General features: G+C 30.0%; 3 protein-coding genes across 7 annotated transcripts; 1 reads left to right on the plus strand and 2 right to left on the minus strand.

Annotated features, from left to right (window-relative positions):
• Nucleotides 1-6,492: 6,492 nt before the first annotated feature.
• On the minus strand, nt 6,493-15,851 carry LOC107418850 (uncharacterized). Of its 3 annotated transcripts, XM_048473611.2 has the most exons (14): nt 15,483-15,847; nt 12,955-13,045; nt 12,728-12,812; nt 12,320-12,404; nt 12,096-12,165; nt 11,561-11,630; nt 10,370-10,415; nt 9,979-10,228; nt 9,695-9,900; nt 9,429-9,503; nt 7,862-7,931; nt 7,523-7,603; nt 7,033-7,112; nt 6,493-6,908 (listed from the first exon to the last, which is right to left on the minus strand). In XM_048473611.2, the coding sequence occupies exons 1-14, from the start codon at nt 15,599-15,601 to the stop codon at nt 6,830-6,832; spliced, it is 1,407 nt and encodes a 468-aa protein (XP_048329568.1). In that variant the 5' UTR covers nt 15,602-15,847; the 3' UTR covers nt 6,493-6,829. The 3 variants fall into 3 exon arrangements, 2 of the variants coding, with proteins under 2 accessions (XP_048329568.1, XP_060670452.1); XR_009635680.1 differs by lacking the exon at nt 6,493-6,908 and having other exon boundaries at nt 7,054-7,112; nt 9,429-9,520; nt 15,483-15,850; XM_060814469.1 differs by lacking the exons at nt 6,493-6,908; nt 7,033-7,112; nt 7,523-7,603 and having other exon boundaries at nt 7,861-7,931; nt 9,429-9,520; nt 15,483-15,851.
• An 11,164-nt stretch (nt 15,852-27,015) lies between these two features.
• LOC107418858 (DNA mismatch repair protein MSH2) lies at nt 27,016-36,993 on the minus strand. Of its 3 annotated transcripts, XM_048474091.2 has the most exons (13): nt 36,680-36,993; nt 36,502-36,551; nt 35,496-35,528; nt 33,643-34,716; nt 32,728-33,282; nt 32,532-32,642; nt 32,283-32,372; nt 32,116-32,187; nt 31,711-31,821; nt 31,019-31,145; nt 29,747-29,949; nt 29,099-29,251; nt 27,016-27,577 (listed from the first exon to the last, which is right to left on the minus strand). In XM_048474091.2, exons 1-13 carry the CDS (start codon nt 36,726-36,728, stop codon nt 27,377-27,379), a joined length of 2,829 nt encoding a protein of 942 aa, XP_048330048.1. In that variant the 5' UTR covers nt 36,729-36,993; the 3' UTR covers nt 27,016-27,376. The 3 variants fall into 3 exon arrangements, with proteins under 3 accessions (XP_048330048.1, XP_048330049.1, XP_048330050.1); XM_048474092.2 differs by lacking the exon at nt 36,502-36,551; XM_048474093.2 differs by lacking the exons at nt 36,502-36,551; nt 36,680-36,993 and adding an exon at nt 35,705-35,825.
• Nucleotides 36,994-50,516: 13,523 nt separating this feature from the next.
• Nucleotides 50,517-52,865, plus strand: LOC107418855 (transcription factor TCP18). Its single transcript, XM_048474183.2, has 3 exons — nt 50,517-50,596; nt 50,878-52,347; nt 52,601-52,865. The coding sequence occupies exons 2-3, from the start codon at nt 51,097-51,099 to the stop codon at nt 52,667-52,669; spliced, it is 1,320 nt and encodes a 439-aa protein (XP_048330140.1). The 5' UTR covers nt 50,517-50,596; nt 50,878-51,096; the 3' UTR covers nt 52,670-52,865.
• The last annotated feature ends 19,224 nt before the right edge of the window (nt 52,866-72,089 follow it).

Genomic DNA, 72,089 nt, shown 5'->3' on the forward strand with positions numbered 1-72,089 from the left:
AATTGTTTATCACAATGAGATACTCATCTCACCAACATAACGCGGGTGATAATCGAAATTTCACCAAGAATATTCGACCAAACTTCCCATAGATAATCTCTCAAACGATGAGGGATTGAGACAAATGGAGGCTAGAAATGGACTCTGAGGGTCCCAATGATGGGGATTCAATCCTTTGGCCTGAGAAGTGAGAACCATCGCTTTTTGATGAGCAGAGCAAAACGTGGTCGCTAGCTTTTGTAGGCAATCCAGATGCATCCAATGACCTCATGACCTAAAAATCTAGTGGTTAGCCTATCTTAAAATGGGTCAAACAATGGTGCTGAAGGTGAGACAAAATTTTAATGGGGTTTGGTCGAGTTGCATACTAAAGGGGCTATCAAGCTTTTACTCGATAGGGAAAGGTGTCCATAGGTTTTAGGATTTTTTTTTTCTTTTTTTAATACCCTAATGATATTTCCCACATGGCAGTATGTTTTCATATTTAAATACACACAAACACATGTCCTTTTAAGGCATGACTGACACTAGTACCAACAAGGTAAATAATATACCACATAAACACATAGATTCAACCATATCTAAAAATTAGTTGTGTTGTCAATTTGTAAATTCATAGTAACAAGCTTGATACAATAGAATAATAGTCAAAATCAAAATTTGACCACATAAAAGTCAATCTTTGGACTCATATGCGATCCACTTGATCAAATTTTGTTAAACTTGTAAAATTTTGGATTTTTTTTTTTTTATTACAGTTCATTACACATAGGTCTATAAAGGATACCTTTATAGTAAAGTCATCTTATAGATTTGATGTGAGATTAATTATATGTATAAGTATACACAGGAATTGTCAATTCAAGGTTAACCTAATGAAAACCATCAACCTTTGTTTGCCATGCATAACAGGGCCAAATAAGAGATTATACTTTTATCTTATGTTTGGTGTGTGTTGCGATAGATATTAGAATTCAAAGACACCTTTTATCCTTGAAAAATACTACTTGTTACTACTAATAACCATCACCAATCGGATCCATATTACTATTTGTCCATTTAAGTGGCTATATAAAAAGGTTGTCTTTTCCATAATTAGGTTTTCGCATAAAAAAGTAATACATAATTAGCAATTGTTATTTTAGTAATGGTTTCACTAATGTTCATCACCAATAAAGATGAACAACATTACTCTTTATCCTCCCGCGAAAAAAATAAACTATCCCACACTTAAGGGTGGGCTTAGACAAGGGGATTAAGATTTAAACTTTTCATGCCTTTAAAATCTTTTAATATCTATATATACATATCCTAATATGAACTAAATAAAATCATATAAATATAATTAGGTTTTATCATTTTGCAAGGATATTAATTTCATATTTATTTTTTCATTTTACCTTTATTTATTTAAATTTACAAACAATAATAATTCAATATTGCACCAAGTAGGTGATAAAGATTAAAATATCCAATCCAATCCAATCTTATCTAATTTAATTGTACCTTGCAAATCCAATCTAATTATGCATACCAAAAGCAACCTAAAAGGTCTCTTATATCGACCCTTGGATTATTTATGGGCTGAGATTTTATAAGAGTCCATTATGATTTACTTTGGCCTCACTATACTTGATCCATTTATATATACTTTTGAATGTAATCATTTGAAGCAATCTAAAAGTTAATAATAAAATATCCTCTTGGTAAAACCATGAACACATTCTCAAAAGAGAATGACTTTATATACTAAAATCTAGAAAGGCCAAGAAAACTAATCTCAAATACATTTTTATACACAGCGCTTGAAGTAATTGAAAAGTTAATAAGGAAGATTTTGATGAAAAACTATCATGATTATGATGATTAGTGTGGGGGGATGCGGAGCACTGACAGGCTATCTAGTATCCAATCCTATATCGTCCAGGTGTAGATCAAAGAATTATTCAACTGTAATAATAGTCACTTGCACAATATCGAGGTCTTTTTAAAGTCGTTGACTTCAAGTTTTGAAAGAATTTCGAAATTAAGCATACTAAAGTGAGAGCAATCATAGGATGGGTGACCACTTAAGAAGCTCTAAACAAAAAATCTCATACCAAATGTGGTAACTAAATTTTGGACAATATCAGCAGATAGTAACAAATCCACCAATAGAGGTGGATTCTTACAAATCAGAGTCTATATCCAGCCAAAAATGTGCCAACGAAAAAGCTGAGCCTTAAAGGGGGTAAATTGTGATGACCAATGTGGACGAGTACGAGGCACTGGCAAATGGTCTAATGTCCAATCTGACATCATCGAAGTGTAGATCAGAGGATAATTTAAATATAAATAGTCACTCTCATAACATCGATGCCTTTCAAAACGGTTGGTTTCAGGGTTTGAAAGAACTTCAAAGTTAAGTGTGCTCAGGTGAGAGCAATCTTAGGGTCGATGACCTTTTGGGAAACTTTAAACAAAAAATCAAAAAATCTAATACCGAGTGCACCTTCTGAGAAATTCTCAACAAAAAATCTAATACCGGGTGCGGTGGTTAAATTGGAAACAATATTGATAAAGAGTAACAGCTCCACCAGTGGAGACAGAGTGTTTACAATGATAGTCTTAACCTAGGAATTTATATATTTATAATATCTCCACAAATTAAAACAAAATTTCCAACATACTCAAATCAAACTCTCCAAATTAAAAACTCAAATAAAAATAATAATTTCCTTATTCTACTCTAAATGAGATCATAACTTTTGTATTTCTATTTGAATAGTTTTGTTACGAATAAAACTATTTTTTTTATTTACAATTTTATATTACTTTATGGTGTATTATACACTTCCGTACATATTTTTATAATGAATTTAATTTAATTATTGATCATTTGTTATATATTATTTAATTTTAGTATAAAAAGTCTCATAACATAACTACACATAAATTATTGTATTTTTTATAAAAAAATAATAATAATAATAATAATTTATACACATCATATCCATTGTAAATTAACAGCAATTCAATTTAATAAGTTACTAAATACTTACATCTTATAGCACTTTGCTGATTTTTTCTTCAGCACAGTAGAAGATGGTTCTTTCTTTAGCGTAGCTACAACTGATTCTTTTATCAAACTAAGCCTCCATCCTGATTATATATTTGCCAGAAAACAAAATGCCTAAGCACTCTGGATGTATATGTGGGCTGTTCAACCTGATCCAAGCCCAAATATTTTGACTCAAATGGGTTAGGGCTAAGCTTTATTCAAACTAAAGAGAGAAACCGGCCCAAGTTGGGCCAATGTTCCAAAATCAACGCCCAGTAGTTGATCCTATGGTAATCGAGTTGGGCCTCAGATTTGAGTTTCGAGTTTAAAACTCAAGCATAGATTTGCATCCCAGAATTTTATATATATATATATATATATTTTTTTTTTTTTTTCTAAGCATAAAATTTGATTTAAAATTTTTTTTTTATTTAGAATATTTTATAGTAATAAAATAAAAAATAATAACTTAATAAATAGGAAATGATACAAATACCAAATTTATTAACCAAATTTTATATATCAAATGATGTAGCTGTTTATTAACAATTAATAAATTAATAAATATCCTAAAATCATAGAAAGTAAATTTAATGAATAATGTAAAGTCATATAAAATATTTGGTTAATAAAATTGATAAATATAAAATTACTCTTGATAGATTATTTTATCTTATGGCAAATAACTAATATATATAATAAATTTTTATTATAAAAATAGGGAAAAAAAAGTTATAAAATTATATACAAAATTTTAAAATTCAAATCCAACCCAAAAAGAAATTGGATCTGCACTAAAAATTTAAAATCCAACTACAACCCAAAAAGAAATTGGATGGCCTAGCTGGAGGCATATCAAGCTTGGGTTGAATTCGGGGGGGATTTTTTGAATGTGTTTGATCGAATTTTGAACTTTCAAATTTTAAAGTTTTTCACATCCCGAATGCACTCCGAAAACATAAATTAGTCAAATTTACAATAGTTTTCCTTTGAATAAATTTAAAATCCAGATAAAAACCAAAAAGAAATTGAATGGCTTAGGCTCGAGGCATATCAAGCCTGGGTTGAATTTGGAGTGGATTTTTTCAAACGTGTTTGATCCGATTTTGAACTTTCAAATTTTAACGCTTTTTACGTCCCTAATGCACTCCAGAAACATAAGTCAGTTAAATTAATTTACAATAGTTTTCCTGTTAATCAATTTCACTTGACTTAAATATTTCAAATTTGCCATTGTAGACGGACAATTATAGCTTCAAAAGCCAAAAGAGATGGTCTATTCTATGTACCATAGATAATTATTAAAATAATAATAATAATAATAATAATAATATATTATATTATATATTTTTAAAATTTTTTTAATTATAATTAAATATATTTATAAAATTATATAAATATAAACACGACGAATATTCAATTGTAATAAAAAAAATCTCAATATATCCTAATAATAATAATAATAATAATAAATATTGATTTAATCTAGTTAAAACCACAGCTAGTAGTTGCTCTTTGTATGAAAGATAACTATGCAGTAAGTACGCATGCCTATTTTACTTTGCTTGGTAATAGAACAGATTCTGCCTACAATGTAAAAAACAATCATAGGTCAGTCAAACTTTAGGTCTCTAATAGCTAAAGCTTAGCTACCACCGCCGATAAGCTAGGCCTTCTTTCTTCTGACCTCTAGTACTTTCTACATCCACATATCATGTTCTGATGGACATTAAATGTCTGAAATCATTTTTTAATATACAAGAAATAATGTTTGAAATCCTTACCAATTCAGCAATCCAACATGGATATTTTTAGGATAAAGCAACAAGAAAAAGAAAAGAAAGGAGGAAAAAGCAAAAGTAGGTCAAAATTTTCAAAAACCACACTTCCATGACACAAGCACATTGGCCATCTTATTTGAATTCAACAAGTACTTGTATCCAGGTGTTTAGGGAATTTGGTTCCCTGAAAGTTACAGAAGATTTCCTTTAAAAGTAGAGAGATTGGAGTGGTGGATCCACAATCTTTGTACCCAAAAGATGCTGATACTCAAATCTTTGACTTATTATAAGAATCCAATATGTAGCAATTTAGCATCGATGTTGGATATATCAAATTTGATAGAGATTAGGGATCTTTGACTTACTCATTCTCGATTTTATAAAGTGATCCTCTAACATTGTATCAAAGCTGCAGCTCTTAATTCAATCTATATTTACTACAAACTCTTTAAAAATTATTTCCACGTTCACGTGTTTACGTTGGGATTTTCATCATGCATGCAATGTATAAGGTGGCACCTTCTACAGTCACACACGTGAAAATAGATATTAAAGTCTCGTTTCCAGTCCATGTTTTATAAGCAAGACTTTTAAAAAGAGATCAATTTCTCTTCTCTTTGGCGTTCTTGTTATGGATCCAAAGTTGGAAGGTTTTCTTGGGCTAAACGTATCCACCAAGCCTCCTTCAAAAATCAAATTTAGGCAGGTTTGGTGTTCCATTAAGATTAGTGTTAGTGCTACCATTAAGAATGGACGTGAGGATCATTAGGGTGGAAATCTAAATGCGGAAATTTATCTGGATTTTCTGTTTTAACCATTAGATCACTTTAAAAATTGAAATTTAAAAAAACGCTCCAAGATTTCAAATTTAAAAACACATTCAAAATTCATCATATCTCAACATAATTCATTTTCTCCAAATTACATTTTAATATGTCAATAAAAATCGACTAGTAATTAAATTTTAAAACTTTAATATGTGATATGGTTAAACAGTTAATAAAAAAATATTTAGTACAAAAATCATTAGATTAACTAAATGAAAGTTTGACTCTGTGTATCATGCATCAAATATCGACTTAATTTACTTTTTTTCCAAAAATATCAACATAATTTACTGCTCCCGAATAGAACATATTTGACTAGTAATTGAATCTTAAATTCTAACCCATGATGTCATTTAATGGTTAACAAAGGAATACTTAATACTAAAATCATCTTAATGAAAGTGTGACTCTATTAAGTGCGTGTACATTTAATTAGTGAATGAAGTTTTAATTTTAGCTGAGTTATGTGATTCAATAATTCAATGGTTAATAAAAGAATATTTAGTACAAAAAATTATATTTTCTTTTAACCTTTCTCATGCAAATTGGATCAAGCTTGCTTGGACAATAGTTTGAATACATCTACAAATTTAAAGTAACCGGGCAGGTATATGTAGTGCAAAGCATCAAAGTGACCTTGCATTAGCCAATATGATGATGGGAGAAAATGGGAAACAAATATTGAAGAAAACTTATATCAGATTGGATAAAATAGTCTGAACAAACATGAATTATGCAACCATTCATTGAGTGACCGCATTCATTAGCTTGTATAGCTTGTAATATTTTCTCCACAATTTACCAAAGAAAAATGAGACAAGATTAGAGTATATACAAAAATACAGCTCACACAAACCTAATGCTTATATATTGCATTGAAAAAAAAAAAGAAAAAAAGGATGGGTTACAATTGCTATCTGAGTATCTTACCCTCGTAAGATCTTCAGTATATTTACAATCAAAAACAAAACCGGGAAAAAAAATATATATATGTGTTTACCAAATCTTAGTACAGTCAAAACAACTGCTTACTCTATCCCCTTATCCTATTGGTTAATTTTCGACATGCAACATCAAGGAAGTTATGTTAAAACGGTATCAAAATTTGTTCCGTATAAGGTTGCCAACCACCTCTATGCACCCATTTTCAATTTCTTAAAAAGGAAGGGCAAGTCAAATACCTAAACATCATATACAGGCAAGCGCTCCTCGATAGAAACGCGGCAAATTGGGCACTTCTTACACTTCTCACAGCAGGCACTGCAACATAGCAAAAAAGGAACAATTGGTGTTGGGACAAAAATGTGCATGTGGGGGGGAAGGACTAGTGGGAATGTATTCTTAATAACTCAGCTTTGTGCACTTAGACATGATATGTAATTACCTGCAGAGGACGCGATGCCGACAAGGTAGCAGGACCACACAGATTTCTCTCTCGAAGCAAACCCTACATAACACTTTTTCCTGACCAGTACAACATAGACAACATTTAGGCAAGCAAAACCTAAAATAAAACTCAAGTCTTCATATTCAGCTCCTGAACATTTTCAAAAAGGACCACAAAGACAATGGCAAAAGGAAAAAATAAATGAAATACGGAAAGAAAACTCATGAAAAACCAGGGAATAATATCCATTATAAACAGGCAGCTCCAGAGATGTTATGGGTCAACATTTCTTAGTATTTAATATTTTTTCATAAGAAATATTTTATTAGCCTATGCTTTGTCTTTTTGATGATTTCTTATCCTCTACAGATTTTTTTACCTATGTTTCTTACCAGAAAATGATAACCATTCAAGGGGGTAGCTATACAGGAAAATTCTCCACAGATCTACCCACAATTTAATGAAACTAAAGATGAGATACAATTACATTTTGAAGTCTCTCAAACTCCTGCTGGCTGTATTTTGTAATTTCTGTTTGTTCCCCCAGAGCTGCTTGAAGTCGCCAGACCTAAGATTTAGATTTTTAAATGTAAAACACAGATTAATCTTGTTGCCAACACAAAGTAGATTTTTGAATTGCCTGATCCAAAAAGTAAAATCAATACTATAAATAGCAATCAGAGCTAAATAAATTAAATATACAGGAAGAAATCAGATTTTATTTTTTTATTTTTATTTTTTTTTGGTTTTTTTTTTGTGTTCCTCAATCACAAATCCACTCATATGAACATATATACATATATATATATATATATATATATATCACCTCCTCAGCAAGATCTCTTTTAGGCATTTTCTTCACTATGTCAGGTGGATAACCACTGAAGGTGTTATACCTGCATGTTTACAAAACAAAATCTGTGAAGATTAAAAAACTCCTGCTTCTAAGACTATAAACTCTTTCTGAGGAACATTTCATGAATGACCATTTGTAATCATCAATCGTTAAATAAGCACGGAATTTAGGATTGATTTATCAATTAAAAATTGACATGAGGTCTCATTTCAACAACATTTATAAATGCCCTTTCCCCAACTATTCATTACTTTTGTCAATGTGATTCTAAATATTTCATATATATATACATACATATTTTATATATATATATATATATGATTATTCATAAAATGAGGGAATATCTGACTTTATTAAATGAAAGATACCTATATGCCAAGTGTTGAGGGTTGCCACATCCCATCTAGACATTTAGACTAAGGTTCAAATAACAATTATCAGCGCATCTGACAGCTAAACAGTTAACAAATAAGTATATGTTATTTTAACTAAATCAGATATCCCTCATTAGACTAGCTGATATATATATATATATATATATATAAGACTTGAAGAGATGATCTGCTCAGCAGCATTGCAAGATTTATTTTGAGCAATGATGATGTATATCTCCACCTTTTTTTTTTTCTTTTTTTTTTTTTTTCACTTATTCCATATTCAAGAATGTGTTTATGTATATAGCAAAAAAGCTGAAAAAGAGTTAAAAGAGTGTAACATCACCACTGTCTACATAGGCTAAGCAATGCGCTAAGGCGCTCTCTCTCTCTCTCTCTCTCTCTCTCTCTCTCTCTCTCTGTGTGAACGGTTGGGAATGTATTCTTCTATGTGGCAAGCACTAAGGGCTATCACTTCATCCTTTAGCTTTTTAGTTTTAAATTACTACTTGAATGGCACTCTTGGCACTAGCCACGTCAATAGAATTCTCAGCATAAGGTGGGAACACATTCCCAACAGACGATAACTCTATATATAATAGACAAAAATATATATATATAATATAAAAAGCCTACAAATTTTCTACCAAGTTTCAGTAGAAACTTTTCAATTTTTCTTCTTCGACTATACTTCCCCTTTTTCTTTTCACTCAACAAGATACAGTATTAAATCTAACGGAACGTGAAATAAAATATTTATGTGTTTGTGTGGGTGCATAACATTATACTGCCTCAATAAGTTATAGCACATTCACATATCCAAACGAAGTTGTTATCCAAAAACTTGATGTTAAGAAATGAACTTAACTATGTAAATCAAAGACAACACAATGTCACAAACACAAACATACACTTATCAATCCCCGTGAAGAACAGACCACGCACAAATTGCTCGAAACAAGGGTAAGGATTTTGAATACAAGACCACACATATAACATGACTGTAAGACCATGTTAAGTTCCATAGATCCTCGAAGCTTAGATAGTTAAGAAGCGGACTTAACCATATAGATCAAGCTAACACAAACATGAATTCAACAAAAGTATATAAATCATATTTGTCACAGTTCTTAAAACTATATTGAAAGTTAAAAGATGCTAACCCTGAAGCACCCTCTTGAAACAATCTTGCCTGTTCTTCACGACTGCCTTCATCAATTGACCACCAGCCAAGCAGCCTGTATTATATAGCATACTGATACCCAATTAAGAACTGGTTGACAATACATGCATTGCATTTCACAATTACCAGAACTCAGTACGCTTGAAATCTTGTCAAATAAAAATCTCCTCCCAACACAAGGTCAAAAGAGAAGCCCATGTAAAACAGGAAGAGGGTGAGGATTGAGGGGTTAAGCAGAAACAATACCTGGAACCATGGTGTAAGAACCCCATGCAATCATGAGCTCTGGAAGAAAATCTAAAATACATTCCCGTGCTAGATCCACTATGGAGTAAAAGTACTAATTTCTCCACCAGCCTAGATGCAGCAAATAGTATACCGGCACCTTGGAGAAAGAAAATAGGAGAAAAAAGAACGGGAAGTGGAATATTCCTAGCAGTTGCAGGGGTTCCCTGAAATTCAGAAAAAGCAGGTCTGTTATGAGATCCCTAAAACAGTAAGCACAAATATAACTTAAAAACCTAACATACCTCTAGACGCATACAGAGGAGGACTTGAAAACCAATTATTGGAATTTTCATAATATGCCCACCAACATCTTGTATGCCACAGACTCGATCCTGATGCTGATCCTCCTCTGGAGATACTACTAATCCACTGTTCCAGTCAAGATATCTAATAGATGTAGAAGATGAACTCACTTCTCTGTTATGAGAATTTCTATGAATCACTGGATTAGACCATTTTGTACACACAAGAAAGGCAAAACACTCTGCAATGCTGCAGGAAGAAGAAAAGAATAAATTTTCCTTAGCACCAAAAGCCTCAAAATGAAACTTTAATGCTTCACCGTTTACAGCACCTCCACAGAAAGGTGCTATAACTAGAGTTAAAATAACAGCATAGTTGCATGAGCTGTACCCAAAATTTATAAATAGGTCCCACCAGCCTAGAGCACCTACATCACCTGCAATATTTTGTAAAAGGAATGTTAACAAACCAGTAAACACTGAATATAAATTTTAAAACAAGTAATCGATGATGAAACATCTACAAGCATTTAAATAAATGGATCACCAAAACCAGCATTGGCAGAACAATGTGGCGTGGAGAGCAGGATTTTTCTTCCTTTTGAGGGGAAAGAACAGTGTGGTTTGCTGAGGGTGGGAAACTATTCTTGTTACAAATAGTTCTCCTCTAAAAATTACTTACTGTAGTTTTCAAAATACATGCTTTTGCCTTTCTAAAGCCTATTGAGTTAGGGATTTGAATATGGTGTAATACGGACACACGTTCATAGATCACCTGAGGTTCTGTGAAGTTTACAGAGATCATTTGCCTTCAACTGTTTCTGTTATTTTGACATCTTTGGTTCCCTGTTTCTTTCTTACATGTCGACACATGCAACTGTAGTAGTTTTAGTTTCAGAAGTTTCTTCAAATAAAAGCACCCCTTATTGTTTCAGTTCCTAATAGATCTTACATAACAAGATGGCCACTAGGGACACAGAAAAAATTTTGGATAAGCTCAAAGCTGCTAAAAAGACTCTTAAAAGATCGAGTTTATTGAAAGTTTTAAACCATTTAAAAATTTAGTACACCTATTAACTAATAAAAAATAAAGAGTCTTATTTAAAAACAGTATATGAAGTGCTCAAGCATCAGTTAATGTACAGAAGAGAACTAAGAAAAGTTTTGGGGGGCATAAAGGAAGGTTGTCAATGGCAAGTGTAAAGAAATGGTAAAGACTTCAACTAACATTCTGTATCCAACAGACAATTATGATATACAAACACAACAATCCCTAAAGGTAAATCACATTATATATTCAACAAACAATCATAATATATAAGCACAACAAATCTGTGCAAGAGCACAAACTCTTCAGCAACACCAAATTATTCAAAAAATTAAAGATAAATTACTACATAAATAATGAGAAAAAGCAAATTACAGTGTCATTAACATGGCAGTACTTGATAAATGACACAAAAGCAATTTAAGCAATAACCATGCAATTATATGAAATTCATGAGAAAAAACAACAATGTTAACCACATTTATGCACTCTATCATGGGCATGTTTAAAACTATTGGAGGTAACAAAAATTACCGCATAGCTTTAGTAAGGTGAAGATAGTAGCAGCAACAAAGAAGATCATGGAGATTGCAACCCAGAAATGCTACAAAGAATAGCAGCAATAAATTAAGAGTAATTTCAAGAACATTCCTCTTCGATACAAAGCATAAAAATCATAACAATAATAAAAAAAATACTAGCCTGAATACAACCAACATTAAACTACCAATCAAGAAAAAATTGCACCAGTGATGGAACTAACTAAAATAAAAGCCATTAAAAAGTGTAGCGACAGGGATCTTTTTACATATATTTTGTGACTTATAACTTAAAATGGAAAACAACAATAAAATTGAATGAAAATATGGGGGAAATAAAAGAAATGACCAAACTTACAAACTTAATTGAAAAGTACTGTAAATATAGGGATTAATAATTGTATTTCAATGAACTTAAAACATATCATGTTCATAGCCACTGAAGGTTTCAGTTTTGACCAATACATCAAAACAAAGCATGTCCTCACTTAGACAGTTCCATCAATTAATGCTAAAATTATAAGACCTACAGGAAGTGTCTCCCATATTGCCTCATCACTCAAGCTTTCATCATCTCCTGGCATTAGAGCCCTACACATTCTGTAAAAGAAAACAATTGTCAAGAATATTCAATTACCGATAAAGCAATTACCTGAGAAAAAATGAAAAGAAAGAAAAGAAAACATGAGAAAAAATGAAATAAAGCAATTAATTACCGAAAAGTAAAGAGAAAAAAAAATGAAAGAGGAATTACCTGAAATTATCGATAAGAATAATTATTTCAAATGCCAGTAAGGGAAGAAAGACAACCTTCAAATTTACAGCTGGAACACCAATAACTGAAAAAGAAAGAAAGAAAAGAAAAAAGCAATGCACTAATTTAGTATGAAAAATATAATGCATTATGCACCACGCATATCTCGCCTAATGCGCAACAAATGTATCTCAAAGCCAGATTGGTATCGTGCAAAGTTTTCACTTGGAAAAATGAACAGCAATCATGATGCGGAATAAATATGCTTAACAAGTTTGACAAATTTGGAACTAATTTGCATGTATTTTCCACAGATGATAAAAATTAGAAAGGATACTAGAAGGCAAGAACAGTTAATAAGGACTCCCAAATAATAATGAAAACAATGATAGGGTACAGGATGCATACCATGAACACTCTCAAGATAAATACAAAGGAGCAATTCAAATGCAATAAGCAATGGTGTCGCAACAACCGCATGACATGGTGCCCACTGTAACAAAATTAAAAAACAATAAGCAAAAATGCTCCAGATTCAGATTCTTGCTCATAGAGTTAACATCTAAATGTCCACAAAACTAAACACGAATCACTCAAAATCTTCTACAGCATCTAAGTAAAGGAAAATAACATACATGTCGATTATGTGGAATTGATGGAGCAGGCAACGAGAATCTTCCTCTGGCAACAACTGCATGAAATGTCCAAAGTGGAAAGAAAATTATCCTGCACATTAAAACAGACAGCAATCAAACCGGAGTATCAATGGACAATATATAAATTAAAGTTGCATGTCCAAATTTTTTCTTTTCTTTTCAAAATAAGTGTGTATAGACAAACACATGTATACACAAAATCAAACCAGAATGTCAAGGGAAAACAAATATATTAAGGATACAGATACCATTTTTTTTTTTTTTTTTTTTGTGGTAAAAGAAATATATATGGAGACATGCACATACACACATTCGCAAGCACATAAGTGCATGCCCACCTACACCATAAAAGAAGATGAGTGATGTACCCATACAAGTGTAGAATTACATCTTTGACACAAGTTTGCAGCCATAGATTATATTTAGATCAAGAGGTTATTATCCTATCTGTAAAATTTTCCTTTTCACCTCAAGTAAACTTCACATCTTTCTTACTTGTCCTTACAATTAATGCAAAAAATAAAATCAATGTTAACTATATTGAATATATGAGACACAAATCCCTTTAAAATATATAACGAAAACGCCATAATGCAAACCAAGTTCTAATCCAGCAACTCGGTTCTCCACTCGAAGTCCTATAAACCTGATCAGTCACAATAGTTTACAAGTTGTCACAAACAAACTTTTGGAATTGTGCCACCTAGTGTTTCAAATACCAGACACTTCCTTAAAAACATAAGAACAAGAGAAAGAAACGAACATGTCTTCAACAAAGCTTCCTCTTTCACCATTGTGTTCCAGACAATGTATTTCATCCTAATTCAGGCTTCAATTGAGAAAACCATATGCTTCTGATTAATATTGGCTACAAAAAGGGCCATTGTCATCTCAATCTAAAATGAAACTTTTATTCAGATATACCTTCATATAATTTCCAACTCCAAAATACTATTGAAAACTTTCTGCTTAGAAAACAAGTGAAGAATTAAAATGTTTCCCAAGGAGAAATGGAAGAAATATTAATTAATACCTTCTACCTACTAACTACATGTTCTCATAGTCATAGCCAGCTGTTTTATTCCTCAATAAATAATTGTTTTCATGTTCACGAAAGCCTGTTGTCAGGTGTCTACCTTTTAGGATTTAAGATCTTTTGTGGTGTGATTCCCAAAACTTGGGAAAGTGCCTAAGTATGTGGTACCACTTAATAGAATCATACTAGAATAGATTGATATTGATAAAACCTTCGGTGTGGTGTTTAATGCCACCCCTAAACCAGAAAAGTTGAATGGTCCCTCTCAGCATCCCCCATCCCATCTCTTATTTGAATCATCTCCATGCTATTATAATGGGAATGTGTTCGTTCTTCTTCCTACAGAGTTGTCAATCTTAAATTTTTCCTAAAGCTGTCTCCTTTCTGACCTTCACCATATCTACCTCATTCTAAAAGATCACATGCATCTTATTTCCATTTCAGCTAAAATCAGTAAACCACATGCCAAAACTTCAAAACTACTACAATCCTGAATTTTTTACCCAAGGAAGGAAATAACTCCAACACATTCAATGAATTGAAAATACAAGCCAGCCTTAGTAAACCTCAGTGTTTCAACTGTCTCGCCAATCAAAGATTGTGAAAATATCATAAACCAGGCGCCAGGGGTAGAAAAGGTCATAAAGCCAAAATCAACAACAACAAGAAATTGAGAACCACAGAAATATTAAGTTAAGAGACAGAGCTACAGAACAAACAACTCCACATTCCATTAATCCAGCTCAATGTACATAGAGCATTTAATTCAGATTGGTATTACAAGTTACTCGCTATTCACTGATTCAGTTACCTCCAACTCGATATCATATTGCAATTGTTTTTTTCTGCTTGTTCTGTTTATAGACTATAATCCTCAGTTAATTCCCAAGTATAATCAGGGATACCCTTGAGAAATAATCTTAAAACTCATTTCACAAGCCAATAACACAATATTATCAACCCACATGCAGGAAGACAACTTTTTTCCCGGAAAATGAAATTACATTTATTTTTTTCTGGACAGGAAGTGTAATCTGACAACTATTTTCACCTCAGTTTTATGTCATAAGGAACATAGTAATCCAAAAATAACTTACAACTACATATCTTCTTCATCTCTTTTTCATCTCTTTCCCAAGAAAACATGCAGATAAGAAGGCTCAAAATTCTAATTTTCATTTGTGGAGACAATTAGAAACAGTTAGCAATGCTTTTCCATCGAAACAAACGGAACCCATTACTTAACCCCCCCAATCCATTCAACAATCCAAACAAAACCCATCTCTTAATTTCCAAAAGCTCCTCGCTTTACACCCTCTAAGACCTTAAAACCCCAAAACAAGCATCCCAAAAAAAAGCACCCAAAAAAAAAAAACACATTCCACGCTTTTTTTTTTTTCTATTATTTTGTTTTTTTCAAAGCCAAATTAGACATACACATAAAACCAGATGAGAAATGAAATGGCCATACCACCAAGAGTAGGCAACGACGCTATCGAGCTTAAAAACCAGCAAAAGGGTAAAGCAGAAAAGGAGGCTGTGGGCAACCAAAGCCTGTACGGACTTCAACACTCTCCGCCAATTCGTCATCTAATTCCCCAAAAAAAAAAAAAAAATAAAGAAAATGAAAAAACTATGCGCGACAGAGAGACACCCAATAACCCCTTCAAATCCCTCAAATTATATATAGGTGTGGTTTTGTAGAAGGCCTAACGCTCTGTTTTCTGGAATTTTTAGTTTACAGTGGTTTGAGACGAGAGAAAGTTTCAGTGGGCGCCATTGAAAGAGGAAAGACCGCTTCTATCTCTTTCTTTATTTTCTTTTATTTTTTTAATGCAATTATTTATGAAGAAGGAACAAAACGCATTTATTTACTTTTTTTTATTTTTAAATTTTTTGGATTTTATATAATATTATTATCTTTCTCTCCCTTTTTTAGTTTAATAGAATTTTTTTATTATTTTTTTATTTTGCAACTTTGTCTAATACTCTCTCTTCCTTTTTCTCTCTCTAACTTTGCGTCCACGGCAATATAAAACCACTGTATTTTTTACTCTCCTTTTTTATTTTTTTATTTTTTTTTTTGGGGCGCCCTTCGAAAATTCCTTTTTATTTCTTCATTCTGGTCTAAATTACAATTTTACCCTTTTTGAATTTTGATGATTTAAATAATTTCTAGTCTCTTATATTTAATAGATTTTTTTTTAACTTTTGGATTTAGTATGATAAGGATATATTATATATTTAACACAGTAAGTCCTGCAATGATAGCTTTATGGTAATATTCACATCCTTCCATGTGTGATATTTTGAGTTGAGTAACCTTAATAATAAAATAATAATAATATAAATTAATAAAATTATCAACCAATTATTTGACATAGTCATTTATTATTAAATATAAATCAATAATGTTTTTCTATAATCATAGAGAGTAAAAACAAACAAAATAATATCAATCCATCAATGATCAAACTTTTGATTTTAAAAATCTGATGCTTATTGAATTATCCTTAAAGCAAATTCATTTCTAATGCCCTAAAGTTTGTCTCTCTCTTCCTTTTTTTTTTTTTTTTTTTTTTGAGAAGCCCTAAACTCTTCTTTATTTCAATAACATCCTTTTTTTTTTCTAATTTTTGTTATTTTAGTAGGAATTATATTATTCTCTAAAGTAAAGGGGACGGGGAATCACTATAATTAAAGAGGAGGTAAATGATAGTCTTTGAAAAAAAAAATATATATATATATATATATTCATTTTAGTTTAGGTTAAATCTCAAGGATATGATTTTATAAGTAAACTAAATTCTTCAATAAAAATTTTGATTTATGTCGACATGTGTACTTTTGGAGGTTGAGTATACAATTAAGAAGTACAAGATTATATATTCAAAATATTTAGAGCTTTTTTGTTAAATTAAAATATTTAGCTATGGATTACGAAATAATTCACAATTTTAGTTTTTCTAAATTTTTAAGATATTGGCATGAAATGCAAACTAGTTATGGAGAAAAGAAAAACTAAACAATCTTATTTAACTTAAAGTTTGAAAAATTGTTTGTAATCCTTAGAAAAATTATTTATAATTTTAACTATTTTTATCATTTTAAATTTTTAGTATCAAAAAAGACTAAAAAGTTATTCTCTTCAAATTTAAGACAAATTGTTTACAATGTTCTTAGGTAAAATTATGATAATAAATACATCATGTAGAGCTAGATTTTTTATTAAATTTAGTTCCAAAAGAATACTGATAATAATAGATCAATGATGCTGAAAGATTCTTCAAAAACTAAGTGAAGGGTCTCTAAACCAATAATTAAATCGTACATATTTTATTCTCTCAAAGATATTTGCCTTTTTAGGAAAGACATTCAATTTTTTTATTCCATTAATGTACTTCAGCTCTGTTTTTTTCTTTCTAATAAATTTCATTATTATCCTTTTGATTTTACAATTTTCTGCATAAATGTTTTTCTGTTTAGAGAAATTTCACTTTTAAGTACTCTTTCATATTTCAGTTTGGTGTTAATTGCATAAAAAACCCCTATATTTTGGAATCCTTTTTGGGTGGTTTTATCCACACTATGAAATTCAATTAGCACACTACATTTTACAAATACTCATTTTTAATTAATTTTTTACTATTTACACAAATTAATTATATTAATTTATCTTTAAACATAATTAAATATATAAATTAGATCTCATTATATCTTAAACACAATTAAATATATAAATTACATATCTCTATAGCCCTCTGATTGCCCTAATTCTCAAATCTTTCTCACTTTATCTTTAGCCTTTGTGAGCAGACTAACAAACCAAATCTAGATTAATTCATCTAAAAAAACAACAAAAAAATAAAGATGTAAGAAAGCAAAGCTTTTACTTCAGCTGACAATTTTAGAAGAAATTCTAAGAATATCCCCAAGAAACTGTTTAAAAATAAATAGCATTTTCTTTATAATATTGAGCATACTTAAATATAAAAAGTATAATTTTAAAATATTCTCGAGCAATATTTTTTATATATTTTTTTTATTTTTCAATAAACATTTATTACTATGTCTATTTGCCTTTTTTTCTGTTAAAATTATTTTTTAATTATTTAATTATTTTTCTTTATTTTCCTTTTAAGAAACAATAAATTAATAATTAAAATAGATAGTGACTTAAAAATTAGGTTGACATTAATTTATATTAATATAATATTAAATATACAGAGTAGGTTTAACTTTCCATATTTGAAGAACCAAACCCATTTTATATTTAAAAAAAATCTAATTATAAAATAGATTGAAGCATGTTTTTAATTCTTAAAAAAAAAATATATATATATATATATATATATGCAATAGATAAAGAATCTCTTGAGAATGCTCTAAATAATTTGGATTTTATACACTAGATAAGTACGAAAACATATAATATAATTGAATAAATTCATATATTATTGAGTTTATATTCGGTTTATATTATTAAAATAAAATTAGAATATTGTTTGATTTATATAATACAAATAAAATTAGAGTCAACCAGTATATATAACTCAAACAACTTTAAATCATTCAGGTTATGTACACCAAACAGCTTTATATATTATTGCATTTTCATTTAATTTATATGATCATAATAAAATTAAAGTCAACCAATATACGTTACATATAAAGGCTCTAATCATATGAGTTACGTATACTAGATAATTTAATAGATCGATATATTTTTGTTCGATTTATATAATCAAAAACAATTATTTCATTCCACATACATAACTCAAATGAGTTCATATCATCTAGGTTATATATACCTAACAACTCTAAAGAATATATGATAAAAATTAAAATAATTCCTGATACAAAAATATGGAATCAATTTTTTTTAAAAAAAAGGAAAATACAGAGAAAACAATTATAAAAAAATAAATATTTTATTTTTTAGAGTGGGAAGAAATGATTTGTCAATCATTTATGTCTATCTTTTCCTCTTCATTGCTAAATTATATTGTCTTCATTGTTAGGGTTTATTATTTTTTCTAAAACTTCATTTTAATGCTGGTAGTATTTTATTTTTTATTATGTTTATGTGCTTAAGAGTGTTTGTAGCCTTTTACATAAAAATGCAATTAAAAATGTAATTTGGGTATTAAATTTTGTAGTATGAATAGAATAATCTTTTCTATGTAATTTCATTTTTACACTTGATAAAAGAGTGTGAACATTACTACTAGACTGTCTATGCAATAAAAAATGATGATCTAAATTAAAATTGTATATTTGAAATAATGTCTCGTAATCATCATATAGGATATTAAATGACACTTTGGTGTCAAAAATAATCAAAAATTAGAATGAAAAAAAAATTATAAGAAAGGGACTTATTTCACATTTTCTCCAAGTGTAGGGTAGGGATAAACTTGCTAACATTTTCCAATATATATACATAAAAAATCCATTTGCTGCCAACAATAGTAAACTTATTAATTTATTGATCAATCTATTATTTTTCAAATCATTTATGTATAAGAAAATTATAACCAATTGTTTGGAGATAAATATAATAATAAAATAATAAATAAACATAAATGCTATTGCCATCACATTTATTAATCAAATTTTAAATATCAAATGATCTATCGTTTGCTATTATTTAATAATTAATATAATATAAAATCATGAAAGTAAATTTAATGTGATAATGCCATATTATTTTGTACCTAAGATATGTATTGCAAATTTGGTGATTCTATTACTATTAATAAATGAATTATTTGTATGTATCATTAATGTTAAGGATATCGAAAAGGTTTTTTAGACGTTTTGATAGTGATCAAGGAATTCCAATCAGATCCATGATCCGAATCAAGGAATCATACCTGAATCCACAATTTGAACTTGATCAAGGAATTGCTTGATTATGATTGTGAGGATCAAATTTGCCTTCAAGGCTATGTTTGTTACATACAGATGCAAATTGAGGAAAGAAAACCTTCAATCAGATGAAGGCCTTGATGGAGGGTTTGTTCAAGAATGGTAATGGATCTTTGAACAAGATGCAATTTTTTTTTTTAAATTTGATTTTATTTTTTAACATTTTTTAATAAAAATTTAAAAAAATTGGTGAATTTATTATTTTAACCTTCTAGATGCAACAATCATAAAATATGGACAAATATGTCAATTTAAACATACATTATCAAAGTAAATGTACGTACATAGGTTGATTGGCAAATAAGGATATAAAGATAATATAATAAAAAGAAAATGGGCGCTCTTATAAAAATAAAAATAAAAATGGAAAGCCTTAATTACGGTAATGCCCATAAAAGGAAAGCGAAAGGAAGAAGAAACGACAACTCAGTTTGGTCATTTTGAAAGCGACATGTCGTTTATACAGTTTTTGGGTTTTGTAACATTCTTTGTTGTGTTTCCTAAATACGGGGTGGGAAGGAATGGGTTAAGGAACAAGAAGATATAGAATCTGATTTTTTTAAATACAAGAAGCACTTTCGGACAAACCCAATACCAGACAACAGTCCAATGGTACCACGAAACGTATAGTTCTGTTTAATCTGCTGATTTTTTTCTTATGAGGTGGCATTGTTTGGTTGGTGGTAATATTACTCGAAAAGGACAGAATGTGAGGGGATAAAAAAATAATTGAAAGCGGTATTGAATGAGACAATGTGTAAGCTTTGTCTGGTGGCGAAGAAATCCAAGGGTTTTGACAGTTGGAGTTTTCGTTCGGTTCTGTCAGTTTGTATGGCAGTTGACACGTGTTCTCCGAAATAATCTTTTTTTTTTTTTTTTTCCTACTATTGTTTTGAAAGATAAACAACCAAAAATAAAAAAATAAAAATTTCTGTTACTTAACGATTTTTTTATTTTTTATTTTTTATAAAAGATATTGTAAAGAGATTTTTTCTTTTTTTGGGAGGAAAAATAACAAAATATCCCCAGTAATATATCAAACAATCAAAGATCACTTGCTTTTTGTCCCATGCTTGCCTAATACTGATATTTCAATCATAGACATAATTTATTAATTTAATTAGTGACATGTGAAAATTTTATCAACATTTAAATAAAAAATTAAATTCAAGTAAAACATATGTTAATATATATTTTTGGTGTAGAAATGATTTTGTTCTTTTTGGGGGAAAAATAACAACATATATAGTAATAATATCAAAGAATTAGGATCCTTTACTTTAAAAAAAAAAAAAAAAATCGTTCCCAATGTTTTTATATGTGCATTTTTCAGTTGTAATTTGTCATATGTAACAACGTTTTTTATAAAGGTGTGTGACCACTTTATCAAATTAAAAAAAAAAAAAAAGTATAGCCGCTTTATCAATGTAATTTTTAAAAAGATAACTAAATTCAAATAAAACATATGTCAATATATATTTCTAGTCTAAGAAAACAAAAGGAAAATCTGAATCCAATATGAAATTGTCCCACTCAACATATATATATATATATATATATGAAATTGTCCCATTTCAGCTGCCCTAGTGGGCATGCTTTTGAAATCTAGATTCATAATCATATTGGAAGAGATATGTTATATGATTAATATATATACTGTAAAAAAGAACAAATTGAAAGATAATAATATGATAAAAAAAAACTAATTCAGTACATTTTTTTTATAAATTTTGTTTTTTTTTAATATTTAATTGATATATAGTTTCTTTTATGTATATCAACAATTTATCTGAATATCATATAGTTAGTTTTGTCAAACTGATATAAAATATCGTAAATAGAACTTTTTGATATTATATTGAAGTTTAGGAGGAAAATTATTTCAAAGTAAGTTTAGAGGAAAATTTGATGCAGGAATGAAGGTTGAAGGGGAATTTTGTAATTTTCCCTTCTTTTTTTTTTTTTTTTTTTGGCTTAAAAGAAATTTGTCTACTAAATTTCTCACAAATGTTTTAATTATAATTTAACTTGATGTATGATAAGTCGTTTTGATAAATTAAAAAAAAAAATATTACCTAATGATAGACAAATATTAGAAGTAAAAAAAAAATATAATATAGAACGTGATTTGATAATTGTGTCAAAAAATAAGCATGTTGTATATGACGTAAATTAATTATTTGCCATTAACATCCTCAAATTTTTATGTGCATATAAACACACACACATATACATATATATATATATATATATATATATATAGCATAGGTGATTTTTATGGTTGCTTTGTTTTATTATGTTCTATTTTGATTCGAAATTATATTTTTGCAAATCAAATGACACGGGAATCAAAATGTTATTGTCCCATAAATTCTTTTGTTTATTGGAAATGGCAAGCATTATAATGGAATTACTTAATTATTTAGATATATTTTTTAAATTTCTGTTTTTTGGGAAAAAATTGATAAAGAGGATTTATTTAAAAAAAAAAATCTAGTAGCATTACTAAACAAACTCTATATACTTTAATTATAAGTTTATATTTTTAATCCTATTTAAAATTATTATTAAAAATACTTACTAATTAAATATATTTGTACTCAGAAAGTATAAAATTCAACATTTTAAATGTTATCAGTAGTATATGATTGAATATCTTAAATATATTTAAAAATATTTAACACAATATTTTTATATATTAATATCTCAAATATATTTAGAAGTATGCGATTGAATATCTCAAATATATTCAGAAGTATAGAATTCAATATCTTAAATGTGTTCAAAATTATACGATTCGAACTTTACTGGGGACGTTTGTAATTTTAACACTGAACACTCCAACAAATATATGTTTTTATTGTCTAAAAGTGTTTTAGCTATAAAGAAAAATTTGTGAAATTTTCATGATAATCAGTTTCAAAAGTTTTGTTAAAAGTTTTTGTGAAGTGATGTTTTTTTAATTAATGATTTGTAGACAATTTTTTTTTTTTTGGCTTAATTAATACTCGATGAATTATGAGTATTTTAAATATTAAAAATATTTTATAAAGTTATTTTATATTTTTTTATATATTTAAATAATATATAAAAATTATATTGTATAAGATTCTATTAAAATTGTGAAGAGAACTCTTCTTTATTTTTTTTTTAACTATATGCTAATATATTTAAAAAAAAAAAAAACTATCTGCTAATATAATTGAACCTAAAATCTGAAATTTAAAGCACCTATAATCATTGTCGACCATGAACCGTTCCCATGGGGATTACTTATTTGGATTTGAAATTGCAATTTGGCTCTTATATTTTCTGTATAAAATTGGGTTTATTATCCTATTTTTATACCTAATAAATTAAAAAAAATATATACTGCCCCACACAAAGAAAATAAGATGTGGCAAATTGAAGTCAAATTCTTGATTTTGTATCCAAGTCGATTTATTCTTTCTTCCAGTCAAATTGAATAGACTTTAGAGAAATTGATAGTACAAAACAGAAAAACAAGAAATTGCAAGTACAGCTAATAATTTCGTAAGTCGTTTTCTTCCTTTTTATTTTATTTTTTACATATATATATATATATATATATATATATATATATATATTCTGAGATTTGGATTAATATAAAAGCATTTTTCAAGTTTTTAATAAATCATCTACCATCTTCGCTTTCTCCTATATAAATTAATGAGTTAAATTCAAAAGTTATTTTTTGAAATATATGTTAAATTAATTTTTTAAACTTTACTATAACTTTAATTAAATAAAATTTTTTAACTGATAGTTTGTCGAATATATTTAAATTTTTCTGTCACAAAAATATATTTGACTAAATATATTAAAATGCATTAAAATATGTTTAACTAGATATATTTATTAAATATGTAACTTAAAAAAAATTATATAATTAAAATTATCATATAGTTTTATCTTTAAACTGAAAAATTATCATATAGTTTAATTAACATATAAATTTTTTTAATGTTTTAAAATTAATTATTGCATATATGAAAAAATAATTTAAAAATAATTAAACTTTGATAAGAATATAAAAGTAATTTAAGCTGCTATGTAAGTGAGAGAATGACGGCTAGAGGTCTAGATGATTGATTAGAGAGAGAAATTCTTTTCATAATTCTAAAAAAAATTTATATAGAATATTTTTTATATGCTATTATTTAAATAAATAAAAATTATAAAATAACTATAGATAATATTTTTAATATTTAAAATACTCATAACTTATAAGTTTTAACTAAGCTAAATTATTTGTTTTTTCACAAACCGTTTATAAATCAAATATCATTCCATAAAATTTTTTTATAATATTTTTAGATGAAACTGATAATTATAAAAATTCCACAATATATATATATATTTTTTTGTAGTTAGAATACTATCGGATAATAAAAAATGTATTTGTTGAAGTGTTTGGTTTCACAATTTTTGAACATCTTTAAAGATATTCGACCGTATATTTTTGAACATATTTGAAATGTTTCAGTCACATATTTTTAAACATATTTAAGATTTTCAAATCTAAATACATTCAGCTGCATATTTTAGAATAATTGTATACTTCTAAACATATTCATGTCTAAAAACGTTCAATCGTATACTTTTAAATATATTTAAAATGTTCAATTATATATTTTTAAATATATTTGAAATGTTGAATCTTATATTTATAAACATAAATATATTTAATTAGTAAATATTTTTAATAATAATTTTAAATGGAGATAAAAATATAAATTTATAATAAAACTGTACAAAGTTCGTTTAACAATGCAACTACAACTACTTTATTAAAAATTCGAATGATACTTTTGCAATTATCCCAACTCTCTTTAATTTTGTTGATATGCTTTCTTAGTTCTCAGTTCTTTTGATTTTCTTAATTTTTTTTTTAATTTTAACTATTACTATACTTTATTACACTAGTTTTCTTTTTTCTTTTTTTCTTTTTCTTTTTTTGTCCTCTTTTTATTATTATTATTATTATTATTATTTAATTTGAAGAAAAATTTACCATCAGATATTTGGAGGTTACAATACATTACTACACCAGTTACTCACCAACAAAAAAAAAAAAAAATTTACTACACCGGTTGAATATTTGATTAGATTTGTTGATTCATATAACAGTACCTACGTAAATTTGTATTTTCAAAGAATTAAATTTTTCTATTATACTTAATTGCTAATGTTATTATAAATTTTTTATAACAAAATTTTCTTAACATATTATTACATGTATAAGAAAAGCTTAATAACATATTTACTTCTCCCAACCACTAATTTTATTACGACAATTAGAATTTAGAATTATTATTCAAGGGAATAGTACTTTTGAAAGGATTATTTAATTTATTTTTTCTTTCGCGATACCCTTGGAGCTATTTTTTAAAAAATTATTATATTTTTTTATCATATATACATATATGTATGTATATATATATATATATATATATTATAATAGATATAATTATGAATGCATGTCAACATTGTCAGTATCATAATTATGAATGATTTGATAAATAATTTATTATATTATTGCCAAATAACCAAACCATACTTATCATCATTATTAAAGAAGTATATATGTATGTCATATTCATAGCTACATTTGTAGTAGTTAGATTTTTTCTTTTTTTTTATTAGCAATAACCTGAATAGTAGTTAGATTAAAGTGGCAAAATTCCATTGGACAATTATGTCCAAGCCCACATTGACAAAGACTTTTGCCATCCCTTAGCTAAATCCTGGTACCATAATTTGCTCACCCCACTAGAGTATTTATAAATTCTAGCAAAAACTCAAAAAGGAATTTACAAGTACGGCCTTCTATTGACATCTACAAGAACAGTAGAAACTGACCAATCAAACCAAGCCATCAATAATATTGGAATATAGGAGTAGGACTCATTTTTGTCTGCTTTCCATATTCTTCCCATTTTACCCTACTAATATTGGCACTTTCCTCTTCCTCTTCCTTTTATTTATTCAATTTTATAATTATTATTAAAATGATTTTTTCCTCAAGATTCTGAAATTTATACATGGCTAGGAATTTTTAAGATTTGACATATTAATCTGTTTGGCTGAGGTTGAAATTGCCCTATTCTGGACCCACAAACTTGCTAAAACATTGATTGGATTAGACAATGACATGGGATTGGGAGCTGAATGGCCTAGTGGGCACCACCAAAATCGTAATGGAGAATAATTGCTAGTTTTTTTTTTTTTTTTTTTTTTTTTTGCTAAAAAGAATAATTGTTAGGTTATGTGCCTAAAAATCCCAACCGAAAAAAAAAAAATTTAAAAGAAAAAGAAAAGAGATTGGTAATTGAACTTTTGTCAGTTCCAATTTGCACGCTAATTTTGAATATGAATTTTCTAATTCATGAGTATACCAGTCTTATGAAATTTAACAGCATACAAGATTTTCTGTCAAAATTTCTGTTGTGCTAGCTTGATGTAATTCATAACCCAAAGGGGATGAGATTATAATATTACTTAAAGAAAGTAAGTGTAATTTATTCTTAAATTTTACTAAAATCTTAATTTATATAATTGTATATATATAAAATAATTATACAATTAAAAGATCTTAATTTTAAAATCACTACACATTACAAAAAAAAAAATCAAACCGAAATAAAAATAATCAATTTACTTGTTTGATTTGAACTACATTCTAACTTTACAAAATCAAAATATTCTAATTAAATCAAAATTAAATATATATATATATATATATATAAACCTTGAGATGAGAATCCAAACTTGAGTTTTCTGTCTTGAAAACGGTGAAATCCATTAACAATCCTAGCCCGAGAGAACATTCAATCTTAACAATTTTTAATTAAAAAAAAAAATTAAAAACATTTGCAAGATGGACTTTTTCCCTTCGTCAAGAACCAGCGGCATAAAAAAGATACCAGATTCTTTCTCCATCAATGACTCACCAATTTAAATGGTAATCCTCTTATATAATATATTTTTTGCAACATAAAGAAGAAGAAAACTTTAAAAAAGCATGAAATATGACAGAGACATGAAAGGGATTGACAAAAATAAATATATAAATCACCATATTTACATTCCTAACAAGATAACCTAATGTTACTCCAGGAGCAGCCAAAGGTACCAACACCACGTGCCTGATCATGCCGCAAAAGAAAAATAAACAAACCACAAAACCAGCATCTCCTTTTCAAAAAGCAAAAAAGAGAAGGGGAAAAAAAAAAAAAAAAAAAGAAAAAGAAAAAGTGTCAAGCTGTGATCTAAGCAAAACTGCAGGAGGGCACAAAATGGGAGGAAAGACCAGATGACACTTCCATGAGAATCAGTCAAACAGAACTTCATACAGGGACAAGCTGTACAACAATTCAAAACAAAATTAGGCAACTTCCATTTGAACATCACCTAGATGAATTGCTGGAGCCATCGGCAGTTTACTGCATCCTTCTCCAAGTCACTTTTCATTTTGCTTATTTTTTCTAAAACCTGCTTTAAATCCATCTTCTCTAATGGCAGATCAGAAAACTCTTTCAGAAACTGGTGTGCCCGGGCAGCACCCCGGGAGACATCATCCGGATCACATTCTCTCTTGCGCTTTGATCCTACCTGTTAATTATAATAATAGAAACAAACATGACCTTCTGTCCTATTTGATAGCTTTATAATAACATGGACATTATGTGTTTAAGTGAAACTACATATACAGATGTGCACGGATACAATTTGTTACAAAGAGACGTGCATATCATATATTTATCTTTGATATGTATAACACACATCTACATAACAAATATTTTAAAATGCATAGGACAGGATAGCAGTTTATAAGTATGTTATATTGATCATCTGCAAGTGTTAGCTGTACCATTTCTCTAAGCTTTGGCCAAGGACTGAAAAATTAATTACTTTTATTCTACAAGGAGAATTAGTCTATAGTCATCATAGTAGCAGTGTGGCACACCATACAAAATGGGGAACAAGGAATTTTAAATTTTCTTCTCAGAGACGTCTACTTCAGGTGTTGAATTGACATGAAACTATCTGCAAACACTGAATTCTATCCTTCAATCTTGAACAAAGACTAGATTTGTACATATAATACTTCATAGCACTTGAACCCTTTTTGGAAATGAACTAACAAAGAGTTGTACATATAACTATGAGCACGCATATATCACTGTTGTTGACCTTCCAGATGTGGCTCAAATAGATCTCACCAGCAACAAGTTTGTAGAAGTATTTGGCTTCTAAATGGATAATGATGGTTTATTTCACGTTACTACACTACTTATTCATGTACTAAAATAGTTGACATAGTACTTCAAGGCTTACGAGGCATTTGTTTGTAGGAATGGTGGTGGCATAAAAGTCGATTCAAAATGATAAAATTGGAAGTTGTAACAGTACTTGGAGTGGTAGTACAGTAAAGAAAGTGAGCTGACAGCAGCAGTGGCAAAAATTGTGGCAAGTATGGCTTCTTGTTGTTCTACAGTATATCATGAAGATTTCGCTTTCTATTTCCTCTATTTTCCATCATATGAACAAGCTAAATGCCCAAGGCAGCAAGTAAAATATTAATGTTTGCACAACTCAATGCTTCTCTATTATTTGTGTATATGTATAGTTTGAAAATAAAGAAAAGAAATTGATTACTTTTAATCTTTATCAATCTTAATTCAATACTAATAAAATCTTAATTTAATACTAATTTTAATAATAATAATTATATTATATACTTTTTATATTATATAATTTAATATATTATATAATATAGTTAATAATTTTACAATTATTAAAATAATTATAAAAGTTTTTGTTTTTTGTAATAATTATTTTCTATAATAATATAGTACATTTCTATAGTAAATTTATATATTAATATTAAATATAATATTAATGCAGGCTTTTACACATTAAAATTCAAAACATAAACATAGTGCCTAGAGTTTTTTAAGCTTTCTGTTATAATCCATGTATCAACAGTGTGAATAACCCTGCTCTTTTTTTATGCATCAGCAGTTTATCTATGTGGAGAACTAAGAGTCTTCGTATTGTCGAAATGAGAATAAGACTACATTAGTTCCCATGATCTGGCAATGAAATAATTTGTAAGATCATAGATCGCACCTGTTCTACAGAATCATTTGAAATAATTGCAGTAGGTGCGAAATCCTCTAATTCAGAAGCCTTTTCTCGAGCAAGGGAAACAACACTTTCAGGAAAGTTTGCAAATTCTGCAACATGAATACCAAAACTTTGATCACAGGGTCCTGGCTCAACCTGGAAAAATAATTGAGAGAATTAACATGTGCGGTTTCACATGAGAAATGCACATGCACTAGTAAGCAATTTACAAGATGGAAGAAACATCATATCAAAACTTAGTGACAAGAAACTTTGGATGCTTCTAAACCTATTAAAAGGCAATCAATTCATAAAAGATTTTCCATATTTGCAAACAGTAGCGTACCATTTATCATGAACCAAAATATAAACCATATACATATTCCATATCTAGATATTCCACATTTTTAGGATGTAATGCATACAAACATAAAGAGAGACATTAAGAAGTCAAGCATAATGGTAGCAAAAATCATGGAAATATAGACTTGCAAATAGATATCATAGTCATTGACTACCTAATTAAAAAGGAAATAAAATGTCTTTCGCAAATAATTATCTCTCCTTGTCATTCCTCATGATCAGAGACTAGAGCCCATATACCACATAGTACCTACTTTGTAATTAGCAATGGCCAGCAAAGACATCTACCTTATATAGCATGGTCAATTTTCGACTTGATGAGTCGATATGTGCACTAACATGGTAGTTTGCGACACCAACAATATGCTTCATATCGGGCTCAGGATCAGCATTTTGAAATGCTAATGCAGTCAATTCATGAAAGTGAGTTGCAAACAAAGTTGGTGCTTTAATCACTTCAACAAGGTGCTCACAAATCGCCCAAGCTAAACCTGAAGAATCAGGGAAAAACTTGGTAAGACAACTCCATTAATCTCTATGTTCTTTATCTAATTTAAATGATGCATATGACAAAAGATCAATAACAGTGCTGAAACATCATCCTGAAACCAATGTAGAGACTTCAAAGCATACATCAAATATTGAACTTAAAAAAAATTTAACTATGGTAGTTCTGACTTCTGAGGTAAAATTTTCCTAGAGTGAAGGCACAATAAATCACATGAAAATCAATTGAAGTCCTATCTTCTTTCTAATCTCCAAAGTTCAAACAAATGTTTGGTCCTTGTTTCACTTAGATGTCTTTGAAAACTTCCATCGTCCATATGCTAGTTTACCATGAATATTTCTGCTAAGAATCTACCAGCTTAATAGTTGGGGCCACTTCCTAATAATTTAAGCTTTCTAGCTTGATGGTAACTAAACATGATGTAATAACCAAATTGTGTAACTCATCTTGTGTTTGAATCTTGCAACCCCACATTTCTGTTAACTTATTACAGAGTGTTTAAGTTTAACATGTTAGCTTGATATCCATTGTTGAGCTTACTTCCTAACAGTGAAAGCTTTTGAGGTTGACAATAACTCAACAGTTCCCAAAACATATATTTAATAAGCATTATCTATTTTCATAATTTTTTAGGGACTAGACCTTTTCTGCTTACTCAAAAGAAAAATTGTAAATCATCTTTCAATAATAACACACATAATTATCTACATACCTAAATATATGAGTGTATGAGCATGTACTAAAATAAACATATAAGCAGTCACTCGTATAAGAGTATATTGCCAATTTTATATTTTGCTTCTCTATGGAGCAGCAGTCCACCATCATACCATATCAAATTTTTTAAGGTATAAATATATGGTGTACTACGAGTCTGTCACTTATGAAGTGGTCAAACAAAGGCAAAAAGTGGATTAAGCACAGTGAAACTATGAGACAAATTTGTGCAATGGTGGCTGAGTGTGTGTGTTTGTGTGTTATATGTGTGAGAGAGAGACAGAGACAGAGACCAACTTCAAGGCAGTAAAAAAGGGTGCAAAAGTAAAACAAACCAAATCCATCATAAGTTGATGTCCCTCGGCCCAATTCATCAATGATTATCAATGACTTATCTGTAGCTCCTTTCAAAATTGATGCGGTCTCGAGCATCTCTTGCATAAAGGTAGAAACTCCACGTAGCTAAAAAGGAAAGGAACAGTTGTAGATCCAAAATGAGCAGTTGTAACTTGCAACCAATAATGATTTTCATCTGAAACTTACCAACATCTAATATCTGGGTATGTTAGCCAAAAAAAATATCTAATATCTGGAATGTATTTATGCTTGTGTGTCTGTATTAGGCATCCAACAACAGAAACTTAACCACAAACAACTACAGTGTGATGCTATGTTAAGTAACCATTAACCCCCCAAACTAAATCTAATGAAAGTGAAGTTAACTTTAAAACACTAGTTACTAACTACACATTGTGTTCGCTCGATATGCAGTTGGATACACTTCATAACAGCCTAAGTTTCTAGGATAACAAGGCTCGCGGCTTTCAAGCCCATCACATCAATTTGATTGCGAAATAAATTTGCTGGAGAATGTTGGAGATAACCATTTACAAACAAAAGACAGTATTAAATACAATTTAAGAATAATTGATTGTTAATCTAATGGTGTATAATCCTTGTGGAATGACATATAACACTTGGTTCATTTAAAAAAGTTCCTGGCAAAGTAAAATGCCATTAGACTCACCTGGCAATCACCAGCACCCACACGAGCAAAAATGCAATCACGAACAGAAATGCTAGCTTTATCACATGGAACAAAAGAACCAACTTGTGCCATTAAAATGTTCACACCAACCTGTAGGTGCGAAAAGGAATAATCAAATTTACAGTAATAGCATAAGATTTATATAACCAACAATTAACTGCATTGGGTTATGGCATCTAGCATGGGCACAAGGAGTTTAATATGACAATACTGAACAAATTAACTGCAACAAACAGGTCGATAGTCAAGGTAGTGTCAATTATCACTTAAACAGAAGAGTTTAAGCAAATGTAGAATGTCATACTTGCACAGTCAGCTACTTATGATATAAGATTATATAATCTTTAAGGAGGGTGGACATAAACCAGGTCACCAAAATCATACCTGCCTAATAAATGTTGATTTTCCACCCATATTAGGGCCCGTTATGATTTGAAACCAACTTTTTCCCCTCACCTGATAATAGGGAAAAAAAAAAAAAGAAGGTGCTATGAATCACTTAAGACCAGAAGAAGCAATTTTGTATGTTCCTTAAGTTCCTAAATACACACCAGTTCACAATCATTTGGGATAAAGTTCACCCAGTCTTGAGCTTCAACACATGGATGTCTACTCCCTTGCAATATGATATCTCCCTCATCCTATAATAGTTAATACAAAGATAATAACCCATATTGATCCAAAAAAAAAAAAAAAACAAAACCAGAAACAAAAAAAAAAAAAAAAAAACCAGCACTAAGTGAAATGAATGTAAAAGTTCCATGGAAAACCCAAAACAGGAACAAGCAGCAATCAATTACCGACGGAGTGATGTCTGGTCTGGTGTAGGGAGTAGGGCAACTAGAAGCCAAATCAGCAAAACTGAGTAAAACATCTAATTCAGATAGCAAAGCAGCTAAAGACCTGAACACCTGTACAGCAAGCTTTCTCCAATGAGAGAGAGAGAGAGAGAAGAAGGTGGGGGGAGAGGGAGTGTAAGATATTTTCTTTTATTACCTCTGAGAAAGTTGCTGCAGTTTGAACTACTCGGTTAACCAGTTCTTTCTGACAATTCTTGTACTCCTCGAGAATCTTTTGATGCTGGTCCCCCAGCTTTTTAAGCTTTGTGTTTGTGAATTTCACTCCATCCTTTCGAGTTTCCAGCACAATGAATTGGGTGGTAAGCTTCTTCCTTATTTTTGGTTCTTCTTTCTTTGTAATCCTAAAAACATGTCCAAATTGTGTGCCTTTATCTAGTTTTAAAGCCTTATCTAGAGCCAAATCAAGATCATTAGCAGTTTGCTTATGCAAATTGTGTATTTGGCGTTCTAATGACTCTTGATCCTTTCTCAGTGCTGACAATGCAGCGTCATAACTAGAAGATATTATGTATTCCCCATTCTCAAGTTGATCAAGGTCTACAGAAGTTTCAACTAGAGCAATAAACTTGTTCAAGTGATCCTCATCAGTCAATGATTCAAGGAGATCCAAATACCTCTGCTTGATTAGCAACGAAAATTGACCATCATACTTTCCTAGGGCACTCTCAATGTATGGAAGTCTTATACTAGACTGCATTTAAAAGATCATAAAGTTAAAAACAGAAACACTTTCTCCTACAAGATAAGCAAATTAAGTTCCATAGAAATGCTATGAAAATATATGGCATAAACATGAATATGATGCAAGTAATAACAACAAAAAGAAGCAATCAACATAATGATAATTTTGAGCCAAGAACATACTAAAGAGAACGATGCTCACTGAAAGGGAGGGAAGGAGGGGGAGTTGTGTTATATGAATCAAATTAAGAGTTTAGAGGACAGTTCCCTTTTTCAATCACTCAAGCATATGATCAATGTATACCGCCAAATCAACAACAGCTAAATTAAACTATTTGTTACAAACTTACAATGCCATTATTGACTTTACCTGATAAAGCTTTATAATATGCTGCAAACCAACTCTTCGCCTCTCAAGATTGTTTGTAAGTCGCTCAATATCTGAGATTCTTTTAAGATGCTGCCTCAAATCTTGGCGAAGCGCAGGATCCTCCACAAATGCTTGTACCAAATCCAGCCTAGTATTGATTTCACCTACGTCTAATAAAGGCTGCTTAAGCCACATATGTAGTAACCGTTTTCCCATTCCGGCAGTACAGGTTCTATTCATGAGACCAAACAAACTGAAATTTTTGTTTGCATCTGTTTTGCTTTCCAGGACATTTAGTGCCCTCATTGCAGCAGAATCTAACCTCATGTAGCTGTGAAGATTGTATCTTTGGATTGTATAATTTCCATAATTGCTCTCATCTGCCAGTAGTTCTGCATATGATACTAATGCCCCTAAAGCACCGGATGCAATATCAAACCCAGAAATTAAATCTCGAACAGGTTCAATAGAACCTTTAACAAGCCTACCAAGATCCTGCACCAAATCTCTTGTCTTGAACTCAGTTTTCTTCCTCTCTGTTAACATCACACCACATCTAGCCAATGAATCATGCAAATTTCTCATTTCACCAGATTTTCCACTTTCCAGAGGCATGAGGCATTCCTTACAACCAAGAGCAACCAACGCTGATTCCAAATTTGTGAAGTGGCTATCATCAATAAATTCAGCTAACCCAAGAACTCTTTTAGTTAAATCAATATAGCCTAACCCAATGGTACAACTATTTTCACGAAAATTAGGCAATAGTGCAGCAATAACAGGAGTATCCTGCATCTCATTGTTGGCAAATAAAATATCTTCAAAACTACTTATATTTCCAGGAGTTCCACTTTTCACCAGTCTCCAACTAGAGCCACTGCCCTCATAAAGCTCAACAGCATGGTCTGTTCTCTCCAGGAGAAGATCCCGGACAATTGTTTCAAACATGTTTCTACTGACACTGACACTAGACAGGCCATCAGAACCACTGCCTAACTGTCGCAGTGCAGTGGTAGTATGGTAGTAGGTCTTTGCAATGAAAGTTGCATTTTCGCCATGAGCAGTATAGTAGTCCTGAATAGGTTACGCATTTAGTTAAGAAATGACAGCTGAAAGATGAATATGGTGAGTTGTGATTGAGGAGAAATATATAAGAACTCCCAAAAGAAATAGAAATCCTCATTTGCCATTGTAGTGGATTTTCAATTGTCAATAAAGAAACAAGGCCAAAAATATAAAATTGTGGAACCATTTGAAGTTTAAAGCTAGACAAAAATATATAAAAAATACATATCCATATAATGAAGAATATTGAAAATAATATATATATATATATATATATATATATATATATATATATATATATATATATATATATATATATATATATATATTATCTTAAGCTTAGAGCACTTGCAGAAGAAGATATCAACATACCATTGATACATGACAAGGCACAAAATTTTGTTAAGCAATATAAGTTAAAAAAATATGGCACATTAAGAGAGCATTATGATAATCACCTTTGAATTAATGATTATAGAATATCCTACAAATCTGAAGAATTAAACAAAGGTTACTAAGCGCTATCTAAGAATACTAGGTTGTCATTACTCATTAAAGATAAAAATTTCAATTCAGTGGGGAAAAAAAATATAATAATAATAACAACAATTACTTCTAAAAACTGAGATATTTAGAAAAAAACAATAAAATAAAATAAAAATCATGAACTTTAAAATTCAAATAATAAAACCATTCATGTTAAGCTAAAAGCAGTAAACAGTATCGATTCCTGTCCCTATGGATAAAAAGGGAAAATATGTAAAATAGAGTTTTGAATATAAACTGACCCGGCGATCAAAGAATCGAATAGCTCTTGGGTCCTGTGACAGAAAAAGGTAAATAATAAGAATAAAAGGAAAATATAGGTCGTCCAATAATAGATACATCTACTATGTAATCTTTTTTGCAGATGCACACATGCCCGAACACTTTTAACACACTATTTATTTAATTGCACTTAAATTGATGAATGATGGATTTCAAAATTAATGCTTACTAAAGTTCAATTATCCTCTTCTTTTTTTGGACAATGATAGTTCTGTTAGTCCCTCCCTCTGTCTGAAATCCCATCTGATAATTGTTCAACCACAGTGAAAATTTAAAAAAAAATTGCACTTCCCTCCCTCCCTCTCTCCTATGTCCCATCTGTTAATTGTTCAACCACATATAAAATGTCAGAAAATTGTCTAATTTTAGGTTTTGACAAAATGTCAAAAAATTGTATAATTTTTCCTCCCTCCCTCCTAAATCCCATCCGGTAATTGCTCAACCACAGAGAAAATGTGAAAAAATTGTAGAGTCTTAGGTTTTCAGCAAATGTTCAAACTTGTACAATTTAAGGTTTTTATATTATTAGCCCAACTTTACCATCTTCCTAAGCTAAGTAAACTATATATACACATTAAAAATTCAAAATAAATAAATAGCAATAAAAGATAAATTTAATTTCCCTTTCTCTTTCCATCAATCCTTTCACATCCAACATTTCTTAGCAGCCAAATAGAAGCATAGCATTTGATAAATAACAGAGAAAACAAACAGCAATCTTAATCAACTCTTAGGTTTTTTTCATCCATAACCAATACCAAGTAAAGTTTCTCCACACCTAAAAACCGAAGTCAGAAATAAAAAATAATAATAATAATAATAAAAAATCCATTTCTAACTTCTCCTTGCCATCCATTTCTCAGCAACCAAACAAAAACCAGTTTTTTTCCAATAAAAACCACACAATCCTAACCCTAACAGACTCAACATGCCATTTGTAGAACAAGGAGGATACAAACTACTCACGTCGGGCAGGGTTTTGAAGAATGAAAGAAATCCCTGAGCTTGTTTGGCATCTATGAAAAAACCACAAAGAAACTGAAGAATCAAACTTCCATACATTTCATGAATATAAATAAATTCTAAGAAAAATAAAAGAATGATTAATCCCAAAATGAAGAACTAGGGTTTTGTGTCGATTAACCTAGTTTGAGCTCAGGAAGCTTGCTTAGCTCCTCAAAACTCTCACCCATTGTCGATTAACCTAGTTTTTTTTTTTTTTTTTTTTTCTCTCTCTCTCTCTCTCTCTCTCTCTCTCTCTCCCGCACGGAAAAAATTGACTGTTAGGAGTCTCTGAGAGTGGAATTAAAGTATAGAAATATTCTGTATATATATATATATATATATTTATATACAGAAATTGTTGTTTTATGGGTAATTGGCGGGAAAGAGATTGGCGGGGCTTTTGGGCTTTTGGTTTTGGAAGTGAGAGGGAGAGCTCGTGTCACCACGCTCCGGTTACGCTACCGTAATCAAAATGCGTGAGCGCGTGATATGTTTGGGGGGTTTGAAGTGGGCCTCCCAAGGCCCATATGAATAAATGGGCTGTTCAACGATACACGGTCTTATGCTGCGAAAAAAATAATTCCGTTAAGGAGTCCGTTTGAATTTTTAAGAGCACAAAATTTATTTCTTCCGAATGTTTTCTAGGAGTTTGTTAAAAATTTTTTTTAACAGAAATCGAAGTGCTCTCAGTTAAAAAGAAAAAAAAAAAAAAGAAAAGAAAAAAAGAATCTTTTGGACTGCTTCTAATGCGTTCTTTTCTTTTCTTTAATTGCATTTTAGTCCCTTTTTTTTTTTTGGGGTGTATTTTTGGTCTTTTAAGTAAAGAAGGTTGCCATTCAAATTCTCAAATTTTAATTTATTTCATTTTAATCTAATTGATTATTTTGATAAATCACGATTAGCAATTTTTATCCATTTTTATCTGATGTAACTAATATTAAAATACAATATGTTTCAATTTCAACTCAATCTAACCCTTTAGTTTTAAAAAACTTTATTTTGAATATTTTTAAATGGTTGATGCATTCGTCGAGACAAAAATTTTATTGGATTGAAATGCAATAAATTAAACTTGGGAATTTAAGACATCGTTTGCTAATTAATTGGTTTTTAATTTATGTTTTTTTTAATTTCTCTTTACATAATTATGTGTAATTTGTTTATATTAAGTGTTGATGGTTGTCAGAAATTGTAATATCTTAAACAACTAAAAACATGAAAGCAAAAAAAGAAAAATAACTGAAAAACAAAATACAATTTGAAATTATGTTCAATTTAATTTATGTTTTTGTTTGTTTCTTCCTTAATTCCGTAACAAATTTAGATGTTTAATAAACTTTTAACTACCATTAACTAACACTCTATATACGTAAATTACATACAATTAAGTGAAAAAATATTAACAATAAAAAAGCTACAAACCCTTTTTCAAAAAAAAAAAAAAAAAAAAAAGCTACAAACCAATCATATTACCTAACGATATCTAAATTATAATGTTTTAAATTTCAATGCTGATTGTGCAACTTCCTAGAAGTATAGGTTACAAAATTGCAATTAACCTTCTTTTTTACCCCCTCATGTCATAAAAAAAGAAAAACTTGCAATTGAAAAAGTATAATAAAATTTCTCTCTTTTTGTTTCAAAATTAAAGTAACATCGATTTCATAAGCAAATATGTAATGACATATTTAGGCTTTAAACCTCTTAATTTTTTTTGGACATATTGAAGCTTTCATTAAAAACCATAAAACAGGTACATCATCAATTCATCATCAGGAACTCGTTCTCTTAATTCGATACATTGCAAACTATACAATTATAAAAGTGGTTGGTTCTCTTTTAGGTTCACATGGTATGTTTTCCGTCCAGTGTTTATTGATCCTCTTTGATAATTGGTAAAATTTAAGACATAGAAAATGCGGATTCAAAAAATCAGATTGCAAACGTAAAGATAATGGATAGGAAGGTTGTTTCCATTGTATAAGAACATGTCTAGCATACAGAATGATTAAGAATATGCATAAGATATGAATACCTATTTATAAGAATTAAAAAAACAAAAAATGAATATATATATATGTCAGGACCCGTCCAGAATTCCTCCTCCAGAACCCTAGACAGCCCTGATCCCAGGGAAATACCACCGAACCTTCCAACGGAAAATCCGGCAGCACCTCCCCTAAAGGATTTACTTACCACAAATTTACCTGCACTGAAAACACACTTCAAAAATATCCCCTTATTCCTCCCACAAACTACAAATTGGTTCCACAAATTGCAGTACTTAAAAAAATAAATACAGTAATCCAGTGCAAAATAAATACAACAAGAGTGAAAGAAATATTACAACTGCAATAAAAGAATAACAGGGTACTGCCGAACTAAAACAGCGAGGAAGATCAAGTCCGCTCCGAGTGAACACCGACAACCTGGTACCTAGAGGAACGGAATTTAAGAGTGTGAGATGCTAATCATCTCAGTGAGCGACCCTACTACTATACCATATAATATCACAGTAATAAGTATAAATAATAATTATTTGGAAATAATATTTTCTCTCAAAACCCTTACAATTCTCTCAGTTGGAAAGGTTCCCCTTTTAAAACAATTTCACAAAACCCTTTATTCATATTCCCCGAAAACCAAGACATCAATTAAATACCAGAAGCGGTAACAATTATATTTTTCATTAACATTTTATTTTTAAAACACAGTTTTGAAAATCATTTGATGCACCCACTATATACCAGTGGCGCCAACAGTACCCAGCATCCCAAGGTACCGCCAGACAGGAGGTTATAGAGAGAAACCGGCATACGGTCGCGTGGCGTCCCACAGCGCCGCTGCTAACCTGGTGTCCCGGCCAAAGGGGGGTGGCCGCCCTCTCCGATGGCATCCACAGGACACCCTCATAATATCAACCGCGCGCTACTCACACCCACCTGCGCGCTAATCACATCACCTGCGCGCTAATCACACCCACCTGCGCGCTAATCACAACCGTGTGCACACTAACCATATCACATATACCATATCACATAATCAGAACACCAGTACGTGCACGGTGCATCTAAAAATTATAAAATCCATAAATTTAAATCATAAAACAAATTTCACATTTTTCATAAGCATAGCGGGCATAATCCATCCGCTTGAACCGGGAAATTCTCCACAATTTCCTTATAATCCATACCATAAATTCCATGATTTTCAAATCCACCAACTTCCAAATCCATCAATTCAAATATCCACATTTTCCCAATAGCATAAATAATTTCTCGAAATATCATAATCAAATCTCATAATATTCCATGGGCATATTTTATAAAAATTGAAATCACCAATATAACCAAATATTTTCTTTGAAATATTTGAAAATCAAATCATGCCCAATTTACCATTAAAACCACACCAATTTCAAAATCCTCAAAACCATAAAATAATTCCACATGGCATAAATTTGTAGAATTCGCATTTTCTTAAATCCAATAAATTCATAAATAATTCTACAATAAATCCAATAAATATTTGGCACATAGATATTAAATTCCAAATATTTAATTCACACATAATATATTCATCAATTAAATTCCCCAAAATTAATTTGAAGGTGGGTCACTCACCTGGAGCACGCAATTAACCCATGATCCACTACGGGATCAATTCTACGACTCACCGGTGCTCCTAGAACAAAATTCACAGACAGTCAAATAAATTAATATTTTATTCGGGTAAATAATACCCGGTACCCGGGGGGTCAAAACACAACGATAACTAAAATTTACGAATCATATACCGAATCGAAGCTCGAGTGATGCTAATCACAGATCCGGTCTTAATTTCCGATGATCGTACCCGACGGGGTTTGAATTTTATCGGGAAGCTTTTCGGGTTTCGGCTCCGCAATTCTCCCAAACCGTCGCGAATTGGTGGAAACGGAAGTCGGATTTGGGTTCAGGAGGTCGAACACTGCGGACTGGAGCTGGCTGGAATTTTCGGGTACTCGCCGGAACAGTATTTTCCGGCGGGCCGCCACGTCACCGGCAACCGTCGCCGGAACAGTAATTTTCGACGGTGGCCGTTTGCTGTGAAATTTTGCAGATTTGTAGATCGTGAGGAGAGCAATCCAACGGGACCGACGGTGAGCAAAACGGAGGTCGGACGGCGGAGAAATCACCGTTTGAAGATTTTCGACCCCTCGCCGGAAAACGCTCCGATCCCGGCGCGTCGGTGGTCCGATGGCCGTGATTTTTGGTGGGTAGGCCGGACTTGAGGAGAGGATGCTGGGTGTATGGCGCGTGTACTGTATATCGGCCGGAATAGTGCCGATTCGCGGTGGCCGGCGGTGGAGGGGGAAAAATCGCCGCCAAACTTCGGACGTCCGATCCGGGCGCGTCCGGCGGCCGTTCGCCGTGAAATTTGGAGGTTTTGCCGGAAATGAGGTGGGCAATCTGGCTGGCCGGCGCGTGTACAGTAACTAGGCCGGAAAAACGTGAAAATGACCGGCGGCCGGCGGGTCCTCTCTCTCTCTTTCTCTCTCCTCTCTCTCTTTCTCTCTCTTCTCTCTCTTTCTCTCTCTTCCCCGAGAGTTTTTCAAAATTAAAACCCTGTGTGACAATGTTCATGCCACGTGGACCAATCAGAAACTGACACGTGGCATTTCACTGTTCACGACCCAAAAACATTAAAATAATACGGTATCCGGTAAACTTCAAACGTCCATAACTTTTTAACCACATGTCCGATTTAAGCGTGCCGCTAGTCTATGAACTCGTATCGACGAGTACTTTACAACCATACAAGAGTCAACTCACAATTACATCACAAGAAAAAGTCAACTCCGGCACCTTTTAGACAGTTTACACTTCAACTTGTTTTGCCCATAACTTTCAAACCGTAGCTTCGTTTTCGACGTGCTACTAGTCTACGAACTCAGGGCGTCATGCACTTCGCCACCGTACCCTAGTCAACTCAAAATTCTCACCGAGTCAAAAAGTCAACTTTTGACCCCCTTCGGTCAACGGTCAACGGTCAACGGTCAACCTCGGTCAACGTGCACGGATTCCGGTGCGATTTGGGACGGGGTGTTACATATATATATATATTTTTTTGATATGTTTGGTTATTATATTACTTATATTCAATTTTAGCATTTATAAATATTTTTTCTTTCAAAAAAATAAAATTTGATAAAATTTAATTAAAAGTCAAATATTTTAGTTATTTATGATTATTTTGAATATATTTTAAATATGTAAGAATATTTATCTTGAAGGAATATAAATTTTAAGAGCATCTTCAATATTGAATGTTTATTACAGTTATATGACATAAAAATTTAATATTATCTAAATATAAGTGGCATATATGTATATATAATTAATTTTAAAGTTGTTCTCAAATATTAATGTACAGAATGCTATTTATTGCTATTAATTAATTACATATATTTTATTAAGTTTTTTTTTTGAAAAAATTAAATTTTTTTTAAAAAAATTATTTTTAAGAAAACTTTACAATATTTTACAAAATCTAGAAGTAGAGGATTTCCTTTGACAATATTTATTCTTTTTTCTTGCCACATTAGCAGCATGTTTAGACATTGCCACATTAGCTGCATGTTTAGATAAAGTTAGAAAAGTATTTTTTTAGGAGTTATTTATTTTTCTGATATGTTAAAAAAAAAACTAACAATATATAAAGTCATTGAAGATTTTGTAAGTTTTTTAAAAATAGAGAAAATGCATTCTTATAAAGTATATATTTTTGGAAATTAAAAATATATTAAATTAATAAATAGCTAAACCTATAGAATATACCTATTTTATTCCTACATCAATTGACATACCAATCATACCCTAAGTGATATTATAAATTTTTTTTAGAAACTAATTATCTGGATTTTATAAAAAGATAAATTTACTCTTAATTTGTAAGTCAAAATTTAAGTTAATGACAATTAAGTTCTAAAATTTCTATTTTTTGGCAAACCTAAAATTCCTGTTACGAACCAAACATTACAAAAGTAAAATTGAATCCCAAAATTAATTTTCCTAATAAAAGCTTTCCAAATGTTTAGTTGAGGGGATTTAAGATTCCGAAGATAATCCCTGTTAACCCCAAGCTACTTGCCAAAAAAAAAAAAACAAAAAGGACCATGAACAACAAAATAGCAGTCCATACAACAATGGTTAAACCTCAATATAAAAATAAAAATGAAAGTTAAATTAAAAGGTATATAAAAGCTTTTAGATTGAAAAATAAAAATAAAAAAATTCCAGACCCTCAATTTATACAATATGTATAAATTAATTAAAATGAAAGTCCGATTAAAGGATATATTTCTTAAAAAGAAAAAAACAAAAGGGTTAGAAAAAGAATAAAGGCCTCATTTGATAACATAATTAGCTTAGTAAGTTACCACTTATTAAACTGTTCAGAAAACTCTACAGAACTGGGAAAAAGAGGCTCGATGCATTTGGTCAAGCTGTCTGACTGATTCCCTCTCTATGTTTTTTTACTTGTTCCATTTTGCATATAACTTGTTACAATAATAATAATAATAATAATAATAATAATAATAATAATGGAGAAATGCACTAGCATTTTTCTTAATTATGCACTATTCCACGCTTCTTCTTCTTCTTCATTTTTATTTTTTTATTTTTTTATTTTTTTATTTTTTTAATAATTTTTTTTCTTCAAAAAGGCATGCTCTTTTTATCTACTCTCTCTATAGATAATATGGAAATTGCTATTCCTTAAAATTAGTTCGTTTTTCCTTCTCTCCCTGACTTCCCTTATGACTTTATTTCTCTCTCATCACCAATAATGCTTTTTCATATTTTAAAAAAGAAAACAGTCTTTTTTTTTTTAATTTCTCTTGCTAATGATTGGACCAAAAATTAGAGTAAAATGATAATTTAAGGTGTAGTGTAAGTTTTTATGGATTGAATTGGAAAGTGAAATACATCGCATAGTTTAGGGATGCAAATTAAGTGTAAACCATTTATTTTATTTTACCTCTTACTTCTTTGACGCTTATTTCTCCTTTGTGCCTTTCAAACACAAGTTTGACCATCCATGTCCATATAATAATTAAGTTTTATAAATAGGTCTATTTTTAAAGTAGAATTTATTGATCTTCTGTTTTTTATTTTCCATTCACTTATATCTCTTTCGGTTCATTGATTTTATCTAGATTTCCTTTTTCTTTTGAAAAAAAAAGGAATTTTTTTAATACAAAATTGACTAATAAATTAACTAAGAAAAACATGACTAAGTTAATATGTTCGACCATTATGGTAGGTTTTTGATCAAGAATTAAAAAGATCAAAAGTAGAATGATAATTTAGTATGTGCAATTAATGACAATTATATAAAGTGTTTTTTTTTTCCCTCTCCAAATCTCTATTTGTAGGGGGTTTAAATTCCTCCTCCAACCTCTTATACCTCTTTTTCTTCCCAAAATATAGGAAAAAAAAAGTTTTTTGTTTTTTTTTTCTTAATGGAATTAGTAAGAAAAAATAATCATAATTGTTGTACTTACCAAAACATAATGCAACAGTTTACAATATAAAGGAGTTTGTGTTCTACATAGTACTCTATACTGCGTGTATATATACATGTATTGCGATAGTAATGTGATTGCACAATTTGGAATTTACATATATATATAAATACGTGAACCGACAAAAATGTTGCAAATCATAATGGTCAGGGTACCAAACTAATATCATTTTTTCATATAACTTTTTTTTTTCTTTTAGTAAATTAGGTACTACTAAAAGAAAAAAAACTTAACGAATCTAGCTAGCTAAATTTCTAACACACATAAAAATCTAGCTAGCTAAATTTCTAACACATCAAAGGCCATCATATTGGAAAAAGCTTTTAAGAGAAAGTGCAATTTGAAGCTTTTGAGAGAAAAGTTAGGACCATAGGGTACCAAAAACCAAAGTATCTGAAACTGACTCATATTGTAAGCGGAGGGAAATGCAAAAAATGCACTCTAGACCTAGATGACACACGCATCTTCTTGCAGGGATAGCCAATCAAAAGGACTTTACAACATGTATTAGCTAGCTAGCTAGCTATCTAGCTGCTAGTGGCTAGATTAGTATATTTAATTTTAAAAAAAATTATATCATTGGTCTTTAATTTAAAGAACATTTTGATGGTTATTTTATCTTTTCTGACAGAGTGTTTCCAAGAATATCATGATAATATTACGGACAGACGCAGTTCAAAAAGGTGCCGACAACGAATTATGTGTCTCAATTATCTATAAGTTGCATCATTGAAAAGGAATACTTTAGGGATGTTAAATCAAATGAGTGATATTGGGTTTCCAAGCAAATGCTACAAGACAGCTATATACTACTTCCTATGTTACATCCTCAATTCCATTTCATGCTTTAGACAAATGCTTTTAATAATCATCACACTAACTTGCAAAATATAAAAAAATAATAATAATAATAATAATAATAATAATCAATTTTCAACTTTGTGGTACACATAATCTAATGGAACTTTTTATAACTTATATTTATCTAAATACATTTATAGCTTACTGTTCTTGTAGTTATATATGTTGGAGAAAAAAGTAGTCCTTTTTCCTTGGGTATCCATCGAACCAAACAGAAAGCATAGGAATACCTTGTGTTTGATTAAGTAAATGAAAAGAATATATAGCTTTTTTAAGAAAACCACAAACAACCAAATAATGAGCGGACACTTACCTTTTCATTAATTATTTGCTTATATGCAGATTGAATCTGTTGCAAATTAGACAAATTATATCAATGGTGAGAAGTATATAATATTACTGGTTTGAGTTTAGTTTTTACCAGTCACTTGTAATTTGTTTGGGATATTTATAAAATAATAATAATTAAGCTAATATATATTTTCATGAAGCTAGCAAAGCTAGTGAAGAAATGTTTTGAATGTTACTGCAAATCTAACATGAAATCCTCCCAAAAATTTTGCAATCTGTAAGTATCTCTATTTGGCAGCAACAACCTCAGGTACTTCCGGGTGTTTTTTTTCTTTTTTTTTGTTTTCTTTTTGTTTTTTTTTTTTTGGGGGTGGAGGTATATGAATCAACAACTTCAAGTACTGATATATGTGGTTTTGAATCATGATATCATCAAATGGCCTACTAGTTTAACATCAACAAGGAAGAATATTGCAATAATATTAGCTATAGCAATCAACACTTTCAAGTAAATTGAAAGAGTCCTTAAAGAAAGAGCAAACATATATATAGAGTCAAGCTCACATTATAGATCAATCTGATAGTTTCTGTATAAGAACATCTTTTATTAACATTTGGATCCTTTCGTAGACTGAAATTTAAAAATGGTGATCTAATATAAATTTAGTAAAATACTAAAATTTTATTTGAGCAAAGTGAACTCTAATTGACCTAGAAAACTATTGATGCATTTTTAAATTCAACTTTTGAAATGATCTAAAAGTTGATAAAAAAAAATTTTGATGATCAAACTATAAGATCTATTTAATGGGAGCTTAGTTTATAAATTCATCTCAATATATAATGTTTGATGTGAGGCATGCATATTATGGTGGGGAACAAATGTATACCGAAATAAATTTGTGTCTATATAATGTACATATATACATTCCTAATACAGTAGCTCCTGTCCCTTTCCATAAGTGGGTACCGTTCATCAGGCAACAAGTTGTGAGATGAATGTAGTAAAATTATACATGAATACATACATATATATAATTAATCTTAAATTAGTTCTAACTTTGATGACTATATCAATAGCTAGGATTTAGAATTCAAAAGGTGGTCAAATATGAATTTAATGACATACTAAAATCCTATTTAAGAAAAGTGAACTATGTTGAAATTCAATGATTCATAAATATAACTTTAAATCTAAACTATTAATGTAATCTAAAGCTTGAAAAAGGAAGACCTCATGTTAGCTCTTATATTAAGGATTTTATTTGAATCTGGTTATATATATATATATATATATGTGTACAGTTAATGATTTAGTGGACTACCTAATTCATTTTTATCATTAGCTACCTAGGTATAGGATCGTCAAATCACATATAGTAATAACAATTTAAAGCATTTTATTTATTTTGTTTTTTAATGTTAAAAACAAGGAAAATTGAATATTTTAATAAAAACTAATTAAATTCTCATATGATATCTAAATAACGCTAGATTTTTCTTTAAAAAAAAGTTTAAAAAATTATACATTTTTTTCTTTACTGTTGTTCAATTTTATGTCATATCAATATCTGGTATTATAAAGTGAATTAGATATTTCATTAAATCAAAATTATATATATATATATATATATATATGAAGTTTAGCTATGGTGAGCATGTATATTCACTTTATGGAGTACGTATCACATCTATGCACATATGGAGAGGTATGTGTATGTGTATATATATATATATATTTTCTACACCTCTCCATATATTGATAGGCCTGATACACACTCCATTAGTTGAGTATATATGTTTACTATGGCAAAATTGCACACACACACACACACACCCACACATACGTATGTCTACAGCATTTTCTATCTGAAATTATTTGGAAACACATCACATCAATGTTAAAGGGATTTATAATTGGGTATAAATATGTATTGCCAACATTGGTAGGACATATTCCCAAACAATCTTGGAAGTTTTAATTTCTTGTATAAGAGAAATTATATAATGTATAAATATGTATATTCAGTTAGACTCATATAAGCATGATCTGGTGATTTTAACATTGTGTATTCCTTTATTAATCCTTAAATCACATAAAAGATTAGGATTTAAAATTAAAAAAATAATCAATTATGGATCCAATAATATACTAAAATCGTATTTAGGAAAAATGAACCATATTGAGTTTTACAATAAATAAATATAATCGTAAATCTCGATTTTTAATAAATTCTAAAGACTAAAAAATGAAGTTTTTATATTAAAAATCCAATTTGAGTCTTGCTATGTGTATACTTATGTATGTAGTAATAGGGTCCTACTATGATGGTAATTTATGCTAGGTGTTTGATGCACAGTTACATTTAATTGATGACAATCATTACCAATATTGGTAGGATGTATAATTTGGTATTAACATGTCTTGCCCACATTGATGGAATGGATTTCCAAACAATCTTGGAAGTTGTAATTTCTTGTATAGGATAATTTATGTATATGTATATGCATATATTTGTGCATGCAGTAATATAGTCTTGCTATTATGGGACCCATGCTAGGCGTTAATTTAATTTATGTAATCAGATGTTAGGAACCAACATAAGCTGCATATAACACCTATCATAGCAAAATTATAAACACTAGTATACATAAATGGTTGTATATCTTTTAGTTAATCCAAACAAAGAGAAAAGTTTCAACTTTCCAAGAATGGGCCAATCTGGGCTTTTCAGATAGTGTGAAGCCACTTCAATAATGAAAGCAACTTAGGAGGAAATGCAAAATAAATTTCAAAGCTTTAACTATGAAGGAAATATCGAATCTGGTAGGTATAATCTATAGAAAATTGTCATGTCATACCAATAAAATTTCCACTCTGATATAAACTGCTCCTGTCCCTTTATAGACAACGTAGTGCAAAAGCCATAATTCCTCAAACAATGATTTTGAGTTCAAGTCCTTACACATCTCCAAATCAAATAAAGATATATATATAAACCACTCTAAATAATTTTTTCCATCACTATTCAAAATTAACCAAGAAATAAATATAAATTTTTTTGTGATGGTATCCAAAATGAGCATGAGGACCTCTTTAGGCCCACAACCATCAGATGCTCCTCCCAAATATGCCTGGTTGGAAATCATAAACTAGAAAGATATTTTCTGTAGCATAAGGATAAAAAGCAACATGGACTTTCTTTCCCATCACACATGCACACATATACCTTTGGGAATGCTATAAAAAAATGAATAAAATAAAAAAACCACCAAAAAAAAAAAAAAAAAACTATCAAACAAACTTTACAAACAACAAAATTCCTGCTGGGAAAGAGTCCACAGAGAGACAGCCTTAATGGTTGGACTATAAGAAATGCAAAATTACCAGAAAAAGTCAGTGCAGAGAAGAAAATTATTGTCCTACAAGTCACCCCAAAAAGTCTTTTATACCATCTTGGTTAAATGGTTCATCCCCTAAAAACCCACCTCTCACATCCTCCCAAATAAATGAATCTGAAAACAAAAAAAAAAAAAAAAAAAAAAGAACAAAAGCAAAAACAAAAAAGGCGTGGAAGAACAAAAGAAACAGTGAAATTTGTATAGATATGTCTCAAAAGCTTCTGAATTTCAACCACAAAATTAGGTTAGTACAGTGAAGGGGCAGAGAACTCATCCATAGAAATGAAAGCACTAGACCTTATAAGACTGACTTTTTAGGGTTTTTATAAATATTGCTCTCATTGTCACCCACTCTCTAAAATATATGGATACATATATAATATATATATATATAATATATGGTACATTATTATTCACCACCCTTTTTTTCTTTCATAGTTATCTTCTCATTTGAAAGCAACCTTGGAACAAACCCAGCAAAGCCATATCATGTGGTCCTCCTTGGTAATTATGTCAATCTTAAAAAAGGGTCATCAGGGTTTCTGTCTTTCTCTCTCTCTGTCTCTCTCTCTAAGGGTCTAGAGAGAGATAGACAGATGAGTTTTATAGATAAGTGGAAGAGAACGGCATGTATATATGGAAAGAAAATTTGCAGAAAGAAAGGGAAATAGTAGGTATGAAAGGAAAGGGCTTTCAATTGTCTAAATGGCTATTTCCATTTTTAATATATAAAATAAAAATAATACTGAGATGGGTTTTTACAGTTTTGGCACTTGGTGATTGGATAGGGCTCAGGGTAAGAGAGTGATTGGTGGTGTCTCTATGGCAGTGGGAAAGTACAAGCACAAGCACAAGCAATTCAATGTGAGAGAGAAAAAGAAAGAAAAAAGCTTTTTTTGGGAGAGAAAAGCTAAACCGATAAGAACGCATGGGAATGGGGAGGGAACCCAACAACATTCCTCACATAAGATGAATTGATAGATGGAAAGAGAGAGAGTGAGAGTGTGAGTGTGAGAGAGAAAGAAATGTTTATTTATTTGTTTATTTATTTTTTCTCTTTTTAGCGAAAGCGACATGTATAAGTCACCCCAGTCAAAGGGAAGAGTGTTGGCTATGAAGGCATGCCTCAAAGAGTGAGTAATTGCATCTCTTTGAGTCAAATAATTGTCCTCTCTTCTCCTAGGGTTGGACAGCCATGTGAGAGACTCACATATCTAGCTTTGCAAGAATCTCCCTTAGCTCCCAAAATAAGAAAAGAATAATAAATTATTAAAAATAAAATAAATTGTTATTATTATATTTTTTATTATAAAAATATTATTTATTTGAATTGGAAATCATTGTTTGAAACAACAGTAATTTTGTTACTAGACTAAAAATAAATAGTAGTATGACTAGAATATTCCCACATGAAATTTTGAATAAGTGAAAAATTCAACCCTAGCTATAAGCTAATAACTCATAATTTCTCTCTCTTCTCCTTCAAAAAGTTGGTGTATTTGGTCCATGCAAAGGCCTTAATTAACATGTTGAGTACTTGATAAAGAAAGAGTAATTTTGAAATCGGTGGGGGAAGTGGGGGTTTGGGAAAGAGATTTTTTTTTTTTTTTTTTGAAATTTATTTTGTTCATTTATTTATTTTTGTGGGGTTTTTGATTGTCAAGCAAACCCACCTGATAACCACGTGAAGTAGCACATATACTAGGTGTCTCCTATCCACTCACTTCCCACGATATCGCTCTCTAAAGAGCCAACTTTTTTTGAACAGAAAAGAAAAGATTAAGAAAAAGACTCTCTCTCTCTCTCTCTCTCTGTATGTGCAATAAATTCCCCCTTACTGCCCTTCTTTACCCTCTTCATCACCATCTTTATTCCAACACTTGACTCTTTCTCCAAGCTCTCTCTATCTCTAGTCCTTCCTTCATTCATCAAGTATATGCAACTCTTCCTTTCTCTCTCTCTCTCTCTCTCACACACACACACACACACACACACAAAACACGTACAAATATACATGTATTTAATACATACATATATAACATATAAACGAAAAATATACATAAACACAGTGTATCAGGCAGCTGTCCTTCTCAAAGGCATGGTAAAAAACAGTAATATATATATATATATATATATATATATGATGCACATACATTTATACATAGCTGTTTCTTTCTCATCACAGTTTCATTTTTTTTTTTTTTCACTTGCAGATATTTATTAATACAGCCAGCTATATATATAGGGAACTCCAATGAAAAAGATGGAAATGTCTCTCTCGTGGAACGAAGAATTAGCACTTGTCGTTCTCAAAGTACTCCATTTAAAGTCCCAAACCGGCTCTAAACAAACACCTTCCAATGGTCTATAATTAAACTAGGGTTGCCCCGTGCAATTCTTTTTTTTTTTTTTTTTTTTTTTCCCTTTTGAAGATGATGTTTCCATCAAACAGTTGCAATGGAGACGACCAAGCTTTTTTCTATAGGACTTTTCTTACTAATAATGACACCAACAATATCATCCCCAATTCCAAACAACAACAACAACAACAACAAGATCCTCTTCTTCCTCTTCCTCTTCCTTCTCCAAGTTCTTTGTCGAGTTTTTTCTACCTTCCCTCTCCTTTTGAAGAAGAAGAAGAAGAAGTAGTTCATCATGACCTTCTTCTTCAAAACCAACCTGACTTGGTATTCCAGTCCCATCATGAACTACTAGCTTCTGAAAAAACTGTAAGTAATAAGAGTCCAACTACTACTACTAGTACTATGGTGGAGTACTCCTCATCCGATGTGGCGGCGGCGATGAAGACGACCACGACAATGAACATTCAGAATCACATCATGACTGGTAGAGAGCAAAACAATGTGACTGAATTAGTACAACAACAACAACTACAACAACAGATCCCAAGAAAAAGATCCTGCAAGAGGGATCGGCACAGCAAGATCAACACTGCTCGAGGACCGAGAGATCGGCGAATGAGGCTGTCACTCGAAGTTGCTCGTAAGTTTTTCGGGCTGCAAGACATGCTTGGGTTCGACAAGGCCAGCAAAACCGTCGCGTGGTTGCTGATACAGGCCAAATCCGAAATCAAGAAGCTGGCAAGGGAGTTGAAGAAACAGCCAAGCAGTTGTAGTGCAGCTGGCACCAAAAGCTCCACTACCTGTTCCACTTCCGAGTGTGAAGTCGTATCCGGCACCGACGAGGTGGCATTAATCGACGGTGGTGATGATGATGATGATCATCACCGCCGATGCGGGCGTAAATCTTCATCATCCTCGGCGAAAGAGATGATGAAGAAGAAAAAGAAGAGCAGGCAATTGTCAAGGAAGAATGCATTTGATCCCCTTGCAAGGGAATCAAGGGACAAGGCTAGAGCAAGGGCAAGGGAGAGGACAAGGGAAAGAGAGAAATTGAGAAGGTTGGTAGGTGGTGATGAATCAAAGGTATGTGATCATGAAGCTACAAACAATAACCAAGAGAATCCCTGCCGATTAGGTTCTTCTTGGAGTCCGTTCGAGTTCGAGACCGGGGAAGAATCAGGAACACAAAGCCAAAACATGAATCCTACTAATTCATTGGCTGAGGACATGGTTGATGATGATTCTTTGGTGATTATGCAGGGAAAGTGGAGCCCATCTTCCATTTTCAACTCCCTGCAAAGCACTGGAATTTCCCAAGAGGTAAATTTCTTTCAACAACAACAACAACAACAAGATCACGTTTTCTGGAATTAATATCATCTTAATTTCGTTTACCTAAATATTATGATTTTGATATATGTTTTGGTTTGTCCTTTCTAGCAATAGACATGCATAAATATATAATCAAAATTGAGAGGTATTTAATAATTAAGATCCAAGATGATAATAAATAAATAAATAAAAGTCCAAATGGTATTTTCTGACCTATTCCATATATTAAAATTGTTTGCAGCATCAGTTTTCAGACCTTCAGTTCTTTGGCAAACCATGGGACATCTGCAACACCCATAACCTATGCTAACTTTGGATTCCCTCTCCACACTTTTGATATGCAAACTGAAGAGGACATTTCTGTATGTGTTGTATTAATATAATCGATCGTTAATTCATTCAGCTTTGGAATATGTAATTTGTGCAAATTTTCTTGGTGAACTATTCCATATGTAAATCATTGTTATGTGATATATAATATCAATATATTGTGTTTCTCTTACTTCTGATTCGAATAAAAGTTACTGAGTTGGATACAAATTTACACACACACAAAAAAAAACAAAAAAAAAACAAAAAAAAACAAACGAAGAAGAAGAAATGTATCGAAGATATATGTTAAAGCTCTTTAATTATGAAAATCATAGACTCTTCTATCTACCTTGTATTCTGACTGCTTTTGGGATTGAAAAGGCAGATATGGTTCATATGATTCGCTATGTGGTAATTCTGTTTGAGATATTTTTTCAATATAGAAATAATTAATTCCATAGTTTATTAAACTATTCAATAAAAGGCTTAGGGTCCCTTCTAGAAAAAATAAGTATGTTTTCTTGTTTTTGTGTATGACTTTCCTATTGCATCCCAGTGAAATGAACTCAGCTTATCTTTTTAGAAGTGACTGAATGGACACTTGAGTGATCCACTATATCCACTGTCAATGCGTCAAGCATGTTTCAAAGTACTCCATTGACATCTCTAAAGAATATGTAATTTCTACCTATCAATTATCTCATTACATTTTCCAAAAATAAAAAAATTAACAAGAATTTGAAAGGAAGATTGTTTAACTACATGTATTTAGTTGTAAACATGATTGGGTAGAGCAAAGAAGAAAATATATGGAAAGAATATTTTATTTCCTAAATTATGCATATAAGTGAAACTAATTATTTAACATAGAATATAATAAGCAATGAAATTACAGGACCGGCTTGGCAAATAAAACTCAAAACTTATAAGCAAATTCATATGAAACCAAAACTCCCCAAAAAACAAAAAACAAAAAAAAAAAAAAAAGAAGAAGAAGAAAGATTAAAGAAGAAGAAGAAGGATAGAAAAGTTAATGTACTTTCTTTTTTATTTTCAGGAATATACATGCATAAGTATGGTCTCCTTTTCATGGTGCAAAGTAGTACTATTCTTAAGTATTATATCTTCATTTCATAACGTTGAAGCTTTTAGGACTCTTAGATGAAATGTGAACTATGAGTTGAAAGCTTATTTCCCCTATATATATGCAGGTGAAATTGTTATTATCCATATTATCTACCAAAAAAGCTGCTGTAGTTTATAATAACTAGCTCTTTAATTTCAGTTTAATTGAACTCGTATTCCCCGAGTGTTACCAACATTTAATTCTTCATGATATTCTAAGTAAATTTCAGAAAATATGTAGGTTTAATTGCCTTTTCCTAGCTCTTTCTAAGCGGACTTCACAATATTAGAGTAACAAAGACTACATTCCTTTTAAGGATAGCTTAGTGGTAAAGCCATTTCTTTCTCTGCTAGAGGTATAGAATTTGAATTCTCTCACCCACAATATAAAAATTCAAAAAAATGAAGACTATACATATGTGTCTGCAACATCCAACTAATAAGCATTCTCATTCATGCAAAAAAGAAAATTAGTTCTTTGTTCTTTGTCATTTTTAGTACTAGTTAAGTTAATGTTCAATAGTTTGGATATTCTTCAACTTTATGTGACAAGATAGATCGACCATCTCAATATAAATATTAGAACTTTTGATATCCCCGCTTAAGTTCCCAGATCAACTAGCAATAGCACCAATAGTTATATATATGTGTGTGTGCGTGTGTGTGTGTGTGTGTGCGCGCGCATCAAGGGCTTAGCTAGCATGTAAATGCTAACAATAGTATTTGCAAAGGTTGTGGGAACAAGTTGAACAGATGATGGCTATCAGAAGCTAAGCAAGGAGATATAACCTACACACACACACACACACTGTGTGTAGTACTGAAGTGCAGCAATATATATGAGAACAAGTTGAACTAGATCATGATGAAGGTTGATTATTTGTGTGATATTGGTGAGCTTTCAATTGATGAACTCGATCAATTTGTAATAACATTGTCCAGCGAAATATTCAAGTATTCCTGTAATTAATACATGGTTGAGTAGTTCATAAATTTCAATCAAGAAAAGTGAAATAATACTATTTGCAAGACATTGTACATAATACATTTTGATACTTCCATCTTTTGTTTCTGGAAAATGGGTGATCAACAATATATATATATATATCTTTTGTTTCTGGAAAATGGGTGATCAACAATATATATATATATATATATGGTAAGAGGTCCTAATATGATCCGATCCTTTCGTGTTTAGGCAAGCATACACTAATGTCCACATATATAACTTCGCTATCTTTTTCTGACATTATTCCAAAGAAGCCAACTGTTTTATGAAAATTGAAAGGAAACAGTTTGAGTAGGTGTGTTTGGTAATGCGCTAGTTCTGGTTTCTTATTTTCAATTTTTGTACCAAATTGTGAATAATTAGCTTATTTCAGATGTTCGGTAGTGCTAATCAGTGGTACACATCTCGAAAAGCTATAAACTAGAAGGGGAAAAAAACATAAGCACCAAATTGAAAACCATTTCAAATTTTTTTGATTTGGTGTTTTAGTTTTTTTGTCTCCTTTAAGTCTGTAGATTTTTTTTCTGAAATCATTCTAAGAATTCTTTGAAAATTAATGATTTTGCAGAAGCAGTTTATTTTGCGAGAGGAAAGGTTCAATAATTAGTGGAATTTCTAGAAAAAAATATATATACTAAACAAAGATGAGATAAGTAGAAATGAACCTTTAAGTTTTAATTAATTATTAGGCTCTAGAAGATAATGCTAATTTCAACTCCAATTAAGAGAAACAAATTGTGCTCAAAATTTTTCTACGATACTGTTGATTAATTTATGCACAATGTATGATATATTAAGCAAATCTAGTTATATATCTACACAACAAAGAGTATTGTTTTGTTTATGACTGCCTCGTTAATCTCTTTAAGGTGGCTTTTGCTAGATGTTTTCAAACAGAGAAAAAAGAAAAAAAAAAAAAAAGCGCTCTTCCATCTAATGGAAATTAATAATAATTAAAGATTAGTTTCGAATAGGAGGGAAACAAATTCCTTAATTTCAGTTCCTACCAGGTTGAAAGCAGATTTAACAATATTCAAACTTGTAGAATCTAACTAAAGTTAAACTTTGTCATGAAAAGGAAAAAGAAACCGTTAGAATTTCTGGCTTGTGAGCTTCCATTCGTATTCTAATTCAAGAGGCAAGTCTTATGATATTGTAATCCATATTTTGTGATTATTATAGGATCCAACAGTATATAACGTCATCTTCAATTTGTTTGAATATATATATATATATATTTTGGTAAAAGTGTATAATACATTTTTTGATTAAACATGTGTATATATAAAGTAATGATATGTTGGAAGGTGTAATATTGTCCCATCAACTGGAATGGAAATCTTCTGTTTCTATTTTTGTGTCTTCGTATTTGTTTGATCAAAAATACAATTTTATCTCATTTTTTAAAAAAATATTTTTTTCACTTAATTTTTATTTTTTTAAATAATTTTAAATAAGATGATATGGTATCAATAAGATAAAAAAGAAAATTAAAATCTCTAGAAAGGATACTCAATTCATAATTAATTGAAAACTAAAAACCCAATTGGTCAAATGACTATGACAACTTAAACAATTGCCACATCAAAAAGTTTCAAACATAAGTTGATCAGCTACTTTTCAAATAACATATATATAAATAAATAAATAAATATATATATATATATATATATATATATATATATATATATATGTGCGTGTGTAGAATTAGTTAGCGATTCAAAGAATATAGAATTTTAATCTATAAAATAGTACAACTGACCTCTGAAATGGTATGAAAGCCTACGGCTCCTCCAACAATGATGATGGGAAATGGCACGAGTAGGACAAAGTTGAGTCACCATCTTTCAGTATTTGCTAGACATGTGGTGTGGCAGGCGTGATAGAGCTTCATTTTGTGGCTTACCTTCTTCTCAATTTAACATCGTCTCTCAATTGCACATGGATATTTATGTACTATATTGTATACCTTCATCCAAATTTGCGTACACCATACTCATCATATTTGGCATCAAAGCTAGTTTCCTTATTGCTCCTTTTCCAATGAAGTTTTTTACTAATAAGAGCAAGCAATCTTCTGTTATTTGGTTAGAAGTAGAATTCCTACAGGTCTATCCTATCCTTTTTTATTTACCTGAAGACGGGACAAATGGTTGTCTCTCATTTGGGTTTTAATTATGTGCTTAATTATGTATGAAACTCTTTCAGGAAAAAAAAAAAAAAAATTATGCATGAAATAGCAGAGCCAGAAAGGCAATATTGCGGATGATTGGTACTTGACTACTAAAAAGGTCTGCAAAGCAATTAAGGTGTTTAAAGGAATAAACAAAACGTAAGCAAAGAAAATATTATAAAATATTAGTTATTTGACGCAACTAAGACATATTTCTGAGTCAATACCACAATAAATATTGGCATACCTCTTCACGTATAGATCAATTCTACGTTTTGATCCTTAAACCATATTTTCAACTGTAAAGACAGAAAATCAATAATTAATTAATAGATAGAACAGAAAACAAATATATATATATATATATATATATATATCATAAACCATTATTGCAATCTGAAGTCAGACTCCCGAGTATGGATGTAATATTAGTGCTGAAATAAATTATTAATTTATAAGTTTTGATTAAGGCATTTTATTTATTTATTTTTTTTTTGTTTGGGGGGACTGCTTTTAGAGAAGAATAGAATTATGGGAGATTCCTAAAGCATTAAATTTATCTGGTTGAAAATAACATTTTTCTTTAGAGGATGCTTACAAATTTTAATCAGTAAAAAAAGAAAAAAGGGAAAAAGAAGAAGGGCAGTTCGAAGACAATAAAGAAAACTTGTACAATTAGGGAAGAAAAAACAATGAACCAAAATATATATATATATATATATATGGAAAGGAAAATGCTAAAGTACATTCATAAAAAAAATGCGCGCCCAATTCTGTAAAAGACTAACTGCAAAAATAAATAAATAAATAAATATATAAATAAATAAATAATTCAGATAAAGACAAAAAGCATTATTTCTATTATTAACATTGTTTTTGCAAAAAAGGATATCCAAATCAGTACCATTTTTAACGCGTGAGTAAGGGGTGCAGATCTATGTGAATATGTTGTTCTTGGGGTCTTAATTGCTCATTATCCTAGTGAAAGCTCAACAACGTTGAATAGGATCAACTATGACATAAATAAAGCATTGGGTCGAACTCTTTTTTAGTGTCAAGGTAATAGCTATGAATAGTCGCTTTTTTTTAATTCCTCCTCCATACATTCGAGTGCCTCTTCAAAGCTCCAAGTGCCAAGTCGTTTCTGAAAAAATTCTGTGCGCGTGTATATGTAAGGTTTAAGAGAGTAAAGATTGGATTTCTCTTCCAAAAGAGTCCACTGAAACTTAGAATTGAACTGAATTATTTTAAAATGTTGCCAAACCAAATGAATTCCTACATTCTAAACTAATTAACTTTTTAAAAAAAAAACTCTCTGACGGAGGACTGAAGTCAAATCGATCCCCTTTAGCTTTCAGATAAACCGGTCAAATAGTTCCTATGGGCCTGAAGATTGAAATTTGAACTGGTAGACCCTTTGAATTTGGGTCTCGGTTGGACGATTTGCTTTATTTTAGATTCAATGAAAAGGGAAAAATAATAATAATAATAAAAGAATGCCAAAAGCCAATATTTAGAAATAAGAGGAGTCACGTTATATAACTTCTATATTTTAGATAGCCAAAAATAAAATAAAAAAGAAAAATCATTATTATTTAATGGGACAAATAATAACCTATGTTTTTATTCCTGTAATTTACTATTAGAGTGATATGGAAGCATGCATGCATAAAATTATTCATTTCGGACTAAAAGATGACTATGAAATAGTAAAAAAAGAAAAAAAAAAATAGCATAACAAAACTATATATATATATATTCCTTGTTATGATTAAGAACTTGTATATGTACACAATCCGGGTGATGTCGTCCATCAGGATAAGAGGTCCATCAAGAGTTAGGCTGACATCACCTATTAGAATAAAATTAAATATATGCATGCACAAATGGATGCTAATTAGGCTCCAACTTAGCATGATCTCCTCCTTCTAACAAGTACCAGATTTTCACTTCAACAAAAAAGAAAGGGGAAAAAAAAAAAAGTACTAGTTTCTCACACTACTTGGTGATGATTAAAAGCACCAAACACATGGTGGCTTCTTAAACCAATCAAAATCATATATAAATAGTTTCTTTAAAGATAATTCAGATGATATTTATAATTGTTATTTTATTATTATTATTATTTTTTATAAATTGGAGGAGAAAAATTTCAGTATCAAATTTTGAATCTAGGGCTTAAAAATTATTACTAAAAATATTATCCCAAAGAACATTATTATTTTATATTTATCTCTTATGTCTTAATAACCCATAGGAAAATAGATAATACAAGAGCCTATATGAAAGAGAATAATAGGCAGGGGGTACACTTTTTTAATTATAATACTTATAGTACGCGAGAGAGACTGGTGACAACCATCGGGTAACAAAAAATAGCAATACCATAAGCATACTATAATCAAAGTTAATAGAATAAAAATTGCAAAAAAAAGAAAAAAATGAGCGACTGATTTAATGAATGACTGGTTTATTCTCTTAACAATATGATATAAATGTTCTTTTTTCAAAAAAAAATTTATTATTATTTTATATAGCACAAGATGGGGCTTCTTGGCTTATACATTATTATTCTAAAATAGGATATTTCTGGTTTTGACCAAAAAAAAAAAAACAAAAAAAATCTGGTTAACTCTTAATGTGGTTTAATAATATTATGTTTCCTATCAAAAGAAACAAAAAAAATAAAAAATATGCCAAAAATCCAAATTGCAGTTGCAGCAAGCAAACAAAACCAGATTGGTTACAGTCACCAAATTACAATTTACGTGTCCCGCCATTGGATATTATTGCATATATAAGTATATATTTATATCAGCGTCCCTCAGATTCAAACCCGTAATCTGTAAGACTGTAACCCTTATTAAATCATTATTTTTATTTTTTATCGTTTTTACAAATATTCTTCGAGCATAGTTCCAAATAAAGGACATGTCCATATTACAGAGAAGTGAGTTTATTTATTTATTTTAACTTGGAAATTCGTTTGAGTTGATTGATCAAGTGATATCAAATCCAAACATATTTCTTTTGGTTTTCAGACAGAAAAAAGGCAAACCAGCCCAAAACAAGGATAACCATTGGTTTTTATTCCATCATACAAAGAGCATAACGAGCATTTTTTCTATTAGATCTTAGACTTCTCTAACTAGCCTACCTAGATTATTCATGCTTCGCCAAATGTGCTTTCAAATAAATAAATAAATAAATAAATAAATAAATATCCTATCATTTTTCTGCTTTTTGAATACAGAGTACTGCTTTCTTTTTCATCTTTCTCCGTGGAAATTATTGGCTTAAGCGGGGAAAAAAAAAAAAAAAGCCTAAAAATGAAAAAAAGCCAACACCCCGAAAACCTAGATCAGATCTACTTGAGGCAAGGCTCTACAAGCACAGACAAAAGATGTAGACATGGGCAAAAATATTTTGAACTTTGAATATCACAGAGTGAGAGAGAAAGAGAGAGAGAGAGAGAATCAAGGAAGAAAAATAGCTAGAGAAAAAAAAAGAATGGAACGAAAATAGACAAGGAAAGGAAAAAGGGTCATTTTGGGATGATTAACTAAGCCCACAAAAAATGTATAAACGGAAGAAAAATAGAATAAGCCAAACTACAGCTATGTTTAACCCTAGAATATGGCTTTGGTATAGTAAAGCTATGGATATATAGCATACCTCTCTTCTTTTTCTTTCACTTTTTCATGGAGAAAAGAAATATCAAAAATCAATCTGACAAAACCTACAAAGAAGCTTAGTTCCCTTTTTTTTTTTTTCAAATAAATAAAAATAAGAAACCCTAACAAAGAAGCTTAAAAATCCCCAATTCAAGTCTAACCGAAAAAAAAAAAAAAAGTTTACAAATTGAATTAATGAACACACAAAACCCCCAAGAACCACAAAAGTACTAAACATATCTTAGATTTGCGAAAGCAAACTTTCTTTGAAGTTTCCTGTATCAAAATCTCTACCAAAATGGTTTTTGCTTTCTCTCTTTAATTTTGATACTACCAGACCAGAAAAGAAACGGCAAAGAGAGAGAGAGAGAGAGAGAAAGAGAGCTTTAACAAAAATCAAGATCACTAGCCTGCAGAAACAGAAATTTTGCACCTCTATGAGTGAGAGAAAGAGAGGAATTAAGATGATCTTGAATCTCACGTTCCAGAGAAACCCTAACAATAAGAGGAGCATAGCTGAGAAACCCTAAGAAGAACAAGAAGACAGACCAAAGAAAGCCAGGCTTATTTGGAATGGGGAAAAAGTTTTTGTCTTGAAGTGGTTGGGGCAAAGTGTGGGAAGAAGAAGTGGGAAACAACCCAATTTTGGTGGTTTTTGGCTGAACAAGAATTGAAAGGCACTGAAAATGCAGTAGTAGTACTACCTCCTCTGTGCGGATAGAAAATGACCTTTTTTTTTTTTAACACAAAGAAAATGACACTTGGGGGAGGGTGTTAGGTGTGAGTGTATAACCCCATTATTAGTGTAGGAAAAAGTAATTGCCCGTTGTACTACTCAGCCTTTTTCCCACATACATGCACCTATCTATAAAAACCTTCCCTCATTTTTGTTTCTTTTTGTTTTTGTTTTAAATTTTGTTGCTACATAATTATTACTCTTCTACTACTAGGGACCACATTTTTTTTTTTATTAAAGGAAAAAAAAAAAAAAAAACTACTAGGGACTACATAAGGTCTCAGAGGAATTGTTTTTGTAAAAGATAGTTAAAAGTGGCAAAACTACTGTTTTTCTAAATCATTATTTTGAATTCTAATACCCTACCTCTAAAATGTAAAAAAGAAAAAAGAAAGTCTAAACGGAATTCTGATTTGCAATAGATTAGAAAATGAAATAGAAAGACTAATGACATGTTGCAACCTTAAATTTGGTTTAGCTATATTTCTAATTTAATGAGTACGTACTCAATTTCTAATGATTAGCAGTACAAAATGTAATACAAACACTAGTATAGCCTATAAGTCTAGCCTAGCCAATGACACATGAAAGACAATTAAACCGGCAGAAAACACTCCTCCCTAGTTTAAGATTTTTTTTTTTTTTTTTTATGAACCCACTAATTTTCTAGTAACTAATTCATATACTTTCCTTAGCATTTTATGTTGATGCCTGAAGGTTGAGATAAATGCATTTTCATCGTTAAAAAGATAATTTTAACCTTTTTTCACCAGGAGAATGCACGGTTTGATTGATGGAATGATACTTCGCAATAAACTGGAAATGTCAAGGGAAGTATAATGCATTTGTTAAAAAATAAATTGTATGTAAAACTATATAGTAAAAATCTTACCAAACAGTCTTTGATTTTGTTTTTGAGCAAAATCTGAAAACCATGACTGAAGTTGGAATTCGAACTAGATAAATTAAAAATAAAAAGAAAACCCATTATTTCTCACATGCATCTTTCTCCACAAACAATTATTATCCGCAAAAAAATATAGTCTATTAATATTAGAAAAACACTTGTAGCAAGATACTAATAATAATAATAATAATAATAATAATAGGAAAATATATAGCAGATTATTAAAAAAAAAAAAAAAAAAAAAACTTGAAAAGCAGAACATGGGCTCCTATTTGAATTTGGGCTCCTATTTCCATTAATCTATCTTTTCATTCCTAGACGGAAAATCATGTACGAGGTTATCAACAGTGAAATGGTATGTGCTATTAAAGGCACTGTTATCATAGCAATTACCTCAATCTCAAATATCAAGCCCATGTGCTTTTGAAAACTTCGAATCCCTAAAAATATGACGATCCCGAGTTTAAATCTCCCCACTCCAATATCAAAAAACAGCATTTACACGTATAATTAAAACTCCATCCTCCCAGGAATGCAGCATGATAGAGAGATATCCCATCTCCACATTTACAGTATTTTTTCTTCTTTATCTACCAGTACTCTGATAGTATCACTTTCCAGTTTCCATCCCAAATATTCAACATGAGATCTAACATGGATATGGGCTAAAACAGACCTTTTTACATTTTGAGTTTGGATTAAGGTTTAATTTAATCCCATATTAGTCTCCAATAGCTTGTTGATTTAGTAAATATTATCCGAAAATAAAGCATGGGACAAATATCAAGCCCTGAAAAGCACACGTCCACTTACCAAACCAAGCAAAAAAAAACAAAAGAAAAAAAATGCACATGTCCACCTATATGTGCGGCCAAGTATGCACAGCACAAGTTCCTCATAAGAGGCAACCTGATAACAAAGGTCACCAATACTGATTAAGGTTCTGTCTTGAATTTGAACTAGACATTGAACCTTTCTAAATGTTACCCAATTATTTTTCTTTTCTTTGTTAAGAAAGTAAAAAAGAAAGAGGGTATTCCAAGCACAATTGTCCTTGGTTCAAGTGTAGAGGCACTTACCAAGCTTAAGAAGACCAGGAACATGTCACTCTTAAGAACAAGAACAAGATTAAGTGACGATTTACACAAAGGAACAATTAAATTAAGTAACAATTTACACAAAGGAACAATTAATGGAAAATCTGATAATTAAACTAAATCTTAACTACTATGCCTTTCTAGATTAAGTCTTAGCTATCAATGTACATTTCAATCTCATTAAAGTATAAAAATTCGTATGTAACAAAAAGCATGAAATTAACTCAAGGATAGAGAAACTATCGTTACTTTTTTTTAAAAAATTTTTTAATAAATAATTAAGCGAAGTTTATTATTTTAGAATGTATCCTTCAAATTTAATCAGTAAAAATTTATTCAAAAAAAAAAATTCAGCAAACATAATTGTACTTGTTAATTTATGCCTAAAGGTTTGGGCACTTACAGGATAGAACATCTCATTGAGGAGGTAGACAAATTCTTTGGTCCTTCGGAAACTTATCTAACACATAATTTTAGAACAAAATTTGATGAGTAACTTAAAACAGAGTCAAGTACAGAGATGCATTTAATTAGATTTATATATTAGGTTATCTTCTATATTTGCAAATGAATTTTTCGGATGGGCAAAATGTTCTTTTACAAATCACAAGAAGATCAGTACTAGTAGGTTGTAGAAAATATTATTAAGGAAGTACACAAGCTTTAGAACTGATTGCATGACAGAGAAATAATGCAAACAGAGATTAAGGTGAGGACTATTGCTGAAAATTATCTATGCTATACGCTACCATAAGATTAAACTTTAGTTTAGGATTTTAAAAATGATTCACTAAATTAAAATAAAATAAAATATTAATAATAATAATAATTATGATAAAAAAGAAGACTATAAACTTATCATAATCCATTTCAGTCTATTGTTTAACATTTAATATATATAAATATATATATATATATATATATATAGAAAAATTTTAGCTATAGTATTTAAGACTGTTTTTGAAAAAATCGTCTTTAATCTTTAATACTGCAGGTCCGCATATATATATATGTGTGTGTGTGTGTGTGTGTGTGTGTGTGTGTGTGTGTGTTTCCTCACATAAGAGGTGATAGAGAAAGGTACATGAAAAAGGCGCTACTTTGAATCCTAAAAATTAAAGCAATTGAAAGGTACTTCCAGATATAATAAGGAGATATCTAGTACAGAAAACTTTAGGTAAGGTCTGGACAGATTGCATTGTGAACAAAAACTTGTTATCCTTTGAGGTACAAGGTACAAATACGAATATAGTTTCAAGTAGTTTCATTGGAATTACCAACAGTATATATATTTCCTTTTCTTCTCATTGATTTGCAATTTTATTTCGTGAAGCTGTGTATTTACACTGCTTGACATTTTATTGAACATAGTTACTCTGTTAAATAGTTGAAACCGTTCAGATCAATGAAAAATATAATGGTGATACATTACAGAAAATAGAACTGAACTTGGTTATGAGTAAGAAAAATTAGTTGCAAGGAAGAAGGAAATATACCAAGATTCGAATATTATTTATATAATCAACTTCGCAAAGAAAAGCAAATTAAATTTCATTTAGTTATAACACACCCCAGAATAGCTGGAAGGTATATACACAACATATTAATCGTTGTTTTGTGCTATCATGAAGAAAGTTGAATTTGAATGATCATTAGGTGTGAATTTTATTCTCGAATTACGCTTACTCAATATCTTTTTTTGCTAAAACAATGTAAAGATTCTCATGAGTGGCTTGTCCTAAGCCTAGGACAAAAACAGGGCCAAAAATGAAAGAAAGTTTGGTATATAAATCTACCAAATCCAACTCCCAAAAGAAGAAAAACAGACCTTCTTTAATTTGATATTAGAACTCAGAATTATAATTTTTAGGAACTTATTTATTGTACCATGATATAGATTTTTTATTTTATCATAGTGTTCTATTTATGGATAATTTCCTTTTTTAAGTCATGAATAGGCCATTCAAGACTGCCCAAATATGCACTATAATGGCCCCAAAATTACCCCAAAGGAAGGGGTTAAAAACACAAACAAAAACCAAAACCAAAAAAAAAAAAAAAAAAAAAAAATAGCCTTTTAATACCATCTCAAACTCAGTAGCATAGCATCAAGACAGAAATTGGCTCAAGTTAATTGTCATTTAATAACATAAAAACTGTTTAAGACTTGACCATGCTATCTAGTCTTGGAACCTACTTGTTATGCTAAATGGAAATCAAAGGCATAGTCCTTTGCAACTTAATTATATTATGAAACATTAGCCCTTGTTCGGTAGGAGAAATGGAAAATAGAAAAGATGGAAAATGAAAAAGATATGAAAAACTGGAAGAAGGGAAAATTTATATTTTTTCCTCTTATTGTTTGGTATGATATGAATGATTTGATTGGTATAGAAGTGGAAAATGGAATGAAGGAAAAAAAAAATTTAGATAAATTCAGATAATTTATAATCACTAAATGTTTTTCCTTCTAATAATCTCTCCATACATGGAGGGATTGCTTTGGATGGAAAATTCATCATTGGTTTTCCATCTATCTTCTTCTCTTCCTAACCGAACAATCAATCTATTTTCTTTTCTTCCACTTTTTCATCTCTTTTTCTTTCCTTCCACTTTTCCACCATAACAAACAAAGCCTTAATGTTGTCAGAGAATCTGTAAACAGAAATATTCAGTGTGCAACACACTTATGCCTTCTCCTAGGGAATTTAATTCAAACTACAAGCATGTCCCGTCACTATAACCAATCAAATCAAAACAAAAGATTCTGGATACGGAGAAATCTTTTTTATTCTAACACTAAGCCTACGGTGGAAAGGTTTAGGTTTCAGAGAGTTCCAATCTCAGGCAAATAAAGCAGAAAGGGGGGCAAAAAAACAAGAGGACATTTTTTATCGTATTTTTTTATATCACTTCTTCAGAGGCTGCATTTCTAAGTGGGTAGTAACTTTTGCACCACGCTAAAAGCTTGGGTAAAGGAAGATATTGAAGTCCTAATTTAGTCAGACTACATATGTGATTGCATACTGAGATGTGTCCTATTTTGCAACTTTTCCATGATAAGAAAGTATGAAGCATCAAAATATTTCATCATGCATGTATACGTATGTGTGCACATAAGTATGTCTGCACGGATAACAATTTCCTTTTGTGCTTGTTGAATATGTTGAAGGAAAAAACTTTACTCCCAAGAGTTAAAGTTTATCGGAAAGGCATTAAAAATCTGGTAAGGCAAGGGATCAAAAATTACACTTGACATCTTGAAGGTAAAAATTGGAGGAAGCTTCTAACTAACTTAACGATCTGAGATTTTTAGGATTAACAAAAGCAGAGATGACTGATGAATAAAGATATTTGATTCTCAAATAAGGAAGCATTCATCAGAAATGCATAATTTGATTTAAAATGTCCTAGTAATTGTAGGGTAGGCAATTCACGTTATAGGGACATGATCCACTTAATTTTTTTGGTTGTCATATAGGGACAAGATCTTTGATTGTTATGTAATAGGCTACTCTATATCTAGGAAAAAGAGGTCCATGGGGACAGAACTTGGAGACATAAATTAATTGCCACAAATCCTTAGAACACAATCAGAATTGATTTCACTTATGTTAAAAAGTACCAAGTAAAAAGCTTATCTCTTCCTCACTGTGCTTTCACTCTGAGTGTCTCTTTACTATTTCTTCCGTATGCACAAATTACTCTTACACCCCAACATAGAATTGCACAATATATCTGGAAAGTCTAATTAATTGCATAAGTTTTGTTGTTATATATATATATATATATATCTTTGTTTATTGGGTAAATCTATTTCTTTAGTCTCCTATTAACATATACAAGCTTTAACGGTGTACATAAATTAATACTATATATTTAACAAAAATAAAGTCTTAACAATATATAGAAGGAAAGAAAAGGGAAGTACACACCTTAAAAGTATAGCAAGTCTAACTTCTTGGAAGTACTGCTTTAATTAAGCCGCTTAAAAAGATCCTTAATATGTTTACCCAATGTGGCAAAAATTGAATACAAAATTGCAAGAAGAAATCTTATAAGAGCACGGAATTAAAAATTAATTATAATATAAAATTTATTTTTTTAATAAATAAAAATTACTATATGATTAAGCAATTAATCTTTCCTTAATACACAAATGAAATCTATATAAGACCCAAATAGATTTCTCACCCTAGTATATACGGCGATAGAAACAGGAGTCATGTATAAATCCAAAGTGGTGGCCCAAATATAGATATATTGGGCCTGTTGGACTATTTATTTAACCGACGAAAAAATATATATATATATATATATCCTTGTGAGTGGTTCATGAAATTATAAATCTAGAAATCCAAAATGATATGTTTATAACTTATACCTTCTTGTTGCAATTAAAAGGATAACAAAATTTCTTGTAAATTTTTATTAGTATGCTTAGGCTTTGCTTGGTAGAATTGAATTGTTATTTTTTCTAAATTATTAGCTTTGATATCAAATTTAATTATCATTCCTCCTTGAAACGTGAATTATCATTTTTTTTTCCTCTTTTTTTCTTTCTTTTTTTTTTATATTTTTTCTCTAACAAATAAGAACGAAAAAAAAAAAGTTTGAATTTTAGGTTTTTAGACAATTTTTGGCCTTAGACATTTGGTGGTGCTATACTCTAATTAAATACTTGCATGCATGGAAAAAAAAAATAGAAAAAAGAAAAAGGAAAATCACTATCTAATCCTGTATTTTATTTATAATTATAACAAAATTTTGAGAAAAATCCCTAACAACAACAGCAAAAAAATTTGAATGAATTAACAACCAAGTCGGAAAATACACGTACCTTGAATTATTTGTATTTGTACGGAGAATTCAGTGAAGACCTTCTACAAAAACCTTCTGCGCAAATATATATATATATATATATACACACGCCATTGAAATTGCACCGCGTGAGCTTTTCGCAATTTCAGAAATCGACAAAAAGAAAGAAAATGGCGTTTTCATGCAATTAATGAAGGTGCTTTTTGCGAGAGAAAAAGAGTACCAAAAAAAAAAGAAAAAAAAAAAGGAAAGACGTACAGATCTTACGCAGATATATATATGAATATATAGGATAGGATCATGGAAGCTGATGAAAATCCTGTTTCAATGGAGTCGCTGAAAAAGCGAAAGCATTGCTGAGGAAAACCTTCAACTGGTTCAGTAATGGAGATTTGAGAAACATTGAAAATATAGATAGAGAAAACAAAAATGAGGAAGAGAAATTTTTTTGAGAGAGAGAGAGAGAGAGAGAGAGAGAGAGGAAAATTTACATCTATAAATATCTGATTCTGATTCTGAGCTCATAAAATATACTCTTTATATGTATATATACGCGCCTAGAAATTGGTGAAAATACCAGAAGATGCTTGGTTAACAAACTAACTAACTACTTAGACAAACTGATTATCATATCATCATCATCATCATTATTATTATTATTTTACAAATTTTAAATATTAACTAGCAACTTTTAAAATATTGACCTCCTAATCTCCACGGACAAAAAATAATAATAATAATAAAATAAATTAATTTTTTTTCTTGGAAAAATGATAATAGGAAAGTAGAAAGGGATTTTTGTGTTTGTTTTTGTCTTATTGATTATTATATCATTTTATTTTATAGATACTGGTTATGCAAAATGAATTAAAAAAGAATTGATACTGTTGATGAACACTTTTAGAATCTATTATTATATTTAAAATTTGAAACGTCAACTTAAGAATAGTCAATTAAATTATTATAAAATTGATCAGTGCTTATTGTCTGAGAAATAGCAAATTTTTTAAGAAAAGAAAATAGTGGATTTGGACAAGAGTGATTGATAATTTTTATCCGTCCAAGTGAAATTGGTAAGCTGTAGGAGCTGACACCGCAAAAAAACAAAGAGAAGCGTGAGAGAGAGAGGGTTTCAGAATTAAATATTGGTCGTTACTTTGGAGTATGTGATTTTGATTTTGATTTTGATTTTGATTTTGATTGTGACTCTTTTTGGGTTTAAATGTTTTTTATTTTTATTTTTTAAATACGTCTGAAATGAAAAAAATAAATAAATAAATAAATGTTTCTTTTTAAATTTTTAATTGGATTTTAACTTTAGGCGTTTTGTACGGACATAGGCAAACCGATTTAAACAACACCTTTTCCAATAGTAGCGGATCTAAACTGCCAGGGGCCTAATTCTCTACTTCGCAATGTTTTTATGTTTTGGCAGGATCTAGGGGTTATTAATTAATTAATTTTTCATAATTTCATTTATTTTGCACTATTTTTTTTTTTTTTTTATTAGTGTCTTAGGCATTCTTTGGCAAGAAGGAAAATTGCAGGGGAAGAAGGATGAAAAATACATCCTTTATTTAGGACTTAGGAGGAAAGAGAAAGGGGAAGGACAAATGGGGAACATATGCTAATCGATGAAGCATAACTCCTCCTAATTTAGTTTATAGGCTTTGCTTTAGGTTCAATCTCATAAATTTTAGCTTAGAACCATCAATTAATCTCTCATAAAACTCTAATCTGAATCTATATGAAAGATTGGAGGATGAAAACATTTACTGGTAAGCAAATATCCAGTACTTTTAACAACAAAAATTGGTAGTTTGGTAACTATGTCAGTTTTTTTGTTTTTCTATTTTCACCTAATTAGTCATAATTTGTTAAACATTTTAAATGACTATAAATTTGAAGGAAATTAAAACATAATATAATTTGAAAATCTGTTTAATTTGATTTCATTTTTTCTTTATGTAGTAGTTAGTTAGATGCTTAGTAAATTTATCTTATATTAATTAAAATTTGAGATAAGTAAATTATATATGTTTAAATATTAATAAAATAAAATTAAAAATCAATCATATTTTTTAAAAAAAAATTGTAATTAATTGTAAGTTTTTAATAACAATATAAATATTACTATTGAAGAATTTATTTTTAAATTTTTTAATAAAAATAATAATATTAAATATTTTAATTAAAATTTATTATATAAATTGATCGTAATCATTAATAATATAAAATAACAGAATTATTTTTAAACCACAATAAATACGTTCATGTCTCAGGATATGACTATTAGTCACGTTATTAAACACAGTAAAAGGTGCATCGGAAGAAAAAAAACACATGGAAGTAACAATAAAATACCCTTTTTTGTTTTTTTTTTTTTTTGGGGTAAATATAAAAAAATACCCTCGCACTAAAGGTCGAAAATAATTTATGACTTTGGCCCCTGAAGCGTATATAATTCTCAGCCACGAAGCTGATGATGTGATTACAGTGGCGGCCCAAATTTCCTGCAAAAAAAAAGTTTCTACACCTTATGTGTAATATATAAATATATTTTGTTCATATATATAATATATATATAATTAGTCATTTTTTCATTCGGAGAAATTTTATTTGGAATCATAATATGTAGCAGAACGTTGTATAATCATTACACATATGGTAATGATATTTTCTTGAATTATTTCGGATAAAAATCTGTCAGATGAAAGAAAAAATTATATATAATATACACAGTCCCTATATTCAACAACTTCATTAATGCACCAAAAAGACTGTCGAAAACTCCATGTTTTTTCAAACTCTGCCACCGAGAAGAAAAACTATGGCAAGCATACAAGTACTAGTTATGAACCTATAAAATCTATATGTATATTGGTGTATGTATAGGTGTGTAATACATATATATGCATAAATCAAGGAAAGAATCTGCAGGGAAATCCAACCAAAACCAAAAAGAAAAATCTTTAGCCTCATATATGTATATATGTATGTACATTTTCTCCTGGTGAATATATTTTATCGATCTTATCATTTATGAATCTGTCCTTGTCAAAAAGAAAAAAGATGAAGGAGAAAAAAAAAAAAAAACAAAAAAAAAAAGTTATAGGACTAAGAAAACGATGACCAAATGTTCCTTCTTAAATTGTCTTTGTCCTACAACAATTCGCTTTGATGATTGCATTTTGTTGGGTAGGTATTCAATAAATACTATATACCAAATTCTAAGCTGACCTATAGATATGTATGCTTTTTTTCTTTTCTTTTTTTTTTTAGTTGTTTTATTTTTCTGTATTATTTTTGGTAAAATTTCTTTTATATTTTTTTTGAGGTTTGAGATAAATTTAAAATATTTTTTTATTTTTAATAAATTATCCATAATTTTCTGTGACAAACAAAGTTAAATTAGTTTTAATTTTTTTTTCTTTGCAAAACTTAATTTTTGTTGATGGTTTTTCAAAAATTAATTTGAAGGGTTAAAAGTTGTATTAATCTATATTTTTAATTAATTTTATTTAAATTATGTGATAGTTTTTCATTTTAAAGAAAAACAAAACTTCATAATGATTTTAATCAAATAAGCTTTTTTAACTAAGTGATAATTTATCAAATATAATATAATTATCAAATACATTTAACTAAATATACTATAATTTTTCACATATATTTAAGTAAAGGTATTTGTAATTATTACATAGTTTAAATAAAATTTAATTAAAAATGAAAAAAAATTAAATTCTTTAAATTAAATGTTGAAAAAAAATTAACCAATGAAAAGAATTTCAAAATAATTTAACTTTAGAAGAGTATGAGGATAAATTTAGACTACCTAAGGAGTGTAAATAATTTTTTCAAAATTTAAAGAATGTT

Source organism: Ziziphus jujuba, chromosome 2 (assembly GCF_031755915.1).
Source record: "Ziziphus jujuba cultivar Dongzao chromosome 2, ASM3175591v1".
Classification (NCBI taxonomy): Eukaryota; Viridiplantae; Streptophyta; class Magnoliopsida; order Rosales; family Rhamnaceae; genus Ziziphus; species Ziziphus jujuba.

Excerpts from the sequence above, each read along its gene's own strand:
- LOC107418850 (XM_048473611.2), bottom strand. The coding sequence starts at position 15,601 with ATGACGAATTGGCGGAGAGTGTTGAAGTCCGTACAGGCTTTGGTTGCC. Across the intron at positions 9,901-9,978 it reads TCCTCTGTATGCGTCTAGAG|GGAACCCCTGCAACTGCTAG; the intron begins GTATGTTAGGTT and ends TCTGAATTTCAG. Across the intron at positions 7,113-7,522 it reads AGTTTGAGAGACTTCAAAAT|GAAAAAGTGTTATGTAGGGT; the intron begins GTAATTGTATCT and ends TGTACTGGTCAG.
- LOC107418858 (XM_048474091.2), bottom strand. The coding sequence starts at position 36,728 with ATGGGTGAGAGTTTTGAGGAGCTAAGCAAGCTTCCTGAGCTCAAACTA. Across the intron at positions 36,552-36,679 it reads GCTTCCTGAGCTCAAACTAG|ATGCCAAACAAGCTCAGGGA; the intron begins GTTAATCGACAC and ends GTTTTTTCATAG. Across the intron at positions 32,188-32,282 it reads TCCCAAATGATTGTGAACTG|GTGAGGGGAAAAAGTTGGTT; the intron begins GTGTGTATTTAG and ends CCCTATTATCAG.
- LOC107418855 (XM_048474183.2), top strand. The coding sequence starts at position 51,097 with ATGATGTTTCCATCAAACAGTTGCAATGGAGACGACCAAGCTTTTTTC. Across the intron at positions 52,348-52,600 it reads GCACTGGAATTTCCCAAGAG|CATCAGTTTTCAGACCTTCA; the intron begins GTAAATTTCTTT and ends AATTGTTTGCAG.